General features: G+C 50.7%; 2 protein-coding genes and 1 long non-coding RNA gene across 3 annotated transcripts; 1 reads left to right on the top strand and 2 right to left on the bottom strand.

Annotated features, from left to right (window-relative positions):
• Window positions 1–9,416: 9,416 nt before the first annotated feature.
• Window positions 9,417–26,598, bottom strand: LOC128946906 (excitatory amino acid transporter 5-like). The gene is made up of 11 exons (XM_054290925.1): window positions 26,422–26,598; window positions 23,759–23,838; window positions 20,015–20,227; window positions 19,271–19,313; window positions 18,067–18,289; window positions 15,209–15,308; window positions 14,770–15,003; window positions 13,160–13,354; window positions 12,422–12,556; window positions 11,544–11,643; window positions 9,417–11,451 (listed from the first exon to the last, which is right to left on the bottom strand). The coding sequence occupies exons 1-11, from the start codon at window positions 26,596–26,598 to the stop codon at window positions 11,314–11,316; spliced, it is 1,638 nt and encodes a 545-aa protein (XP_054146900.1). The 3' UTR covers window positions 9,417–11,313.
• A 1,059-nt stretch (window positions 26,599–27,657) lies between these two features.
• LOC128946925 (uncharacterized) lies at window positions 27,658–28,834 on the bottom strand. Its single transcript, XR_008484009.1, has 3 exons — window positions 28,801–28,834; window positions 28,199–28,233; window positions 27,658–27,743 (listed from the first exon to the last, which is right to left on the bottom strand). It is a non-coding gene; the product is annotated as an uncharacterized LOC128946925 (long non-coding RNA).
• A 7,921-nt stretch (window positions 28,835–36,755) lies between these two features.
• On the top strand, window positions 36,756–39,060 carry LOC128946869 (DNA polymerase epsilon subunit 4-like). The gene is given in 5 exon segments (XM_054290867.1): window positions 36,756–36,877; window positions 36,879–37,119; window positions 37,923–38,007; window positions 38,298–38,339; window positions 38,639–39,060. Coding segments are annotated over 5 exon segments (504 nt in total). The 3' UTR covers window positions 38,653–39,060.
• The last annotated feature ends 30,930 nt before the right edge of the window (window positions 39,061–69,990 follow it).

Below are 69,990 nucleotides of genomic sequence, written 5' to 3'. Positions count from 1 at the left end.
GTGAGGTACAGTGCTGGCACTGGGGGAGTCAGTGGCTTCAGAAATCAGTGATTTTGTTTTAGGCCACCTTTACTCTGTATTTTCCCCCTTTCTGTTTTTACTGTTTTCCATGGGTCTTAATGTTTTAATCTTTTCTTACTGCAGGACTGGAGGAAGGAAGACAGTTCAGCTGCAAGAAGGACTGTACTCTAGAGGGATGGCAGTGGCTGAGCTGCTCCTGCCACAGCACACAGCACGACAGCCTGGGCTGCATGGCCAGGCCCCCTGCCCCCTGCACTGCATTCCTGAGGCACAGCAGGGCTGCTCATGCTTCTTTAGATAAAACATGGCAAAGCTTTGGTCCAGTGTTCAGGGCTGCTTTTCTGAACAACACAAAGTTCAGGTTTGAGGTTTGACTCACTGTGATGTCTGTGCCTTGTTTAGTCACTCAGGTAGCTCATAAAGACTTGCACCAGGTGTTTTATTCCAGGCAGTGGTGCCTCTAACACTGTCATAGTTTCTGGAAGCATTCTGGCTGCCCTGATGTGCATCTGATCTTACTTCAACGCAGTGATGCTCAAAGGCAGAGCAAGAGCTGTATGATGGAAACTGGTTGAGAAGCTTTGTGCTTCTGTTCCCATCTTGGTGCTCTGTGCTCAGCTGTGTATGTGAGAGCCTCATGTCCTGTTAGACTGCTGGGGGCCTTGAAGAATGAATGTTTACAATGGAATATTTGCCCTTACTTTAGTCTTTCCACGTTCATATGACAAATCTTGATGTTACAGAAGAACATCTCTAACGTCCACTCCATGGCATTGAATGTCCAGCTTCTTTGTCATTATCCATTCTGGGTTTGGGTGAGGGAATAATGAGAGCTGCTTGTATCCAAGAAGGAATAAAACAAGAAAAGGACAGACTTGTTGAATTGGTGAGATTAAGGCAACCTGGTGTAATTTGTGAAACATGACAGGAAGGATCCCTGTTGGGAGTGTTGGGGTCAGCACGGGGTAGGGAATTGATTTATAGGAACTGTGTCAGCCCTTTGTTCAGTGAGGATGGTGAACAGCACCTAGTCCTAACAGAAGGTTTGCTTAATTTGCTGCACAAATGAAAGGAGGGAAAGAGGTGTGATGTCTTAACGTGGGCAAGGATGAAGTGATTTTACTCAGAAATACTTTGGCATTTGGTGCTACAGCTGGGAGGCAATGGGACCTGTGGGGCAGTGCTGCTGACTGAGGTGTCAGCTGGGCACTGTCCATCTGCTGTTCCTTATTGGAGATGGAGGAGGAGTTCCTTGCAATGAGTGCATTTTCATCCTGTGTGAAAGATTAACAGGTTATTAGAATAATGTTACATGGTACAGCTTCATAAATGTTTTTGTATTAGAAGATTTTAGATATTGAGGTCCTAAAAAAAAAGCCATAATCATAATAATCATCAAATGTCTTTGAAGATGTAAATAAGGCTCCAAAGGTGAGCTCTGGATATGTTTTAGGTGCTGGTGTTGCTCCAGTGTCCAGAATCTTACACCAACCCTCCACAGTCATCTTACTTGTGCTGATAAAATTGTTGGTAGGCATTTCTTTAGTTAAAAGAAAGATAAGTCTTGCCAGTGGTTCCTTTAAACCTGGATCAGTTCTTGGATCTGGTTCTCCTGTAGTCCCCATTCCAGCCATGCTAAAGGGGCAGTTAAAGGGTTGGGATCAGGCTGTGCAATATGGCATTTTTATCAGAAGGTGCACTGACTTGTGCTTGGGGTCACTGGGGGCTCAAGAAAACAGTAGGAATTAATACTGAAAAGCTGCTAGACTAGAGTGTGGACTGTGGATGTGAAGGACAGTCCTTGGAGTCCCTTCTTAGTCAGAACTGTTGGTGTGATCATCAGTCCATGTACCTGGCAAAAGCCAAAAAACTGCACAGGCAAAAATCCAATCCAAGGTATTAAAATCACAGTAAATACAGTTGTGGAGGACTGGTGAGAAACCAAAGGTACTTTTCAAAGGTCAGGAAGGAGATGAGCTGTTTGTAAGCTGTGAAGTGGGGAAGGAAGCAGCTCCATGTTCAGCTGAAGGGAGAATGTGGCGTGTTGGTTACAGAAGGTTGGGCAGTGGAGCTGCAAGGATCTGCAAGCTGCAAGGTAATGGCCACACTAAACCCAGGAGAGATGTAATCTTGAACAGAAGAGTTCTGGTAGGAAGTACATCAGATTGTCCCTCCTGGCAGTGTCTCATGTGTGAGAGATCTCCCATCACAGACAAATGTGTATTAGCAGTGTGTGGCATGGGCTGGCACACCCCTGTTAAACTGATCCCTGTGCACCATGTGTTTCCACAGACAGGACAATTACCCTGCAAAGTGCTGAGCTAGGGAATGAAGGCTGTGGCAGCTTCTTCCAGGGGGCTCTGAACTGAGGCCGCTCCATCCCACCAAGGCATGGTCAAAAAAACTTCTCTCAAGCCATATGCTTCAAATTCTGAATAACAGAATTTAAAGATACAGAGCTAAATGAAAATGTTCAAATACATTTTGTCACAGAACAATTAATTTGGTAAGTTACTTTGAGAATAGTAAGTAAGTAGATGTTTAAAATTCAGTAACTCCCATTTACATGGACTTTTGTAAAGCATTTCACATGGTGTTGCATACCACTAAATAAACTTTGGTAGTTACAAATACAGGAAATTTAGGGTGGGAGTTGCTTTAAAGGAAGAAGGCAGCATGGAAGGGTTAGCAGGAGGTTTTCAGCTGGTGGGATAGTACTAATTTCCCACATCTTTGGGCTGCTTTTTCAGCATTTACCTATGTTGAAGTATCATATATGTGCTATGGCATCCTCTGCTGGAAAATGTGGAGAGATGCTGTAGCTCTTCCCTGACTTGCCCGTTCCCACTCTCCTGTATGAGGAGAGGTTTTGGAGAGGCAGGAGTGTAAATGCTCTGGCCCAGAGTGTGGGTTGGGCTGATGCAGAGTGCACAGACAGGTTCAGGAGCCAGGAGCTACCACGGGGGTGACAGGGATGTGAGACACAGCTGTGAGAGGGAGCTTTGGTGCAAATTGTTCAGGGCCTGTGGGAGTAGGAGAGCCCATGTGAGCCCTGTAGGCTCAGTCATGTGCTTTGTAGCAGCCTGTGACACAGGACTGAGGCTCTCCAGAAGAGCTTCTTGGGGTAGTTCATTTACATCTGTGTGTGCTAGCAGTCTGTATCCTTTGGCTGGGAGATGCTGGGAGTGGGGAAATCCTGCCAGGACAGGATCTGACAGTCCACTGGCAATGTTGTCCCTTGTTTATTTATGAAAATGCAGTGGAAGGCTGATCATGAGAAGTTCAAAATCTCAAGGCATCTGTTGTTTCAGGGGTTGGTCACACAGGTGACATAGGAGGCTCACAATGGCAGATAGTGAATTCTTTCTCCCAAAGAAGCTGGAGTAGAGAAACTTTTTGGATGTCCTGTTCCCAGGTGCAGCATGTGGCACTGCTGGTGAGCTCTTTTTGCTTATGAGGAAATAGATGGAGAGGCCCAAACCTTGTGCTATGTGTTTGTGCTGAACTGAGCCATCCTGCCTTGCTTATTGTGTGGTGGTGTTTGCAGGGGTCTTAGGATGAGGGAAGAGATGAGAAAGTTGACTCTGTGTTTCAGGAGGTTTGATTTATTATTTTATGATATATATTATATTAAAACTATACTAAAAGAATAGAAGAAAAGGTTTCATCAGAAGGTTTGCTAAGAATAGAAAAGAAATTATAACAAAGGCTTGTGACTGACCGAGACAGTCTGGACAGCTGGACAGTGATTGGCCATTAATTAGAAACAACCACATGAGACCAATCACAGATGCACTTGTTGCATTCCACAGCAGCAGATAATCAGTGTTTACATTTTGTTCTTGAGGCTTCTCAGCTTCTCAGGAGAAAAAATCCTAAGGAAAGGATTTTTCATAAAACATGTCTGTGACACTTATTGTGACAGGGAAGCAGCTGAGCAGTTTGGTGGTTTTCCTCATGGGGTGGGAGATGAGGGAAGTGTGTTGTGTAGGGTAATGATGCAGTGATGAGAATGAATTTTGACCAGCTCAGCACGTTTCTCAGGTGAAGCCAGTGCTGGCTCTGTGGTGATGGTGGATGTGGCTCTTTGCTGTCCTGAGCCAGCCAAGGACTTGGGCTTGTCACTGAATCAAATCCTCCTGAGAGCAACTTTGCAATCCTGGGTTAAAGCAGTGTGTTGCTGCTGGTGCAGGTGGAATCCAGCTGAGGGGGGGTTTGGTGAGGAGGGCAGAGCTTACCTGCTGTGTGTGGCTGCCAGGAGCATCAGGGCTGCACAGCCAGGGTGGCCCCATGGGCTGCACGCACAGGAGGGGATTGGCTCTGCCCTGGGCTCAGAGCCACGGCTCTCTTGGTACTCAGCCCTGGCTTCTTCCTTCTGAAACAGGGTGTGCTTCCCTGGCCATCTTTGGGCACCAGGATGTGGTGCTCCTTGTCCCCAGCCCGACTCAGAGCAGGTGAAGTCATGTGGCTGTTGGTGCTGGCAGCACTGGATGTTCCTGGTGGGTGCTTTTTCTTTTCAGCTGTGTTTGAGTGCTTGAGGGTGTGATGACAAGGGAAGAGGAGTCCTGATTGTTCATATCTGCCCATTTGCAGGGTTCTTGTGTCTCTGGTTCTATGTCTGCCAATTTTGGGGGGTTTAATGCCCCAGTAGATCTGTTGGGGGCACATGTGGTGTTCACCCTGAGCAGTGGGACTCACCAGGTTGTTTCTGTTCTCTGCTGCTTGGCTGTGTCACTGCTGAGACTTAGCTTGGCTCCTGCCTTTGCTGGATCATGAGGGGAAAGGCAGGTTTTATGATTGTGGCTTCAAAAGGTGAAATAATTCCGGTCCATAGGTGAACCCAGAGCCTGAGCACTTCCCTGTGTGGTTTGCACCTGGAAAGGTGAGAGGGTGAATTAGAACAGAGTTCTGCTTTCGTAACTAGTTGTGAGCAAGTGGGTAATTGCTGCTCTGAAGGATTCATATGTATGTTTTATTTCCTACTTAAGGTTTCATGTTTAGGAAATGCAGATTGGTGCTCAGGTTAGAGGGAAGCATGGTTGGGAAGAGCAGCTCATAACTCTGAATATGAATAGCAACTGGGTGGATGCTGCATCCTGTGGGGAAGAATCACTTGATTCATGAGCAGTAAAACACAACAATTAAAGGTCAGGATTCACATTTTGTTGGCATTAGGAGGAGAATTGTGAGGAACTTAGCCTGGCTTGAGCTATGACACCACCAGCAGATGTCTGCCAGGCTGTAAGTGCAAAGAGCATGTGCTTTGTCTGTCTCTAGTGATTGCAGCCTGTCAGAGTAAGTGCTGGGGATAGAGAAAGCAAGACAGAAATGGAGTGAGATGTCGAGAGACAACACAGTAAAGTTGGGGTCACGATGCTGCTCTTCTCAATGTTTTAGCACTAGAATCTGGTTTAATGTCCTGCTTTGCAGGGGGTTGAAGACTCCAGGAATATTGAAAGGGAAAGAAGGAGGAGAATGGCCAAATACCCATTTTGTTGTGTTTCCAGGAAGGACAGTGTGCAGAAGATCTCTGAGGTGAAATGGCCAGGTAAGTGGAGCAGCAAGTTTTGGGTTGGGTGTAATCTTTCAGCCTGACTGTTCTTTCCTGTCTGTGTTGAGCTGTGGTTTTGTCTAAGTCCGTGGCTCAGTGAAAACTAAAATATGGCCTTTTAGAATTTGAAGGCTTAGGATTCTAAAAATAGGTCACTTGCTCAGACATGTAATTTAGGGTGGGATTCACCTACTGACTCAAACCATTAAAGTCTTAGCACCCAGTCCAAACCCATCAGTAAGAGCCTTCTGAAGACATCTACTCCTAAAGCCTGAGATGTGCTGGCTCCCACTGTTGGCTACACAACTTCATCTGTGTAGTTAAAATGAGAAACGAAGCTTCCAGAAAACAAAGGTGAGTGCACATTGCACACCTGGGTGCCAGGACCTCTGCACCTGCAAAAGTCTGGCTACTCCTGACATGGATTTTGGAGCATCTTACAGAGGGATGTTACAACTTCCTCCCCACACTGAATCCTGTGGAGTTTGCACCTGGACAGCGTCCAGCACGGTGAGGTGGAACACGCTGCAGAATTGCCCAGGCTGGTGGAGGCCCAAGGTAAAGAGTCCATGGGGCAGCTCTGCACCCTGAGCATGGCTGGGGGCTGATGGGGTCTGCAGGGCACTGGGGGGAGTCTGAACACCAGCCCTGAGGGCCCAGCAAAGGTGCAGCTGCAACCCACAGGGAACTGCAAGAGACCCAGAGAGGGACTGGAGACAAGGCCTGCAGTGCCAGGATGAGGGACAGTGGCTTACACTGCCAGAGGGCAGGGTTGGATGGGATAGTGGGAAGAAATTCTGCCCTGTGAGGGTGGGCAGGCCCTGGCACAGGGTGCCCAGAGCAGCTGGGGCTGCCCCTGGATCCCTGGCAGTGCCCAAGGCCAGGCTGGGCAGGGCTGGGAGCAGCCTGGGACAGTGGGAGGTGTCCCTGCCATGGCAGGGGTGGGATGAGATTCTCTGCATGTGAATGTTGAATGGCAGTTTAGAGCTAGATCTGAACTGTTAACTCTTGTTCAGTTTGCAAGTGGTCCCATGAGCACAGGCCCTGCTGTGCCTGACTGTGCTCTCGTGGCACCGCCTTCTGCCCTGGCCTGGCTGTGGTGTGGGGAGCCCTGGGTAATGGACTGAGCTGCACTGCCCGCAGGAGGGACTGAAATCATTCATTCAGATCTTCTAGAAAGTTTTATCATCATGTCAGACAAAATTAGGAGTTCCTCAAGGAAACAAATGCATACAGTAAATTGGAAAATGAGAGGTGGAAAACACATCCCCAGGGAGGCACTCACTCTTTAGAGGAGCATTGAGCATTTAGTGGAGGTTATATGCTGTGATTGTCAAAAAAAAAACTTACCTGAGCCATATCTGTCATTCAGAGATGCTTTGGAAATCTGGTTTTACAGAGAAACCTGGGGTTTTAATAGATTTAAATAATTACTTTTAAATTTTTTTGTGAAAGGGTCTTTTCAAAATTATTCTAGAAAACTGGCAGACTAATTTTGAAGTGGATAGTATTTTAAATTAAAAGAGATCTTTGGGCTGGTTTTCACATCTGTTGTTTGGATTGTATTTTGCCACATGAGTTATTTTGTTATTTTTTTCAGATTTAGTAAAACACAAACCGAGGCACATTGTGATCCAAAGGAAGGATGTCAGCAGTGCTGTGCTGACAGTGCCCTTCCAACTCCATTTATGCATCCTAAAAAGGTGTGAAAATAATATAAAAGTGAAAGTCTCTGATCAAAACTCATAATTTTATAAATTCGGATATGTAAAAATAATTTGTTCTCTGGAAGACAGCTGATGCACAGAAAAGAACCAATCTGTAGGATTGAGGTAACTTATCCATGGGCTTGTAGGAGCAAGCCAGTGTCTTCTGAATAAAGTGTACACTCAAGTCATTCTGTTCAATGAAAATTCACTTATGCTTAATGTTTATGGCCAGTCACATCCTCAGATTCCCAAATACCATTGCAGAAATGCCATTCCCCATCAAGGCTCATGTGGCCAGCAGGTGGATTTTCTGTCCTGCTGTCTGGGAAGTGCCCCAAAGCCAAGGGCTGCTTCAACTTTTCCTTTTGCTTAATAACCACAGACTCTATAAATATCTTCCACATGGATTTTAGTTCACCAAAGTAGCTTTTCTTCAGTGTTTTTTTCCTTCATTTTTTTTTCAGTAAATAACACTTGTATAACAGCCAAATTCCTTCACCCAGTTGCTCTCCAGCTTTATTACAATATTACACACAGCAGCCGTTACCCAGGGATCACCTATATTACCATAGCAGCTGAGATTTTTGTTTGTAAGGAAAACAAGGATTTCCAAAGAAGAAATACAGCTTTGAGCTTTGTGCTTTCTGTACACCAGATTTCTGTGCTGTAGGGTGTATGCCTTGCACTGTTTGTACTTCTCTGATTGCATGGAAATAACACAGAGTTAGATTTTGAGTGCTAGAACAGAGAGGGGCACCTCTTCTTACAGGTGCCTGGGAAAATAGTTTATACAACTTTGAAGGTGCAGTGTGTCAGCCAGTAGAATTTATTACAGAACCACAGAATATCCTGAGCTGGAAGGGACCCTCAGGGGTCATCAGTGCAGCCCCTGTCCCTGCACAGCCACCCCAACACCCCCACCCTGAGCACCCCTGGGAGCCCCTGCAGCTCTGGCAGCCTTGGCACCATTGCCTGGGCAGCCTGGGCAGTGCCCAACTCCCCTGTTTTTACCTTTTTTGAGGCTGTATAGATGGGCTTCAGTTTGCCAAGCAAGACACTTCAGGTTTCCTGATGTGGGACATGTGGAACTTCACCTCCCCTCATCCTGGTCTCCTGAGTACAGTTGGTACAGAATAAAACTCTTCCTGGTGGTGCCCAGTGACTTTGTCCAGTCTGCTACTTTCTTGTCTTCTAGAAATCTCCTGTTCCTCGCCCCTGGTGAGTTTGTGTTGCTCTCTACAAAAGCCCTGCTGGCATTCTGGGGTTCCATGGGTGCCACCAGCTCTCAGGGCTGGCACAGGTGGGCTGCTGTTCCCCCCTGAGCAGCAGATAAACACTGGTGTCAGCATTTCCCCAGCAGCAGATTATTGAAAACACGGGTGGGGTTGGGATGGTGCCATCCCAAAGGCACAGCCTGGGACAGTGGGCCCCTCACCAGCTGGGCCATCCCATAACTCTGCTTCATTTACTTTTCTGCAATTTCCACCTGTTAAAAGGTGTTCAGGTGCCTCTCCTGTGCCTGTGTGCAGTGCTGAAGGTGGATTGTCCTTGCTGCCTTTGGGTTTTCCCCATCAATAATGATGCCTTCCCTCTAGACCAGACCACAAAGATTTTCAGAAGCACCTGAATTATTTTCCCCCCTTGTTTTATCCTGTTAGAAGGGCACAATGATGACAGCCCAGTTTTGAGGCTGCTGGACTCAAAGGTCTCCCTTGCTGTATTTTTCACAAGGACAAGGCTGCGTGGACTCCAGCATGACACTTTACCTTACTAGCACCAAAATAATTCCTGCTGATTTCCAAAACCAAAACATCTCACCAGATAGTAACGGATGTTACCAACACTTTCAAGGCCAGGTTGATGAGGGCTTGGAGCAGCCTGGTCTGGTGGTGTCCCTGCCCATGGGAGATGAGCTTTCAGTTCCTTTCCAATGCAGCCATTCTGGGATTGATGAAGCACAGGACTTGCAGCTCCTGGGGTGAGTTGTACAGGGTGGGATTTGTTTCACCAGCTCTAGATTTATTACTGAGACATGATATTCAGTTTTTTCAGTAATAATTTTTTCTTTGTTGCAGTGAGCTCAAGGATGTGCTGTTTAAGTTGTTTTAGTATGAGTTGCAGTTTCTAGGGCAGGGGATAAGGTGGTCTGGGATAAGCCAGAGCCCAGTGATGGCAGTGACTGCCCAGAGGCTCATCCTGCAGCCCCAGCACTCACTCAGGGACCTTTGCTGTGGATGTGGCATCCTGCCTTTTGTTGCAGGGTTAATTGTGTGCTGTAATATCCAGAGCTCACTAATGAGAGGAGAATGGATGTGAAAGTGGGGCTCGTCTCTGCTGCCTGTGCTGGTGTCTGTGCTGCTTGGCCTGGACTCATCCAGTGAGGGATGTGGGTGCTCCCTTGCACCAGTGACTGACCAGACAGGTCTCATCAGTCTTGCCTGGTTTAATTCCTGTGTTGGAGCAGTCAGGAGCACTGGAGGTGTCTGTCCAGCTGTGTCTGTGGGGTGTGGGTGTCTTGCACAGGACAGGGTGCTCGGTCCTTGTCCAGGCTGGGGCCCCCTGGAGCCTCCCCAGGGCTCACCAGCATCTCCCAGGGGCTCTGGGTGCCTGAGCTCACTCCTGCTATAGAGGAACTGCCACAAAGCCTTTCAGGGCCTGTGATGCTGAACCAGCGTGTGGTGTACCAAGGTGATCATAAATGATATGGGGAGGAGGGAGGGATGTCTGGGGAAGCTGCAGAGATTAATTTGAAATGTGATTATTTTGGGTTTGCCAATGATGTGAGTGCTCCCTGTAGAGCAGCTGGGCTGTAATGTTTAAGAAGGTATTAATTAACCTCACCAAGGAGAAAGGGTGAAAAAGGCCAAAGTTAGCAGCAGTGTCTCAAGCTTATGTTGCCCAGGATTCTAATTATGTGAAGGCTTTCTTAAGTTAAAAGAAGACAATTTTTTGCAAAAGCTGGTTTATGATATTTAATAGTTTCTGCTTTTCATTTGGCAAAACTGGAATGAATATTTCTTCTAAATTAGAAAATTTTTTACAACCTCTGACTTCAGCTGGAAAGAATTCTGCACAGAAAATGTTTTCTTTATGTGCAGTTGGAGAACATTCAGTGATGTGAGTGGGGGTCTGAGCTGTGTTACGGTTCCCAATTCTATGTCAGGAAAGATCAAGAAGGAGAAAAGGGATGAGCTGACATTTTGAGAGACAAATTAATTCACTGACATGAATTGTTGATATAAAAGGCTTTTGTGTAGAAGGCTGCCCTGGGAAGCCTGGATTTTAAGGCTGTAATTGGAATTTGAGCTTGGGGACAGATCCTTAGCTGGGAAAATCAACACAGTTGCAATTGGGCCTGGGTAATTAGTTCTCTGTACTAAAACAGCTGTAGAAACAGGTGTGCAGCTGGGCCTTCCTTCCCTGCAGCCAGTGGATCCCACTGTCCCTGAAAGTGCAACAGCTCAGCCGTCCTGTCTGTAACCCGACAGCTGGGAAATCTAGTTATGTCCCACTTGGATTTTGAGCTCTAGACAAAGAATCACTTAATCTCAGTTTTTATATCAGAACCCAGTAGTAAAATAAAAAGCATTGATTAAAAAAATAATCTCTATAATAAGGAAAACAAAAGCTTCTGGAGCACAGCCTGGCCTCCAGGGAAGAGCTGCTGGCCAGAGGGTTCAGTGTTATGTCCCATCCCTTCTGCATTCCCACCAAATCCAGTCTGCTGACACCTGCTCACCTCCCTCGCTTTCAGAAATAGGTGAGCTTGGAAAAATAGGAGTGATAAATCCTTCAAACCCAGCCATTTAGGACAGGGCAACGAGCTCCCAGCTGTGTCCTCAGGCGCAGGGAGGAGCTGGCTCCCTGCCCCAGTGGCAGAGCCATGCTCTTTGGGTGCCTGCTGGGTAAGAGAGGGTTTTCCCACTTTCTGTGCCAAGTAAGGCCTTTATCTTGCAGAGCATCCGCATGTGACACTCCCAATGTCAGTGTTTAGCACCAAGATGCCGTTTCTGGGAGCAGGAGTGCTGTTATCTACACCTGGCAGATGTTATAGTGAACTCCCGTCTGATCCAACAGCGTTTCCTCGGTTATTTCAATCCCTTTGTCCTTGGGATGCAGGTGTGAGGTCTCTGCAGAAAGAAACTTGTCTGTGTTGCTCACTGGGTTTTGCTGCAAAAATCAGAGCAGAGTTTTAATTTCTGGAGTGAGCAGGTGCCTTGTGCCCATCCTGCCCTGTCCCACGCCCCCCATGTCCCACGTACCGGGGGGGGCTTTGGGGCGAAGTCCTTGTGGCACACGTGCGCGATGATGCCGGCGGCCAGCGCGTCCCCCAGCACGTTGGTCATGGTGCGCAGCCGGTCCCTGCGGAGACAGCGCCAGGATCAGGATGCAGGGCTGGCCTCAGCCAGCGTGCCCGGGGTGCTGGTGGCTCTGGGACACGCCAGCCCCCATCCTGAGTGTCCCTCCCACTGGTGTGGCCAATGCTGTGTTGGTTTTGGAGATGTGAGCCCCGTGCTGGGGCAGCATCTGTGTGACCCTGCCTGTGTGAGCAGAGCAGGGACCTGCCAGTGCCACCTCCCGAACTGGGACAGGCACTGTTGTGCTAAGTGCAGGGAGAGCTGCCTCAGCAAGTCATCAGCTCCTTGAGATGCCTCTCGAGGAGAAATGCTGTAGATCCAGCTACTGATCCTCTCTTGTCTATCCAGGCACCTCTCACATTAGTAGAAGGTGCCAGCAGTGTTGGGTACCTTGTGGTGCTGAAAGGTTGAACTGGTGGTGTGTTAACCTTCCTTTGTTGGGGGAAAGAGAAAAGGGGGAAGGAAAGAGAAAAGCAGCCTTGATACTTGGCACTGTTCCCTCTTTTCCCTGGGGATATGGAAAGTACAAACCAGCCACCCACATGTCACTTCCCTAACTCAGCATCTGCTCTGTGGTTTCTCACCTAATGACTCACTGTGTTTTTATCTGAATTCTTTAGAATGGCACATTTCACAAGCTGTGAGTTTATTTGTCTGTGACAAGTGTAATCCAGCATCAGTTTGTGTCTTGAGAGCAGTCTGGTTTCATCCATCAAGATGAAGATACAGCACCATGAATTGACACAGGCACTGCCCACAGCAGTGGCCTGGAGAGCACTTACAGAGCCCAGTCGACGGCGATGATGAGGGTGATGTCCTCGGTGGGCAGCCCCACGGAGGTGAGCACGATGACCATGGTGACCAGCCCGGACTGTGGGATCCCAGCGGCCCCAATGCTGGCTGCTGAGGCCGTGATGCTGCAAAGAGAAGGTGGCTGAGCAGCTCACACTGCCGTGTTTGCATGGCAGAGTAAGGTCTTGCTGTGGGGAAGGACTGGATTGGACCTGACTTCCTCCACTTTGCTGCTCCCCAGTGCTATCACTAATTTCCCTGTCTGGCAGCCGGTGCCCTGGCTCTGGGCTCCCCCCTGCCTTCAGGGTAGGGACTTCCTCATTAAAATTGATAAATATTTGCAAATGTACTTAATTATTATTTAGTTACATGCTTTATTTCCCTGACTATAAAATGAGAATATCCTACTCCTGAAAGGGAGTATATGGCACCTGCAGAAATTGTTCCATGCTCAGCCCTGCAGTGCTGACCTGCTCCAGCCACATGTCTGTGCAGCTCGGCTTTTCCCTACAGGCAAAGTCCTTGACTTGCAGCACTTTGGGGGCACAGAGCCAGCCCAGCTTTCCCTGGCACACAGCACAGGGACTGGGACATGCTGCTCAGCTCCCCAGCAAAGGTCACTCTGCATTAACCAGATCTCTGCAAACAGCAAAAATGCAAGAGGTTCTCCTAATGTCCATAAATAGGAATAGAGAGAAATAATGTGGCTGCTGCAGAGAAACTTGTACCTGATGGTTATGATTTGTCCCAGGTCCAGCTCATACTCGTTGACCTGGGCGATGAAGATGGCAGCGACGGCCTCGTAGAGCGCGGTGCCGTCCATGTTGATGGTGGCGCCCACGGGGAGCACGAAGCGCGCCACGCGCCTGTCGATGCCGTTGTTCTCCAGGAGACACTTGAGGGTGATGGGCAGGGTGGCTGAGCTGCAGGACAAGAAATGAGCAGGAATTGCTGTTTGCATTGAGCTTTACAAGTTGGAGTCAGTGTGGTGGGACAGAAATACCAGCCCTCCTGGGGGTGGGTGCTGCAATGTCACACAAATTGCTGCAGCAATGAAAATCTCTTCAGCTCTCACCACCCGGGGAATAGACATTATCAGCAAAGTGAGCTGCAGGCTGAGAGAGAAAATGTCAGAATGTCATTTCAGTGGCTGAAGGCACCACTGTAACCACCTGTGTGCCATGGCTGCAGCTCTCTTGACCATCCCTGGTGCCCACGTTAATCCTGCAGCGTGAGACAGTGTGTGCCAGCACTGGCTGGGTTGGGGTCCAGCCAGACCCTCGTCATCCTCACCTGTCTGCTCCATGAGGGGTGCCTGCCTCAGCTTCTGCAACCCTGACCTCTCTCTCTCCTTTCTGTCTAGCATGAAGATGACAACTGTCCCACAGGAACTGGGATGAGGAGTGGAGGAAGAACAGGCTGAAGAAAGGAAACCACAGAAAAGAAGTCCATGGGATTGCAACAGACTCTGGGAGGGGGGGACTGCATTTGGGAAGGGCTCTGGGTGCAGAGCAATGGGGACCATGGGGCTGGGACACAGAGCAGGGTGTTCTCTCTGTGACAGTTCTCCCTCCCTTAGCTGGCTGCAGAGCAGAGGGAGGAGAAGCCTGATGGAGACAGAGCTGGAGATCCAGGTTCAGGACGAGACCAGGTATTAAGAGTTGCAGAAGCAACAGTTGCAGCAGTGGGCATTGGGGAAGGGAGGCGTAGTCCAGGTGGTTTTACTGGGATTCTGTGGAGAAGCAACAGAAAGGCCAGAAAAGTTTTAATAGTGTGAAGTTTTTTTCATTGTTCTAAGGAATGTATTTCAATGAAAACAGAATAGGTAAATATAATCTAAAATGATTAAAATCTTTTCAAAGTAGGCAAGATTTTTCTGTGGATGAACTTGGGATATACTGTAGTTGATTTTACATTGTCAGTAAAGTGTTCAGAAGAGCTTTTGGTGTTTTCAGTTAAACTCCAGGATCACAACCCCATGCAGTTTATAAAGTACCTACGACAGCCCTAGTTTGAATTAATGGAAAGAAAACTGCAGCAATGGAATGAAGTGTGCACACCCACACAAAAACAGTGCTGGTTTGCCCTGGGAAAACCCTGGCAGAGGGTGAGTGGAAGAGCCCCAGGAGCTGCCCAGGCTGGCTGACCAGGGCAGGGCTGAGCATCTGCTTCCTCCTAAAAGCAGGAGCATTCCCATTTCAAACAGTGCTGGAGCTTCATTTTATCTCGAGTTACACCTGTGCCCCCAGAGCTCACCTGGCCAGACACAGCCATGTCTCCCTGGCTAAACCACATCCCTGCTCTGCAGTATCCACAGGTTCCAGCCACGTTTTCCTACCTGGAGGATGTAGCTAAGGCGATCAGCAAGGCTTGCAGTATCCCCTGAATGAAAGCAAAGGGGTTTTTCTTGGTGATGAGCACAAAAAGCAGAGGTAAGAGGATGATTCCATGCACGGCAAGCCCTGACACTACTGTGATGACATACAGTCCCAGCTTCTGTCCAATAACCGAGGGATCTTCCATCTCCAAGATCTTTCCAGCTATGAGAAATACAATGCCAAAGGGGAAGTACCTGCAAAGAAGAAGCATAAAAAATTATGAGGATACAGCAATCACAGTAGCACTGCAGATAGACATGGCAGTGTTTGGTACTGTGCAGTACAGTTGTACAAAAATTCAGTGCTCACAACAGACACTTGCAGACATGTGACTGGCACCGCCATTAGATAGAAGGAAAGAAAATCAATCAGTCAGTGATCAGTCAAAACCAGATTTACCAAACAGCCATCGAGACAATTTTCATGACTGCTTCGTTCAGACACTGGCACACGTTGACCAGGGGTGCTCCTCGCTCGCCCATTTTCCCCAGGAGGAGTCCTGCAAGCAAGCACAGCACGTTACTTTACTTGGGAGCAGCACCTGACAGGCCAAGTGTCTTGAGGGTCTGGTGGCCACAGAATGGGGGTCACCATTTAAACCTGATTTAGTCCTGTTGCTGTGTGCTCTTACAAGCCAGAGCCATTCTCTGTCCCAAGCAAACACAAGCATTTGGCCTTTTTTCACAAAACCCCAGCAGACCCAAATCCAGGATTTGGACTCTTCCTTGCACAGAAAACAGATAAACTTCACTGCTGCTCAATGCTGGAAGGGTCATTTCCTGAGGTGGATAAACTGTGGATTAGCTGGATTAGTGGCTATCTGGATTGCTATTTGATAATGCAAGAATAATGACCTCTGGAAAGAAAAAGGGATTTCTTTTAAGGATAAGGTGTGGCAGGGCTCTCTGTAGCCGAGGATGGGATGCTGTGCTGCATCCCTGCCCTGCTGTGGAGTGAAAGGGGCCCCAGCAGTGCTCAGGCCCCTCCTGGCTCCCTCCTGGGCTGGGCTGGTCACTGTTGGTGGCTCACAGGCTGTGCCATGGTGGTGACAACACACGTGGTGTACAGTGTGATGTCAGGAAGGATCTGAGTGAGTTGCTTAGATACAGGCATTAAGCCTTCTCTCCTAAATCTGTTTTTTTCCTTTGATGTTGCATTAATCTAATCCAGTCTAATTTTCTGTTGAAGGAATACTTGAGCAGAAATACAGGCTGTGGTTTGAATGGTTGGACAGGATATGGTGCTGTCATGTCTGCCAGTGCTAAACCCCATTGCTTTCACTGCCTGGGAGGCTTTCCAGGAACCCATCAAGCAAAGGGAAAAGGAACCTTTGAGCATTTGCCCATCTTGTTTCCAGCTTGGTGCAAGTCCTTCTTCCTGTGTTGGCTATAATTAATTTTGAAGCACTGTGCAGGTGTCTGCTTTATCTTGAAAAAGAAGAATATAGACGGGATCTTGTCCTGCTTATCCCTCCTCAGTGTTCAGGGTTGAGGACTCCAAGAAGCCCTTGGTTGGTGGTTGGGTCTCTTGCCTTGCTCAAAAGAAAGATGAGGTGGGGTTGCATTTGCAGCCCAGAAATGAGACAAGGCTTGGCATGTTTAAATCTCAGCTCTGTGGACAAATCCAGTATTTGGTAGCCACAACAGCTGTTTTGGAAGAAAGTAATTTCTCTTCAGGTCCTAGAGAGCTGATTTGGGAGACATGGCCCGAGTAAACAGACAGATAAGGATCTTGAAAGCTCTGCCCCCTCCTGGATTTCAAAAGCAGCAGAGAGGCCCTCAGTGCCAGTGAAGAACTGTCAGAGCTGGGGTCACTCTGGGTACCTGGTGGGTGCTGCATGGATGCCTTGGTCTGAGCCTCACCAGCTCCCTATTTTTGGTGCTGGACACAAACACACTTTGCTGAGAGCTCAGCCAGCTTCCAGCTGCCCCACCGTGCTGCGTGCAGGTGATCCCTGTTTCCCAAGGCATGGGCTGTGCCTGTCCCTCTCTGTTTTCTGCCAGGCAAACTCAGATCAGCCTCTCCTCATAAGGAAAGCCCCCTGTGGGTGTATGAATGCCCTTTATCAAGCTGCCTGTGCCTGGTGCAGTGATGCTGTGCCAGTCTGTGGAGCTCTAATCCTGGGCAAAGCATGGCAAGTGCAGGTGGTGGCTGAGGCTGGCTCAGGTGATCCCCCACCGCCTCCCAGCTCTGGCTGATCCCACTCCCACGCTGGAGGGGTTGTGGAGTGTCATCTTAGGAGAGAAAAGCAGCTTCTCCTTGCAGGTTTGGCCGGGCTGGAGGGGGCACGTGTCCTGTGGGCAGGAGCTCAGCAGCTTTGCTGGGTGTTGGTTGCTGGGACAGGAGGTTCCAGAGACACCTTCTGGCTGTAGGGGTCTGTCAGTGGCTCTGGCTCTGCCCAGTTTCACTGTGGCCACCTCAGGCCTCACATTTGGAGCTGGCTGCTCCCCAGGCTCTGACTGCACTCCAGGGCTGTGCTGGCTGTGCTGCCTCCACACCTCAAATCCCCTAATTGGCTTTTTGGTTCCTTATACACAAAGTTCAAGCTCCTTGCCCTCACCTCTTAATCTACACATAATCCTACCACTCTGCTCATCTCACTGCCTCCTACTCTCTTTCCTTTCTGATCCCTCCTTCCTCCCTTTCTCCCTCAGCCTTGCACCTGTGTCCGCTTATGCTTTGAGGCAGCTTCAAGTTCCTCCTTTCAATGACTTTCTCCCCTTTAAACCTCCTCCCCTGCACGTGTCTCTCCACAGCCCCTGCTCCTTCTTCCTTCCCAGAATTGCTGCAAGCACCTTTTCCACACAGGACTGCAAGCTGTTCAATGCAGGATGCTGTCCCACCTCCTCAGAAAGTCCTGTTGGGAATCCTCATAACAGCCCCACATCTGACCGTGCTGTCACATCCTGCCTGCTCAGGGGCTGCACACTCACTCAGCATGAAGAGTTTGGGGCTTTGTGGTGAGCTGTGTCCCAGGCAGCCTCCGCAAAATTACACCTCGCTTCAGACCTCATTAAAAGGAATCCCCAGCTGATGTAATGGTTTGAGAACCCTCAGGACCGGCACGGGGGCTGTGAGGGATAAACCAGCCTTGCCCATGCCTCCACTTTCAGTGAGGGCCTTGGCACGAGCTCTGTGCTGAGCCCATTCCCCTTTTAGTTGAAGCTAAAAGAACCTTGTCCCACATCTTTTGCTCTGCAAACCCTGGTGCTGCAGCAGTGGCACCTGGGCTGCCCTGGCCGTGGAGGAGCAGGTACCTATGGTTGCTGAGAAGATGACAATGCCCAGGACATTCATCTCGTTGCTGGTCCCAGCCAGGGTCCTGTAGGTCATCTCGGGTGATGGTGTCAGCTCAAGGAACACAGGCCGGTGGATTTCAGGGTTTTTGTCATCAGGTGCAAAGTAAATAAAATTGACAGGTTTTCCCGGGATCTTTGGAAAACCAGGAGATTTCACCACCGGGACAAGAACAGTTCGGTACTGGAAGAGAAGCAAAGGAGGGAGGTCAGTGTGTGCTGGCATGAGCTCTGTCCTGCTCTCAGCACGGAGGCCAAGCCAGCCCTGGGCTGGTGCTCCTGCAGGTCAAGGTTTGGTTTCCAGGCAGTGAAAGGCTGGTGGGGACAAGGGTGAGAGTCAGGCAGGGGGAGCTGTGGCTGTTGGCTGCAGACCGTGCTCAGCCAAGGCTGCAGAGCAGACTCGTGGTGTTGGTGATGCCAGCCCAGCGCTGGGGTCCCTCTGTCCCTCCATTCCCCCTCCCGGGAGCTTTACCGATGCTTTCCCAATGCCAGCAGTTTGTTTTCCCTGTCCCTACAGCCTAGCTGGCCACTCCAGCTGTCCCCTTTGACCACTGTACCTTCCCTCAGGCATCCCTTCTGTGTGTCCCTCCTGTGTGTCCCTCCTGTGTGTCCCTCCTGTGTGTCCCTTCTCGGTGTCCCTTCTCTGTGTCCCTTCTCGGTGTCCCTTCTCTGTGCCCCCTTCCCTGCCTGTGCCCAGCCCATGCCGCCCCTGCCCTGCCCAGGAGCAGGGTCTGAGGGCTTTGAGCAGGGTCTGAGGGGTTTGAGCAGGGTCTGAGGGGTCTGAGCAGGGTCTGAGGGCTTTGAGCAGGGTCTGAGGGGTTTGAGCAGGGTCTGAGGGGTCTGAGCAGGGTCTGAGGGCTTTGAGCAGGGTCTGAGGGGTTTGAGCAGGGTCTGAGGGGTCTGAGCAGGGTCTGAGGGCTTTGAGCAGGGTCTGAGGGGTCTGAGCAGGGTCTGAGGGGTTTGTGCTGCTCCCTTGGGGAGCCTGGCAGGCAGAGGGCAGGCACGGGGTCTCTGTGAGCGCCCTCCCACCTTCAGGGCCCGCCCTGGGTGAGCGTGGGGGATGCAGAGGAAGGGAAGGGAGGGGAAGGGGCTCCTGTCCAGGCTGTGGGCGGGCAGAGGCAGCCCAGTGTGGAGCTGAGCACGCAGAGGGGTCAGGGGAACTCACCTGCTGGAACGAAGCTTCAACCAGGTTAGAAGGAAACATGTTTCTGTAAGAGACCAATGACACAGGGCTAGAGTGTTATGAGAGCACAGGGAGCATCCTGGGCAGCACTTCTGGTGGGCACAATGTCCAGAGGAGGACATGAAAGCCAACAACAGCTTATGACAGCTGTGCAGGCTGAGAGCAAAGAAAGGCTGGAAGGTGAATGCAAAGCAGGACTGAGAACCATGAGTAAATGTGTTTGGTGGGGAGCCTGAGCCTGGGATGGACATCTGCCATCTGCAGCCCCTGCTCAGAGCCTGGTCCAGTCAATCCAGTAGCTCCAGAGATGGAGCTTCTCCCCCAGCCCCTGGGTGTTTGCTGCAACCCCTCCCCAGGTAACCCCATCCATGCCTAACCCAGCTCTGGGCTCGGCTGTCCCAGCTGGGGCTGCAGAGGAGAATCCAAACCTTGCTGGGAACCGTGCCTGATCTCTGCTGCAGGGCATCTCCTTGCTGATGGCTTTGGGAGAGCAGGGGCAGTGCCAGAGGGGCCAGAGGGGATGGCATGGGGAAATGAGCCCCATATTGCTGGGCTTGGAGGAGATGGCTGGGGGAAAGGAATCCCATGTTGATGGCCTTGGAGGTACCAGCACCTGGCCAGCGGTTCTCCTGTTCCCCTTGAGAACTCAGGGTCTTCTGGGAACTCAGAACCTTCTGGGAAGAGTTTGTTACCACAGCCTTGGCTCTGCTGGGTTCCAGGACACACCTGATTAAATCCAGTAGCGCGTCGGCGGAGCTGAGCACCACTTTCCCCACAGAGTAGTTGTCCTTCTGGGCAGCTGCCCCAGGATGGATGCTGACCACGAGGATGATCCCCACGGTCACTGCCATGAAGGTTGTCCAGAGGTAGTAGGTGATGGTGATCACCCCCATCTTCCCACAGGCCTTGGAATCCATGGTGGCCAGCCCAGACATGAGGCTGCAGCACAGAGCAGAGGGGTCACTGTCTGCTCCCCAGACTGCACAAGATGCACCTGATGGGCAAAATCTCCACGGTGGGAGGGGTTCCTGTCGCTTTTTTAAACCAAAGCCTAAGGGCATCACTGAGCTCTTGCACATTCCTGTGCCAGTATCTACAGGATCTCACACCCAGGATGAGCTTGTGACACCCCAAGCTGAGCTGTGAAGGGCAGGAGACACCTCCAAGCTTCTTCTCAAGGTCTGGCTGTGTTTTCTGTGAGGGCTAAGAAGTTTATTATATTAGTTGTTCTAAGTTGTTCTGATGTTGCTCCTTTTTTGTGAGATGCTGTTATCTTATATCTCCATTGCCTCTGCCACTGCTGTGTGCCATTGTGAGGAGCAAAGGAAGGTACCAGCAAGGTTCATAAAATCCTGCTGGGGATGGACCCCATGCCCCCAGGAGGGACCTGCAGGTTCAGATTTCATGCACACATAAGCTTTCCTAAGAAGGAACCCATAAGCTACTTCTCAGCAAAACTAAAAATAGAGAGGGCATCACAGGCTGCCCCAGCAGGGAGAGCAGTGCTGGTGGTGGGGACAAGCTGGGTGCAGGACTGGGTTTGCTGAGGCTCACTTGGGAGGAACTGCTGAAATTCTCAAGGGCAGAGAGGCCACACACAGAGACCCAGACAAATGTGAGGAGTGGGAAACCCCCAGCCATGTGGTGTTTAACAGGGCAAGTGTTGGATCCAGCCCTGGGATGGGGCAGCCATGGGTGCAGGGATAGGCTGGGGATGAGAGGCTGGAGAGCAGCGCCCTGGGAAGGGCCCTGGGGGTCCTGGTCAGTGCAAGTTGGATCTGAGTCACTGCTGGGTCCTGGCAGCCCCAAGGGCCACCCTGTGCTGGGGCACCAGGCCCAGGGAGGGATTGTCCCACTCTGCTCTGCCCTGGGGCAGCCTCAGCTCCAGTGCTGGGGGCACTTTGGGCACCACGACATCAGAAGGACCCAAAGCTGTTGGAGAGTGCCCAGAGGAGGGACACGGAGCTGGGCAAGGGCTGAGGAGCAGCTGAGGGCACTTGGCTGGTTCAGCTGCAGCCCAGGAGACTGAGGGGAGGCTCCTCGGGGGCTGCAGCTCCTCCCCAGGGCAGGCACAGGGGCAGGGGCTGAGCTCTGCTCTGGCACAGGGACAGGAGCCCAGCAAGGGCTGCAGCTGTGCCAGGCCTTGGCATGGAGCTCAGGGCAAGGTTCTGCCCCCCGAGGCTGCTGGGCACTGCCCAGGCTGCCCAGGCAATGGTGCCAAGGCTGCCAGAGCTGCAGGAGCTCCCAGGGCTGCTCAGGGTGGGGTGTTGGGGTGGCTGTGCAGGGACAGGGGGTGCACTGATGATCCCTGAGGGTCCCTCCCAGCTCAGGATATTCCAGGATTCTATGAAATGTGAGTGTTTGGGGCTGTAGTGTGCCCCCCATGCACAGACCCACACTAAGCCCCTGCACATGATCGAAGGGTGCAGGGGTCAGTGCCAGCCCTGGGGACACACAGGGGGGCTGAGGTGGTGGTCAGCCCATGGATGCCATTCAGCAGCCACACATCCAGAAGGGCCCAGAAGGGCCTTGGAAACTCAAGAGAGTCCAGAAAAGCAACCCTGGCATAGGTGGTGCTTTCCAATTCAAGGCTTGGGGATCTCCAGAGCTCCATCCCCAGAGCACACCCAGGCCCCTCTGGGATGCTGTGCAGAGGGAAGGCACCACTTTGTAGCAGGCACAGGGATTGCAAAGGCCCCGTGGAGGGCAGAGGCCTAAAGATAGGAAATGCCAAGTCATGGTGAATAGCTGGAAGCCCCTCTCTTCTGCCTTTCAGACCCCAGCTTATCTCTCTGTAAGCCTACAGGTCACTCCCTTTTAACCCCTGCTATTGGACAATTTCTGATCCCCTATACCCTGTATAATGGGCTGTTTTAGCCCAGTCCTGTAGAAAAGCTGTCGCTGGAACCCTTCACAGATCACCCAGTAAAGACATTGTCACAGATATCTTTTGTGAAAAATCTTTTCTTGAGATTTTTCTCCCTTCTGAGAGGCCGTGGCCTCAGCAACAAAGTGTAAACCATGGTTATCTGCTGCTGTGGAATGTAACAGGGGCATCTGTGATTGGTCTCCTGTGGATGTTTGGATTTACTGACCACTCACGGCAGAGCTGTGCCCGCTTTCTGCCAGGACACAGATCTTTGTTATTCATTCTTTTCTATTCTTAGCTTAGCTAGCCTTCTGAGAATTTTCCTTCTATTTCTTTTTAGTAGAGTCATAATGTAATATATATCATAAAATAATAAATCAAGCCTTCTGAACATGAAGTCAACATTCTCGTCTCTCTCTCACCCTGAAGACCCTTGTGACCACTGTCACAGACATCACTGTGGAACACCAGAACAGCCTTCTCCTCTCTCACCCTGAGTCTGCCTGCCTGCAGCACTGAGCCAGCAAAGAGCTGGAATCACAAAGAGCTGGAATCACAAAGAGCTGGAATCACTAAAGAGCTGATATCCCTTAAGCTTGCTGTCGTTGCCAGCGGCTGAGAGCTGCTTGGGAACCCGGGCAGTCTGTCCCTAAAGGACTGAGCTATCCAGACCTTGTGCAGCCTGCTGGGGCAAATCTGAACCCAGCAGGAGCCGAATTACAACTTTACAAATTCAGTAATTATAGAAAAGTCCTTGGTTCAATCCAACATGAAAGAAAACTCGCAGGAGGCTCTGCAGAGCCTGCACCCACAGACAGCAGTGATCAGAGGAGAGCACCCAGCAACTGCTGCAGGGAGGCCTGAGAGCAAAGGGAACCCCAGGCACCTCAGGGAGGGATGTGAGGTACAGACCTCACTGAACAGGTCAAGTGTGGCCAGGATAGAGACCACTCTGTCCTCAGAAATGAACCAGAGACAAATGGGACAACAAGCAAACTCTGACCAACAATAGAGAAAAGACACATCCTCGAGGGAGCAAGGACTTGACCATTTGTGTGTGTCTGATGAGCACATGCCAACATTTGTTTGCAATATCTCAATCCATGCAAGGTTTTCAAGACCTTGCTTAGACCCCAGTAGGACTGCTGGCTCTGTTCCTTATTTCTAGGTATGTATGGACCAATAAAATGGGAATTTGCAAACACATACACAGCACTGAGGAACACCTATGATTTTTTACCCGAACTTTCTCAAATCCCTCTAAGAGAATCTGCTTTGAGGTTAAGCAGCCCGTCACAACTGCCCACAGATGGTCCTGGAACCACCAGCTGCCCAAAAGGAGGGAAACACCCCAGCCAGTGCAGGTATCTGAGGTGGGTGCAAGTGCCTACCAAATCCAGGTGAGGATTTATCCCAGACTGCTGCTGGGAAATCGTGGGGTTTGATGGACACCAAGCCATCTGCTTGGCTGCCAGCTGCCTGGAGCCAGGATTATTCTCACCCCATGCAGTTTTCAGGTAATCTCCTCACTGGGGTGTTGCAGGGTGATCTTTTCAACGTGATGGAAAGATGGTGCTTTAGAGCAGAAGACAATGTCTTACCTGGAGGTGATCAAGGGCAGGATCAGCATCTTCAGCATCCTCATGAGGAGCTCTCCAGGAAAGGAAAAATACTGCTTCTCCTGCATAGAGCAGAGCATGTGTCAGGCAAATGATTTCAGGCTCAAGCTTGATGAATTTGCCTTTTTTTCCCAACCAGACCCAGCTCTGAGCTGGGTTCTGAACTGGCAGCCCCTCCTTGAGGCCATTTCTCTGCTGTCCCTTACTGGGAGCTGGCTCAGGGATGGGCAATATTGGCCACATGGCAAACCTGGCTACAAACAAGGGAGGAGCACGGGGGGGGTTGGTCCCCTCCCAGAACCATTCTTGATTCTGTAGCCTTCTAGGGAATGGTCCACATGCTCCCACCACTGGCTCCTCCCAAAAGTCATTGCTCTCATTACCAGGGAGCAGAGGCTTGGCTGCATCTGATTTGGGGCAAAAGTGCCCCAAAGCTGTTGGCAGCAACAAAAGGTGGGATTTATCTCATGGCTGCAGCTGGAAAAGATAAGTACAGGGAGAGCCCAGGTGTCTGGCCCATCCATGGCACAATTTTGGTGCCATGGCATCTCTCCACCCCCTACACCCCTCACATGGACATGGGGAAGGGCTGCAGAGACATCCCCCAAAGTCTGAATCCCACAGCCATGACCAAGGGGAGAGTGAGGGGTCTGTGGGACCAGCAGCCTGGCCAGCATCCCTCCTTCCCTCTATCCCTATATCTGCCCACCACCCATCCCTCCATCCATGCATTCATCCATCCCCACATTCATCCATCCCCCTATCCATCCATCATCCATCCATCCATCATCCATCCATCCATCCATCCATCCATCCATCCATCCATCATCCATCCATCCATCCATCCATCATCCATCCATCATCCATCCATCCATCCATCCATCCATCCATCATCCATCCATCCATCCATCATCCATCCATCCATCCATCCCCACATCCATCCATCCATCCATCCGTCCATCCATCCATCCATCCATCCCCCCATCCATCCATCCATCCATCCATCCATCCATCATCCATCCATCCATCCATCCATCCATCCATCCATCCATCATCCATCCATCCATCCATCCCCCCATCCATCCATCCATCCATCCATCCATCCATCCATCATCCATCCATCCATCCCCCCATCCATCCATCCATCCATCATCCATCCATCCCTGATCCCCCTATTTTGCTGTGTCACTGTTGAGGTGTCAGGGAGGGATCTGAGATGGCCTCAGGTACTTTTGGTTTCTACAAAGTAGCCACCACCTCAGGCTGAGGCTTTGAGGGGTGCCAAGGCAGCTGCTCAATTGTTCCCCTGTGCTGTCCCTGCACTGTCCCAGTGTGTGACCTGGACGTGGCTGATGTCCCCAGGGAGCTCAGGCAGAGCAGAGCTGCCATGGGCCCAGCTGAGTGTGAGGGGTAGTGCCAGAAATGAACAGGATCTCCTTGCCAGGGGGTCTCTCAGCTTTGTGACACCTTCCCATTGCCGGGAGGAAAGCAGGGACTGGCCACCTCTCCAGCTCTCCTCCAGATTTTGTGACAAAAGTCCTTACTGGGGACAGTCTCTAGAGGCTGCCAGGCCCACAGCAGAGCTGTGGCAACAGGGCAGGATGGGCTGGAGCAGAGGAAGGATAAACTTGATGCATGGCAGGATGAGGGGCTGGAGCCCCAAGACTCTGCCAGCCTCAAGCCCAGCACGGGTGTGTGCACTGGGAAGCAGGGAGATTACACCCAGCTTCAATTAAGTAACGAGATCATCCCTGCTGCGCTGATGCTGAAGGGCCTAATTGAAATGACAAGACTTTGCTAAATCCTAGTGGGCAACACAGGGATGTTCCAGCATCAGCTGAGCTCTCCCGAGCGGCATTCCCCCTCTGGGCTCAGCAGCCTGGCCCAGGACCAGGGCTGAGCCACGGCCCAGCTGCCCCAGGGCAGAGCTCTCAGCTCAGAGCCTTTCACAGTGTGATGCTCCTGGAAGGGGCTGAGCCAATTGTGCCTTTCTCTCTCGTGTGTTTTCTCCAATGCATTTGTCTCCAGGGCTCCTCAAAGGAACGTGACTCCTCAAAGCTCTCCAGGCTCCCCATCAGCCCTCTATTTATTTGCTGGGTCCTCTCCAGAGCATGGAAATGTGCTTTGATTGCACATGGCTGGGGAGAGTAACGGGAGGACTCCATCCCCTGGACCCCATTCCTCAAAACCCATCCCCTGGACCCAATCCCTCAAACCCCATCCCCTGGACCCCATCCCTCAAACCCCATCCCCTGGACCCCATCCCTCAGATGCCAGTGCTGCTGGTGGTGTTGGAGGGAGCCTGTTTACTGAGCATCTAGCCCCTGAGCAAACATTCCCCCCTTTCCCACCCTCATCCCACCTCGAGCTCCTGCAGCCCCATGAGGTCCAGCCCAGAGCTCCCCACTCTCATTGGAGGGAGGCAGGATTTGTCCTATAGCTTGGGCATTTGTTGGCACCTTCTTGGAAAAAAAGGAAAGGAAAAAGAGAAAAAAGCCATGGGGAGAAACCTGCCTCGAGGTGGTTTTCTTGGGAAGGTGCCCTTGCCTTTAGGGCTGTGCCCATCTGGGACCCTCACTGGCACCAGGGTTTGCCCCTGCCCCACTCCATCCCCTCACTCCCATCACCATTCCAGCCAGGCTCACCAGGTCTGTCAGCTCCAGCGCCCGCAGCAGGAACCCCAGGAGGCATCCGGTGACCACCGAGAGCATGGAGAGGGTCAGGAGGCCATTCTTGTACCAGAACGCCCGCAGCCACTTCCAGAGGCGCAGGAGGGCCGTGGCCAGCGAGTGCAGCACGGCTCTCCTGACCCACTCCCACATGGTCCCCTCAGCTGCCCAGGGGCTGCCCCTGGGAGCAGCTCCCAGCCCCGCTCATGGCCACGGCCCCGCAGCGCCAAGGAGCTGCTCTGTGCCCGGAGCCGAGTGTGCTGCTGCGTAATCCCCACAACCAAAAGCTTCAGGGATATTTGGGAGCCTTTCCCATAATGGAAAGTGACGTCTTCAACGGGTTAATCTGGGCTTGGCATCCCGCCCTGAGGTGCTGAACCCTCCCAGTTTAACCCTCCAGCCCCGGGGATGGGGGCCAGTGTGCAGACTGAGAGCAGGGACTCAGCCCCAGAACTTCTCACTGTTCCTGATCCAAAAGGATCCACCAAAAGTGGATCCTGCCACCAGATCTGGGTCCTGCACTAGATTTGTGATCCCCACTGGCTGTGAGTGCACCCCAATCCTGCCCCCATCTGTGAGGGCTTCATGAGGGCAGGGTAAGCAAAGGGAAACTTTCTCAGTGAATGAGGGAACCTCACACGGCATCTGCAGGCACAGCCCAAGGCACCAACAGGTGATGCTGAACATTCCCACACAAATATCTGCCCCAAGGGATCCAACCTCCTGCCAGCCCTCCAGGGCAGCTGCCCCATGGCCATGAGATGCTGCTGGAGCAGCTGGTCCATAATTCATGATATTTTAGAGTATTTCTGTGTCCAGTTTGCCTCTGGTTCAGGCCACGAGTGCCACTGGGGCCAGAGTGTGGTGCAGAATGAAAGGGCAGGTGGGTCCCAGGCTGAAGATGCTCTGGGAATGGGAAAATATTAAAACCTTTATGGGCCTGATTTTACCCCTCTCTCCCCACCTCATCCCCCCCCCCCCCAAAAAAAAAAAGGGCCATAAAACCCTCTTGAACCATGGCTATATTTTACACAGACCAAACAGAGCTACAGTGATGGTGTACAGACTTGAGGATCTGGGGCCCCCTGCCCCATGGGACAGGATCTGTGCAGCCCCAGGGGCTGAGCAGCCATGCTACTGTTCTGTTCTGGCAGGGACACGGTGGTGTTGCAGTCAGTCTCAGAGGAAGCAGAGCTCCTTCCCAAAAGGAGCCTGGTGTCTGGTGCTCTTCGTGTTTCAGCCCTTGGGGTCTCTGTGGTGCTGTCCTGTGCCTCAGGCCTCAGCGTGGTTGGCTCAGCCTGCCAGAATTAGGGAAAGAGTGTTCTTGTGAGCACAGCTGAAATCCAGTTGTCTCTATTCAGCTCCATCTTCAGAGCCAGCTGCCAGCCAGGGATGGAGTTGGCATGTCAGGAGAGAGTAACTGCCCAGGAAAGGGAAGTCTGAGTTCTCTGGGGGATCAGGGACACCTCAAAGGACATTGAAGGGGCCCTGGGGCTGGCAGCAAGTGGAGGGAGCAAGCTGAGAACAGGCTGCAGAGGAGTCCAAATAATTGGGAACAGAGGAACATGCAGACTTTTAGAGAACTGTGAGTAAGTAAAGGATACCTCAGGGAGAGGAAGAGGAATTACACAGAGGGAAGAGAGAGAGGGAAGGCAGCAAAACAGCAAAGGGTCAGGAGGAGGGGAATCCTGGTGCTTGGTGTGGTGGTAACTGTGGCCAGTGAAGGGGTATGGCAGCAGTTCTGTGCACCTACCATAAATCTCAACGTCATCATAGATGTCAGTGTCCCTGCAAGCACAAAGACAGGGTGCTGTGGGCAGTGTGGTGTCCCATGTTCCACCATGTCCCAACCCTGAGGCAAGGGTCAGCTCCTGCTGCCTGGTCTGTCTCAGCTCCTGCTGACCTGTCTGTGGACTCTGGTGTCCCCCTGCAGCCCCGTTTCCCCTCCCAGTGCTGTGCTCTCCCTGCATGGCTGGGACCATCTGGATTGGGGTTGAGGTGGCTCTGGCCCCTCTCAGGATGGTGGCTTCATCCCAGGCTGCCAGGAGCTGCAGACCCAGCCCTGCAGAGGGGCTGCACCCTCATCCTGTCCCAGCAGCAGCTCTGAGCAGTGTCTGGGCAGGTCCCGCACGAGGGGCCACAGCCTGGGGAGTGCTTCCAGTGTCCCAGTGACAGAATGTCTCCTGACACCAGAAATGGCAGATTCCACCCCAGGGGTACCTGCTGGTGTTAGGCTTATGGTCCCAGCCTGAGCTGGGTAGTTTTGAGTTGTCAGCCAGGACTAGTTTGGTGCTGGCCACTCATGGAGCAGCTGTTGTAGCTGATGGAGATAAGGGGCTGGGAAGGGGTACTCACAGAGGCAGCATCACAGCCCGGGGCACGTAGCCATCTGCAACAGAGTGACGAAAAACATGTCAGGTTGTGCTGGGAACCAGGGCATGAGCAGGAATCACCCCAGCACCTGCCCCTGCCCGGGGTTTAGCAACACCTCACATTCCCAGACAGAGCTGGGACAAGAAGGAATCCAGCTCTGGGCAGCCCAGCTGGACCCTCAGCAGGAACCTGCTCTGGGCAGAGTCAGGAAGGAGCTGCCAGGCTGAATGGCAGGGGGCAGGGAAGAGCCTGGACCCTTCCCCTCTGCCTGAGCAATCTCCAGCCCATTCCTGGAGGCTTCGAGGACTGCAAAAGCTTCTAGCAGAGGGAAAGGACAAGCCCAGCTCACAGCAGAAATGCTGCTGCTGAGTGGAAGGAAGAGCAGGATATTTGTGCAGAGAAAAGTGGAAGCCTTCTCAGGATAGCAGGGTACCTGTCAGATCTGTCTAACAGGTGGAGGAGATCTGTCAGCAGGTCTGTCAGGGCATGTTTGCACGAAGAAGCCTCTTCCCAAAACTGTGCTGCGCTCCCTGCTGCGGGCGAGCCCCATCCCCCTGCAGACTTACACCTCCTCTGGCTGTTCCGGCAGAGGATTTGCTCCTGATTTGTGAACTGAATGACATCAAGGATTTCTCCCGGTCTCAGTGGCAGGTTCTTCGCTCCACCCCTCTTCTCTGTCGCTGCAGGGTCGACCATCATCTGAGTCAGGACTTTGATGCTGCCTTCGAACTGGAACACAAACAGCAGTGCCCATGGGGAGCTGAGTCAGGCAGGTCTGACCGCTCTCCCTCCTTGAAAAAGAACAGATTCCTCCTGGCCAAATGGTCTGTGGGACTGCTCTGATCTGGGGGAATGGGGCACGTGTGACCTGGGGGAACAAGGCAGGGTGTGATCTGGGTATCACTGGTCCCTGAGGAGCGCAGCTCCTTTCTGCCATTGCACTGCACCCTTCCCAGAAGGGGAGAAGAAGCTCAAAGGGAAAAGTGATCACTCACTGCTGCTCACCTTGAATTTCTTCTGAAACTCCCTGTCCATCTTCTCTTCCTTCTTGCATGCCTTGAGTGTCATGGTCTTCATCTTCTGGGAGACCTGGGATTCCCTGCAGCCATAGAAAGCCAAGGGAAGGTTCAGATGACCCCAGCCCATGCTCTGCTCCCTCCCATCCCCTTCTCCCTGCTGGCTGCTCCCCATTGCATTTCCCTGCACCAGCCCTGGGGCTGTGGAGGCTCTCAGGCCAAGGTGTGCAGCCTGCAGCTTGTGCTGTTCACCACAGACCTTCCTATTGCAAGCCCAACAGAGAACACTGAAGCAGCAGCTTTGTCAGAGCAGCAAGGAGCCCTGGCCATTTTGGGACCCTTAGAAAGAGTAAAAAAGCTCCTTTACCTCTGTGTAGCTGCCAGCAAGGTAACCCTGTTAGAGGCTCGGCCAGCATTTCCACCTGTAAAACCAAAGCCGGGGAGAGTGCTGCCATGAGGCTGCTGTGAGGTGGAAACACTTGCCAAAGCAGGACACAAAGACAGCAAGAGCTCTCTCCTCCTGGGACCAAATCCTGAGTTTGCCCCCAGGTGTGGGGGGATCAGGGCTTCCTGTGCCCATTTACAAGAGGAACCCACTGCCCTGCTGTGGGGAGCAGCAGGCTCAGCACAGACCCTGCTGCTGCCCATGGCTCGCTGGGGCCTCACAGCTCTTGGAGCTGCAGGTCTCACCCCAAACAGCATCCAGGCTGTACTCACCTCCTCTGGGGCAGGGACACACAGACAGCTGGGACACAGAAGGCAGCAGGAGGCCTGGGCTTCTCCTGGCCAGCTCAACAGACTCAACATCGTCGTATATCTCATCTTCATCCCTGCGGGGAGGCAGAGCGCGGTCGGGAGGTGCTGCTGCAGTGGGGCTGAGGGCAGAATTGGGGCTGCCAGGAGGAGGATGGGCTGGCCATGGACTGGCCCTGGCTCTGGGCCAGAGCAGGACAGCAGCCCCGTGCCCTGTGCCAGCAGCTCCTCACACAGCTGGATGTGGACAGGCAGCAGCTGCAATGGCCACAGTGAGGTAACACAGCCCCAAGGCTTGGCCATACTTCACACCGTGGGAGCTGCTTCCACACCCTGGGCTCCAGCAGCAGGCAGGAAAACCCAAACATCCTCTTGCTGTCACATCTTGTGCCCTTTCCAGGGGCTTGGCACAGCCTGGAGCAGCAGGGCTGCCTCAGTCCTTACCCCGTGGCACTCGGAGCATCCTGCAGCGGGACCCGTGCAGGCACTGGTGCAGCACAGCCTGGTTGCAGGGGACCTGTGACAAACAACAGAGCAGGAGGGAGCAGGGAGGGATTATTTCATATTTTCTCCTCAGCTCTATCAGCCACCCTGAGGTGAGAGCCCCTCTGGGCTGGATTTAGTGCAGGAGGAGGTGGGGAGATAAAACTGACTACACATCTTGATAGAGCAAGGAGTTTTTTACTCCATAGCTCATCCAGGGATTTTCTTCCAGCACAGCAGTGCACAGCTCATCAGGTTCCTCACTGAGGACCCTGAATATGTATTTTCCTGTTTGCATATTTCTAATGTTACTTTTTTCTGGACAAGTGATGGAAGGAGAGGGGAAGAGGCCAAAACAGGTATCATGAATGTGGAAAACCCCTAAATTTCAGATATGTACCAGAGTCAGGGCAAGTCCTGGATATGTCCACATGCTCAGGAGCATCATCAGACAGAAGATACTGCTGCTCCTTTTAGGATTGCCAGCATGACCACACCCCTGCTAACAAGCCCTTATTTGTATCACAAGCCCTGTCTCCAGCCTGGTCAACCAGACCAACGAAAAATGGGCACAAAGTCCTGAGTACAACATCAAATCTCTGCTGCTTTACAGTACCAAATAACACACAATCAAATACTTGGCCCTAAAAATCATAAGAGTGCCCTAAAAATTAACAAAAATGATCAAATCAAGGCAAGGTGTGATTCTAGATGTTGCAGGTTGCCTCAGGACCCATGAGACAAATAAATACCTGTAGCCAGTCATGTGAGAATCTCCCAGCACAACAGCATGGCCAGCCCTGATAACACCTTTGAATTATAACATAGACCAGCTCAGTTTTTCAGTTCTCTTATAGGAAAGGAAGGGAAGTCTACTCTCATGGTTAGAGAAACCGAGCAAGAAATGGCGTTTGAAACAGCTCTCACCACTGTAGTGTGGATTAGCAGAACAGCAGCTGTGAGAAAACACCACAGCAGCCTGGCTCTGACTGGCACCTCCCCTGCTGCTCCTGCCCATCACCCCAGGCCTGCCCGGGCACCTCTGGTAAGAGTCTGGCCCCATTTTCTCCCCGTTAGGGTGCTGTGGGCAGTGACATCTCCCCTTCTTCCCTCTCCTCCCAGCTGAACAAGCCTGGGTCTCAGCCCTTCTTTCTCCATGTGCTCCAGTCTCCAGCCATCTGGGGATTTGGCAATATCTCTTATGTTACATACTCCAACCTTACTTCCTACAAAGATTCCAGAGAGGGAAACTTATGCCCAGCCAGGGACAGGGCACTTTGTTTCTTCACCTGCCCTCCTTCTCTCTCATTCTCATCCTCATGCTATTGCTTATAAAAGCCCCTTTGGTAATACAAGTCCCCACCTCCCCATAAGCCCTCCCAGTGTTTCCATCTCCCAAGAGCTGCAGGCTCTAACTGGGGAGATTTTCCTTCCTGAGTGAGCAGTGCCCTTTCCTGAGGGGCTTTTCTGTGCCTGGCCATACCCAGCTGAGCACTCCTTGGTGGTTCTGTGGCAGGACAGATGGATGTCCCAGGACGTGCAGCTGCTCTGAACTTTGCCAAGTCCACATCAGGAGGGCGCTGGGGCTTGCCTGGCTTCGCTCCCAGTGCCCTGACATGTGGCAGAGGCTTCCTCCTGGGCAGAGCTGGGTGCTCCATCCTCTGGGGGCTGCCCACAGCGAGCAGGGGCGCTGCAGCAGCTGCACCTTTGGCAAGAACCACTGCAGCCCCCTTGTCTTTGGCAGGTGGCCGTGTCTGCTGGGCTGCCTTCCTGTGGGGAGGATCAGAGCTGGCTTCCACCCTCTTGTTCAACACGTCTCCTCCTGGCTTTGCAGGCACTGGGTGGAAGTTGGCACCTGCAGCCGTCCCCTTCTTCCCACACACCGCTGGCGCCGGGGTCTCGCAGGCAGAGTGAGGTGAGTGCTGTCCCAAACTCTGACCTGCGCTGTGAGCTGGAGGGGCCCTGCTGCAGTCCCTCCTGCTCCAGGGGGCCTCCTGAGGAGGATCACCCTTGGAGGCCACGGCAGGGGTCTGTCCTGGCTCTGGTCCATGAGAGGCTGCAGGGTGACCCTCTGGCCAGCCACCCAGTTTGGGAGGTTCTTTCCTGTTCTGTTGGAACTTTGCCCGAAGGTGCCTCACCACGGCATCTCTCCCCTCCAGAGGCATCTGCAACCATTAAGAAAAACAGTTCCAGTTGAAACACCATGGAGGAAAATGAGTCAAAATTCCCCGTGGGGAATGTGGTACTCCTTCAACATGGTCTCACTCTAAGTCTTCTCCAAAACACAAGCTCTTTGCTCAAAAAGGTCCTGAATATATCTGAGTAAACAACATGAGGCCACATCAAACTGGGACCAGGTTACCCCATGAGGGCATCCAGGAGACTTTCATGGAGTCTTTTGGTCTGATCCACCCTCTGTCCACAACCAAGGACCATCAAATCAGAGGGACTGTGTGGCATTCACATTCTCTGAACAGAGAGAGAGAGATCACTCTCTCTCACAGGGTTTTTTCCTGGAGAAGCACAGAGAGAAGAAGAGAAAACAATTCTTATCTCTACTTGCTGCTCCTGTTGTTTTTACACACGTGGAATGTGTTAGGAAGATTGTTTACCTGAAGGGATTTTTCAGTTGATTCTGCTGAGGATTGTTATGTTTCCTTGGCCAATCACTCAAAGCTGTGTCCTGACTGTCTACAGTCAGTCACGGCTTTTTCTTTAGTGTTCTTTATAGTACATTATCTTTATTATAGTATAGTATAATGTAATATAATATAGTTTTAATAAAGCAATTATTCAGCACTCTGAATCACTGGAGTCAGGTGCCAATCATTCCTCACCACAGGGGCACCCTACATTACTACACGTGGTGACCTCCGATGTTGGCTGAAGAGCCAGGGCCTGGATGGATCCCCTGGATTCGCAGCCGGGGCTGAACACAAAAGATTTGCTGCACACCCAAGGGAGTGTGTCTGGTGGTCCTCTGGTGAGTCACAGATGGGAGACACCCTTCAAACCTTGGCTGAGACCCCGGGGACCCTGCACAACCCGCCTGCAATCGGACACTGGCTCCACTGAGAAGGGACTGTTAACCCTTCCCCTCCTGATGATAACAATTCCACAGGACTGGGTGGCAGTAGCAAAGCTCCTGAGGGCAGTAGCAAAGCTCCTGAGGGCAGAATCTGAGATCCAGAGATTCCCAGGGATCAGATGGGAGCAACCTGCCTTGCCCTGGTCCTGTTTTCCGGGATGAAGGGTGGGGGAGGCTGCACAGGGCCATTGGATCCCTCCTGGAGGAAAAGCGGGGACGGCACTGCCGGGACTCGCCCAGCACAGGCTGCGGGCAGACACAGCAAGGCCGAGGGGCGGCAGACTGCCCTACTTTCCTGACATGTGTCTTTCCTGTGCGGTTCACACTGTGCACACACAGCCAGGACACAGCTGCTCCAGCACAGAGCTGCCTTTAGCTTTGCTTCCTCAGTGACCAAACTCACCCTTCTCCAGAGCCTCCAGAGAAACGCTGCCAGGAGGAGGCTGAGAACGGCTCCTGCAAAAAGGCTGCCAGGTTGGAGGGGTGGCACAAAGCTACAGGATGGGGCCACATCTTTGCTAATCTCAGATGGACCTTGTGAGAGGGGAGGGATCACCTCACCCTCCCCATCTTTCTCCCATGCCCCTGTCCCCAGACCACAGTGTCCCTCTGCACCGGGGCTGGCTGCCTTGCTGGAGCTGTATGCTTTGGTTTTGGAGTTCTTATCCTTCTGGGATTTCAGTTTGGGTTTGTGATTGCATAATTTTTTTTTTCAGAGAAAAAATAAAAAAAAAGGGAAAGGCTGATATGGAGAGAAGCTGATGCAATATTTTTAGGCATAATAAATCAAATGTATATATACAGACCTACAAAAGTGCAAGTTCCCCAGGAAAACACCCCAGTTTTCCTGGTAAACCCTCAAATGCAGCACTTGGTATAGCAGTGCTGAAGCAGCATGAATTTGTCATTTCCTGTATATCAGCACTGGGGCTTTCACTCAAATTAGTGAAAAATCAATGTTTTCCAGATTCCCAAACGTGCTGTTGGGATTTTTGACACCTGAATGATTTGGTGGTTTGTAATGATCATTTTTGGGCCTGTTCCATGAGCTGGGACTTGCTCAGAGCCCTTGGATGTACAGCACTGCCATCACTGTGATCAGTTCCAGGTTTTCCAATCCATTTTGTGCTGGTGGGGGCTCTCCTGGACTTGGTGGGAGTGTGGCCTTCTCCTTTCACAGATGTTTATATTCAACCTAAGTTCACCCAGCAAAACTTCCTCCAAGCCCAGAAACTGATCAGATACCTTTGAAGCTCCATCCAGCTCAGATGTACAGAAGGACTTTGCCTTTCAGGAGGGGTGAGGTTGTTGGCCAGATCCAGCCCCTCACAAGGACATCCCCAAAACCATTCCAACCAGGCCCAGTGTCCCATCCCCATGTCCACTATAGCCCAGGTCTGGTTGTCACTCACCATCTTCCATCAGTGGATGCTTTCCTGTGTGCTCACCTCCTTGCTGAAGACCACCTGAAGCATTCTGGACAAGACTCTCTGAGGCGCCCTCCCTTGAAACCAGCAGCTCTTTCCTAACAGCTGGTGAGGAGCTGGTGTGCAATGCCAGGAAGTTGCTTTTGCCTGATGAGACCTGGTGAGACCGCACAAGTAGGAGGAGAAAGAGGAGGAGGAGCAGCTCTTGGTACACTGCTGGTTTGGCTCTGCTGCTGTTTGACACGTGCAGCCCACCAAGTCCTGCTGGCCATAAGAGGAGAGCCCCAGTTTTGGGAACTGCAGGATGCGAGGGGATGGGAGCAGGAGGGTGGGAAATGTCCTTGTCCATGGTGGGCCAGGATTCCTCTGCAGGTCAGGTCTCAAAGCTGCACAGGACTTGCGGGGTGGGGAGGTGCAGAGGGTGCACAGCTGAGCTCTGTGCGAGCACAGAAAAGCTGCGTGAGGGCCTGTGGCTCCCTGGAATCAGGCTCTTCAGGGGGACATGAGCTCGGCTAGAAAGCCTAATTCCTCTGGGAAGCAAGGGAAAGCTGTGCACGCAGGGTGCTGTGTCGGGCCAGCACAGTGTCCAACTGTCCTGGTGTCACCGTTTACTGCCTCTGAGGCAGGGCCGGTGTGACACCCTGGCAGGGGTGCTCTGGCTCAGGTTGGTGCTGGTGTCCCTGCTCCAGGATCTGTGCGTCCCTGCAGCCCTTTGGGACAGTGCCCCACCAGCAGTGCCCGAGGCGGCTCCTGCCTGCAGATGGTTTAAGAATAAGATACAGTTTGAGGACTTGGGGAAGGCTGTGGCGGGCAGCCAAGGGAGGTGGTCCTGGGGGTCCTGTGGAGGGTGGTGGGTGCCCTGGGAAGCATTGGAGGGCTTGATCCCACCAGCTGAAGATGGATGGATACGGGGTGCTGGGAGGTCCCACAGGGGACCCACGGGGAGCTGACTCTGGGGCACAGCACGGACAGACAGCAGCGAGGGCCACCCCCAGCTGCCCCACTGCTCCTGCCGCTGCAACGGGGCTGGCACAGTGTCCCTGTCTGTGCTGGGGCACGGGGGTGGCAGGGAGGCACCGAGGGCCGGGATGGGGAACACCGGGATGGGGCTGTGCGGGCTGTGTTAGGAGACACGGTGAAGGGGAGGATGAGGGGCCGTTTGGGGATGGGATGAAGGGGAAGAGGACCCGCTGTTTGGCGCCGGCCCGAAGCGGAGGAGGAGGGGCCGTGCTCGGGGCCGGCAGAGCCGCGGGGCCCGGCCGAGGATGCAGCGGGGCCCCGCCGAGCGCGGCCCGGCCCCGCGCAGGCGCAGCGCTCGGGCGGGATGGCAGCGGCGGCGGCCGTGCCGGGGCCGGGCCCGGGGCCCGCGGAGGCGGCGGTGCCCGGGGAGGAGGCGGCGGCCGCGGGGCAGCAGGGCCCGGGTCCGGCCCGCCTGGCCCGGCTGCCGCTGGCGCGGGTGAAGGCGCTGGTGAAGGCGGACCCGGACGTGACCCTGGCCAGCCAGGAGGCCGTGTTCGTGCTGGCGCGGGCCACGGTGAGGGGCGGCCCCGCGGCTCCTGGGCCCGGGTCGCTGCGGGGATGCTGCTCCGTCTTGCCCAGGAGGATTTTCCTTCTCTCAGGGACCCGCGGGGCGGCTGCGGCCGGCCCGAGCTGGGGAAGGGGCTGGAGCTCCGGGAGCAGCTGAGGGGGTGGGAAGGGGCTCAGCCTGGAGCAAAGGAGGCTCGGGGGGCCCTTGTGGCTCTGCAGAGCCCCTGCCAGGAGGGCACAGCCGGGGGGCGTCGGTCGCTTCCCCCACGGAGGAAGGCACAGGACAAGAGGAAATGGCCTCAGGCTGCGCCAGGGGAGGTTTAAGATATTGGGAAAATTCCTTCATGGACAGAGTTGTCAGGCTCTGGCACAGGCTCCCCGGGGCAGCCACCGTCCCTAGAGCTGTTCAAACAATGTGGCACTTGGGGACAGGGGATGGGGGTGAACGTGGAGGTGGTGCTGGGCCGATGGTTGGACACAATGATCTTAGAGGTATTTCTCCTCCTGAAGGATTCCATGATTCATCTGCTGAGCACAGGACACCTTTCCCCCTTCAGAAGGTGCCCTGGGAGCCCCGGTGTGCAGTGGGTCTCCCAGAGACTGTGGGAGCTTCCCAGCTCTCTCCCTCACTGCTTGTCCTGGGCATCACTGCCCAGCCATTTCCTTTGATATTTTCAGACCTGCTTACAAGGAATGGGTAATGTTAGGATGAAGATTCTGATCTAATCCTGAAGCCTTGTAGGACCTCTCTTTTTCCTCAGGATATTCTCTGTCCTCTCCTGTGTGAACCTGTCCCGTTTTGCCTTGCAGGAGCTGTTTGTTGAAACCATAGCCAAAGATGCTTACATGTATGCCCAGCAAGGAAAAAGGAAAACCCTGCAAAGAAAAGACCTGGGTATGGGAGCATGTTCTGTGCTGTTCTTAGCAAAGAGTTGCTCCAATGGGGGATTTGCCCACCTGTCTGGAGGTGCTGAAGTAATTATGGATTTATTCTTTCTTTCCCTGAAGAGGGGAGAGAAAAACTTCTACCAAAGACTACACTAATAATTTCACACACCATCTCCAGAATAAATATCTTTGACATTGGTAACTGTGTTATGATGTAATTTCAAATGCTGCAGTTTGAAACATATGCAAATATGGAGTTAGTTTATCTATTTTAATTGTTCTCAATTTGCTTTTCAGATAATGCCATTGAAGCTATTGATGAATTTGCTTTTTTGGAAGGTGAGTTTCTACTTGATTTCAGTATTTTATGTAGTAACCTACTTAGGAGAGAAAGAGCTGAATCATTTGCAAAGCTCTCTGTTTCCACATCCTCAGTAATTCCTGGTGTGGCTTGGAATGGCTCAGCTGGACCCTGAGGCACGTGCAGTAGTTGGGGTTTTTTTGCTAGATTTGGTTTTACTCATGTGTGATTTGCTTAAACTTTAAAGTTTTCTTTTGCCAGTTTGTAAACAAGGTTTATTTGTTCACAGAATTGCACTTCTAATTCTTGAGACTATAATGTGTTTTTCCATTTTCAGGTACTTTGGACTGAGCAGGACAGGAACAGAGCTCTCTGGAGAGATTGCAGAGGTGGTGTGAGATGGAAAACTGGATGCTGAGAGTTCAAAAATAATTCCTAGAATTGAGACATGACAACCATGATATTTTTTATAAAGTTGTTGTAAGTTCTTTATTTAAAATGGATATTTTTTCATAACTATTTTGTATGTCCCTTCCCATGTGGCTGCCGTGCAGCTCTCTGCTCTGGCCAGGTTACACAGCAGTTACTCCCAGTAGCAGTCCCAGCCTCTCTGGATACTCTGCAGCACCACAGAGCTGTGAACAGAGAGTGGCTTGGCTCAGGTGCCCAGGCACAAGGAATTTTTTTTAATTTAAATGTGGATTTTGTTAATATGTTTGTCTCTTAACGCAATTAAATTGTTGATGTTGTTGCTGTTGAGCAGCTGTGCTGATTCCTGCTCTGGGCTGGGGTTCCTGTAGCCTGGTGGGAAGTGGTTTAGTTCTGACAGGATGCCTTCTCTAGCATTTTGGTTTTGCTAACTGTTTTCTCAAGGCATCCATTCCAGAGAAACCCAGCTGTCCTCCAGGAGCTGGGGATGAGCAGGGGAGCTTGGCTTGGCCCAAGGGCTGTGCAGCTTCTCTAAGTGTCTGTGGCTGTTGCACTTGTAGGAAAAAACCCAACCCAACCCCCCAAACCTCATTTTGAATGCCAGGGGAGTGTCCGTGCTGCCATCACTGTTCTCTTGTGTGCTCCCACTCCCGAACCTGGCAAAACATTTTCACTGGGACCTGGATCTGTTCCCTGCCCTGTGCCTGGAGGAGTTGGTGCAGAGACCCTGAGTTCTTGATGAGGAGCTGAGTCCATCCTTGTTCAGGGGCACTGCTGCCCAGCCCTGCCATGGGCACCAGCACTGCCAGCACTCTGCTCACTGGAGCTTTTCCACTTTAGCCAGAGCTTTCCTCCCTGGAGGTAACAGCACAACTGTGTGGCTGTGGGGGACGTGCTGCCATCCCTGCTGGGACATGTGCTGCTGTGTTCCCAGCTCTGACTCCACTTGGTGTGGGTTGTCCCCAGATAAAACCATTGCATGGGATGAAGGAGGATGAAGGATGCATGCTCTTTCAAATGAGGGTATTTGAGAGTGGCTCCCAGTCACCACAAACTTAAATTAGTTTGGAAGTGGTGATAAGAACAAGGACCCCTCAGGGGAGCTTCCCCTGGCTGTCAGCAAATCAAGAAACACTTGGAAGTTTGCTGAGAGCCTGATCCAAGCCGGGAGCACAATCCTGATCATGCTCATTTCCCAGGGCCAAGGTGTTTGTTCAGATCAGTCAGGACATTTGCCAGGATGTGTGAGCCTGTGTGGCTCGGAGCTGTTCCCTTGTCACCTGCCAGGGAGGGCAGGGATGAGTGTCAGAGGTACTGGAGACTTCCCTGTGCTTCCCAGGCTGCAGCATTGCAGCACCCACGAGCTGTGGTCTTCCTCACAGGGCTCTTGCAGGCTCCCAGCTTTGCCTGTGAGTTCCTCTTCCCTTCTTGGCCTCTGGCAGGGAGGGCAGGGCTGTGCCGTGGGGCTGTGGGGGCTCTGCTCACACACATGCTGCTGTGGTTGGTGTGAGCTTCCCACAGGGAGCAGCAGGCAGGGGTGGCTGCCCTTGGCAGGCAGTGTGGGGTTGTGTCAGGAGAAGCTGTGCAGAACTCTGGGGGTTTAGTGCCCATGAGCTCCTTTGTGCTGTGGGAGGGGGCTCCTTTCACCCAGGTCTGCAGAAAGGTAGAAATAAAGAGAGCAGATGAACAGTGAGAGAAACAGGGCCAGTGTGTTCCTGGAGTAACTAAACAGGGTGTTCAGCCCACCCAGCCAGGGTCAGATGTGTCCTGTCCATCTGTAACAAAATTTCTTCTTTGTGCTGGAGCCATTTTGTTCAGGATAGGGAGCAGCTGGACCTGTGCCTCATCCCAGCTCAGGCAGAAATGGGGGGAATTGTACCTGGGGTAATGCTGGGCTCAGTGGTTTGTGGGTGCAGGTGCAGGAGCTGTCAGCAGAATGCAGGAGCATGGGATCTGTTTGCAGAGAGGGGCTGCTGCAGGAGGCAGAGCCATTTTCTCCGTGTTGGGCACGGTGAGTTCACAGAACCATGGAGTTGTTTGGATTGGAAGGGACCTTAAAGCTCCTCTTGTTCACCCCTGTCACAGGCAGGGACACCTTCCACTGTCCCAGGTTGCTCCAAGCCCTGTCCAGCCTGGCCTTAAACACTGCCAGGGATGGGACAGCCACAGCTCCTCTGAGTTCCCCTTCACCCTCCAGAAACCAAGATTCTTGATGCTTCCACACTCACATCCTGCCCATCCCTTGGTGCTTTTTTTATGTTGAAGTTTTCCAAGTGGCTTTTCCCTTGGGGAATTAAGGACAGAAATGTGCTGGGGACCTGCTGTCCAGATAATCCAACACCTAAACATCTTTTGTAGCACAGGAATTGATGAGTAGCCTGATCCCTGGCTGTTCTTTGCACAAAGGAACTCAGTTCCCTGGACCTGAGCTGCACCATGGTTGATCCTGTGTTTGAATTCCCTGTTTATTGCTGCATAAATTCAGGGCAACTGCAGGCTTTTGCTTCCCAGGACTGATGCTGTAAGTGCTATCAGCAGGTAAACAACAAGCTGCCCTGTAAAAGTAGAGAAAGCAGATGAGGTAGAAAGGGGCTCCATGTGTTCATCAGAAAAAAGTCTGTGGCCTTCAGCAGCAGTCTGTGGGCCCTGTTCCCCTTTGCAGTGGCTGTAAGGACACAGCAGCTTTACTCTCTGAGGTTTCTTAGGATTTTCCAGTGCACGAGAGCAGCATTGTACAAATTTAACCTTTAGTGTTTGCCAAATACCAGCTTCTTGTGTACAATAGGAATGATAAAATTATCCCAATTAAGAACTGTTACAAGCAGTGACAGTTTGTCAGCTCCAGAGACACCAACTTTAGAAGAATAAATAATGATGAAAATGTAATCATAGTCACAGAATATGCTGAGTTGGAAGGGACCTGCAAAGATCATCAAGTGCAACTCCCTGCCCAGCACAGAGCCATCCCCAAGAGTCACCTCATGTGCCCCAGAGCACTGTCCAAGTGCTCCTGGAGCTCTGTCAGGTTTGGTGCTGTGACCATTCCCTGTTGCAGTGCCTGACCACTGTCAGGAGGAAGAGCCTTTTTCTAGCACCCAGCCCCAACCTCCCCAGCATGACTTCAGCCCATTCCCTCGGGGCTGTCACTGTCACCAGAGGAGAGATCAGTGTCTGCCCCTCCTGTTCCCCTCACAGGGAGGGTGTAACTGCCATGAGTTCTCTCTTCAGTCTCCTGCAGGCTGAACAGACCAAGTGCCCTCAGCTGCTCCTCAAATGGCTCCTCCCCAGCCCTTCCCCAGCTCCGTGTCCCTCCTCTGGGCACTCTCCAACACCTTTGGGTCCTTCTGATCTCGTGGTGCCCAAAGTGCCCCCAGCACTGGAGCTGAGGCTGCCCCAGGGCAGAGCAGAGTGGGACAATCCCTCCCTGGGCCTGGTGCCCCCAGCACAGGGTGGCCCTTGGGGCTGCCAGGACCCAGCAGTGACTCAGATCCAACTTGCACTGACCAGGACCCCCAGGGCCCTTCCCAGGGCGCTGCTCTCCAGCCTCTCATCCCCAGCCTGGCCCTGCACCCAGGGCTGCTCCATCCCCCTTGCAGGGTCTGGCACTTTCCCTTGTTGAGCTGCATATGGTTGGTGATGATCCAGCCCTCTGATTTCCTGAGGTCTGTCTGTGGTTGAGGGAGTCAGCAGCTCCTCTCAGTTTTGCATCGTCTGTGAAAGTACTCAGTGTCCCTTCCAGTCCTGCATCCAAGACATTTATGAAGCTGTTGAAGAGCACAGGACCAAGGATGGAGCCCTGCAGAACCTCACTGGTGACTTGTGCCAGCCTGATGTCACCCCAGTCACTGTCACCCTCTGTGCCTGACCCATGAGCCCATTGCTCACCCATCCCATGATGTGTTTATCCAGCTCTGGGATGGACAGTTGTCACAGACATCTTTTCATTAAAATCCTTTCATTAGGATTTTTCCTGCTGAAGCTGAGAAGTTTCAGCAACAAATGTAAACAATGGTTATCTGCTGCTGTGGGATGCAACAGGTGGATCCGTGATTGGTCTCCTGTGAATGTTTGGATTTACTGACCACTCACGGCAGAGCTGGGTCTCACTCTCTGCTGAGACACAGAACTTTGTTATTCATTCTTTTCTATTCTTAGCTTAGCTAGCTTCTGAGAACCTTTCCTTCTATTCTTTTTAGTGTAGTTATAATGTAGTATATATATCATAAAATAATAAAATCAAGCCTTCTGAGCATGAGGTCAACGTTCCTGCCTCTCTCTCACCCTGAAGACCCTTGTGACCACTGTCACAGTTTGTCCAGAAGGATCCTGGGAGAGACAGTATCAAAAACTTTACTGAAATTCGAAAAGATTACATCAACCGGCTTTTCTGGGTCAACCATGTGGGTCATTAAAGGTATGCAGGCAGTGATTTGATGTGGGTGTGTCCCCTGGCCGTGTCCTGTGCTGCAGGTGAGAGGAGAGCCCTGTGTTCCTGCCCCAGGGTGCTGAGAGCTGCACCTGGGCTGGCTCCTGCTCCTCCAGGCCTGAGGGAGCTGGGGGTTGCAGCGAGGTGTAGCTGGGCTTCTAGGTCAGAATCCGGCTAGCTGAGGTGAAGGCCGACACCCAGCTGCAATCCTGCCAGCACCCCTTGTTGAAAGCGAAGGGAGACAACCCATCTTTGTTGATCAGCATCGAACTCCGATTTATTGATTCAATCAGTCACTTTTTATAACCGTGTTAATTAAGTTCATGCATATTGCAAAATCCGAGCTCCTCGTAGGCTACAGCTAAAACATTAATCCCTCCTTTTGTTTTCAATACCTGTGGTTTGTTATTGAATCCAAGATTTATTTTCTCACCCTGTTATGAAAGTTCTCAAGGCCTCCATGTTATTGAAGACAAGCTTGAGAACTTAGCTGTTTACAGAAACAGGCTGTGAGAATTTGCTCCTCACAGCTGCCTTTTAAGCCATTTCTGAGCAAAATTCTCCAACAACCCCTCGGCGTCGTAAGGCCTCGGGCTGTGCTGGTTGTGGACTGGATCGCTGCTAAACGACGAGAAGGAAGGAGCTGGACACTCGCTGGGGGCGAAACAGATTTACTGGAAAACCCACGAGGCCAGCGAGGGACAGACCCCCTGATGTAGCAGCAAATGACCCAGAACAAAGGGTGCATCAGGGTTATAAAGGGAAAGGGTGGATAAGGGAGGGGTTTACAAAAGACCAATAGGGGGAGAAGAGGGGATGAGCTTAACACAAATGACATCGTGGAGAGCCCAATAGGTACCAGGTATGGGAGGGGCCCCGGGACCACAGCCAACCACAACCCCCAAAGAGGAGAAGCTTCTGGAATGCTAGGTGGAGTGGGGGATGATTGACTAGGCCCAGGGAGGAGAAAAAGCATACATATAAGGGAAAAAGGGGAGGAGGAATTATATAACCTAACAGATTGACAATATAACTGGCAGGGCTGTGGCGGGAAAACTGAGGCGGGCAGAACCATTTTACACAAAATGGGGGGGGAGCAGATACACAAAATGGGGGAGGAATTAAATGAACTTAACGAACACACTGCAACAGGGGGTGGTGGAGATGTGCCACTGCAGCCCCTGCCGTGGGGGATGGCTTTGGCTCCTGGCCCTGAAAACCCTTCCAGACTCTCCTTGGGAGGTCACAGTTACCGTGGGGAAATGCTCTGACCCAGCCTACAGCGCAGGGAGAGCTCCTCTTCCCCCCTGCTCCCTCCCTCCCTCTGGGAATACAGAACGAGCCCTCGTGTGTGACCAGCACCAGTGTCCGAGCTCAGGGCACCCAGCCTGCTGAGCAGAGCCTCTGCCTTTGGGATACTGGAGTTGTGTTCTGGGTTGAGTTTCCTGTTGCTGGGCCTTTACCACACAGGTCTGCAAGCATAGTGATAATTCTGTGCTGTGTGAAAGGGTGAGGATGGGGATACAGGCACCTCATATGCAGGGAAATGTCCTCTAGCCAGAGATGGGATCAGAGTAACCCAGGCTGGGAGGGACCTCGGGGGTCTCTGCTCCAACCCTCCCAATCAAAGCAAGGAAAGCAACTTGATAATAAAAGCTCTGCTGGAAACAGAGCACTGGAAAATTCAAATTTCCTTACTGACACTCTAAAATGCCCTTTTAGTACCAGAGAACTACACTGCTGGTTCAAAAATCACTTGGAAATGGAGACTCCAAATGAAATCATTCCAGATGGGTCAAAACCTCCCACTGGGACAAAGCTGAACTCATTCATTGTCAACTGGTGAGCTGTCTCGTGAGTTCACTCATAAAACAACCCAGACACGTCAGTGGAGATGAACCGATTTTATCAGAACTGAAAGTGGTGTTGAAATGATTTACCACAACTGTCTGACAAATTCCATTGCGCTGGAATTTGCTGATGTCATTTTTGTGGCATTTCTGGAAGCCAGTCCGTTCAGAGCTGCTGCGGCAGCGCCGCTAGGGAGGGACAGAGACCGCGGCAGGGCCGGGTGAGCCCCGGGAGCAGCGCAGGGCCCGGGGATTCACCCCACGATCCCGGGGATTCATCCACGATCCCGGGGATTCACCCCACGATCCCGGGGCCGGGGATTCACCCACGATCCCGGGGCCGGGGATTCATCCACGATCCCGGGGATTCACGCCACGATCCCGGGGATTCATCCACGATCCCGGGGATTCACCCCACGATCCCGGGGCCGGGGATTCATCCACGATCCCGGGGATTCATCCACGATCCCGGGGATTCACCCCACCATCCCGGGGCTGCAGGGGCCGGGAGCGGCTCTGCCTGAGGCCGGGTCCCCTCCTGTGTTACAGGGCTTGCAAGGGTCTTCAGCGTGAAGAGAGAGGTGAGAATGTTGACTACATGTTCAGAAGGCTTGATTTACTATTTTATGATATATATTACATTATAAGTATACAAAAAGGAATAGAGAGAAAAGTTCTCAGAAGCTAGCTAAGCTAAGAATAGAAAAGGAATGAATAACAAAGTTCTGTGTCTCAGCACAGAGTGAGACTCAGCTCTGCCGTGAGTGGTCAGTAAATCCAAACATTCACCCAAGACCAATCACAAATCCACCTGTTGCATCCCACAGCAGAAGATAACCATCGTTTACATTTTGTTGCTGAGGCCACAGCTTCTCAGAAGGGAGAAAGATCCTAAAGAAAGGATTTTTATGAAAAGATGTCGGTGACACTCCTGGGCCGGGGGTGGCTCTGCCCGAGGCCGGGTCCCCTCCGGGCAGCGCAGGAGGGCGGCACAGCTGCAGCAGCTGCTGCTTATCCAGCTGCAAATGGAAAAGGCAATTAGGCAGCGTGAAGTGCTTTCTTCCACAGCTGGGAGAATCAGCATTTACTTCCCAGACGTGTTAGTGGAAGGTGCTGGACAATTCTCTTGCCCCAGGGAGGGAAAATCTCAGTCACAGCAATAGCCCAGGGCTGGCAAATGTGGACTCGCCGCCAGCTTCGCCTCTGCCCTAGGGCAGTCTCTGCACTTTCCTTCTGCATTTCCCTGCATAAAGTCGGGCTGATACTTTCAGTGTCATGGTAAAAATTTGGAATCATCAGAGGAACGGGGCGGGGGGGGGTGGGGGGACAGGGCTGGAGGAGTATGTTAAAATCTCACCCAGAATCACTGACGTCCAGAAATCCATTGTCATTTTGTCTCCCACCCTTAAGGCATCTCAGAGATACTTGCTTTCAGAAATCACTTTTCTTTCCCCTGGAAACAGCTCCATCATGGAACAAAGAAATCCCCTTCAGCAGCTGCTGAAGTAGTTGCGAGGGGGCAGGAAACTCTCAGAACCCGTTCGCAGCCAGGAGCCAAACTAACCCCGAAGGATGCACACCCAAGGGCTGGGCCAGGGCAGGACCAGGTCCCAGACAGAGCCCAAAAGCACTTGGCCATCAGCTCAGCCATCCTTCTCCCCTTCCTCTAGCTCACGCATTGCAGATTTTTAACCCTAATTTACTTGGTGAAGGGAGCAAAGCCAGGAGATTTAGCACAGAAACAATATTGTTTTTTCTGCACAGACCATCAGCTCAGGGCTGAGCCACGCAGGACAGTCAGTGCCTCTGCCCTGCCGAGGAGATGTCGCTGCAGCTGGAGGACCCTTGTCCCTTCTCTCCAGCTGCTGAGCCCCTGCCTGGGCCGCCCTGCCACGGTGGCATGTCCTGGTGTGGTGGTGACACAGCAGCAGGGATGTGGCTGTTGGTGTGTCCAAACAGCCCCCAACCAAACCAGGAATGTCAAATCCAGACAGAACTGCTTTGTGCCCTGGGAATTTTTCATTGAGTTAAAGCTGCAATAGAGAAAGAAAAGGCAAAGCAGGATTTTTTTCTGCATCCCCAGAGCTGGGATCATTGTCCACCTGCCCCTTCCAACCCTCTGGTACCAGCCTTCCTTCATACCACACCCCAGAACTGGGGTATTCCCTTCCCCTTCCCTTCCCATGCCACACCTGGAGCCCATTCAGAGCAAACCTGTGCAGGTGCCTGGGGAATGCATCTCCAGGAGAGCCCCTGACCCTGGCTCCAGCACCTCAGGAGCCCATTCTGGGCACAGTCCCTGGCAAATCCAGAGGGAAATGCTGAATGAGGTAATGCTAAATCACATTCCTCCATCCCTGGTGTGAGAGTGTGGCTCTGAAAAAGTGCTGCCATCAATATTTTGTGTTCAAATACAGTTTTTCTCTGAGATAACGTGCTCACTCCCCACAGCTGGGGCTTTCACAGGGTCAGGGACAGCAGTCACAACTTGCACCCGCAATAACCTCCCTTCCCTCATGGTCTGAAACTGGCATGGAGGAACAAAACCTACCTGAGGCCCTGAGCTGGTGAAGGAATGAGCCCCAAGCCCCCAGCTGGGACCCTGACCCAGAGAACAGCCTTTGGCCCCCAGTGGGTGCTGGATGCTAAAGCTGGGTGCTCTGAGCTGCTGCCACAGGAAACTCGGTGCAGCCCCAGGTTCATTTTCCATCTTGTTTCCTTGCAGATGGACTTTTCTGTGTGCCCACAAAATTCAGCACTGCTCTGGTCAAAACCCCACGTGGTGGGGAGATGGTTTAGACCCTGGAGAACTGCAAAATGAAGGAAAAATGTTATTGTGTCTCCCATGTGGAATACTATGAAGTTGCTGGAGCTCTGCAGGACACAGGAACGGCTCAAGGTGGCTTTCCAGGGGTTTGGCTCCTCTCTGGTGGGCCCAGCTGGGCCCTCATGTGGGGTTTGAGCTCCTGGGTGGATGCTCTAACATTGGCAGCTTCACACTAGCATCAAACTAGAGTGGTAAAACCCTCACATTTGTATTCTCTTGTGTATAAAATGTATTGTGCTGCCACTAATTCATGCATGTATCAGGGCCATAAAGGAACAAAGGGCTTTTTCTTTGGAGTGAGGATTTCTTTAAAAAAGTAACTGAGGAACGATGATATTTATTTTTTAAAATATTTAGTTGTTAGCTATGTCTTCAGATTAACAGAGACCCGACTGTCTAGTTGAGTATACCTTTGTGCACAGGGGTTTCTGACTCAAAAACCACTGCTATGCCCCCAAAATACATCTTGCCAGCTGTGCCTTGCTGCTGCCCTTCTTTGGGGATGAATGAAGAGCCTGAGGCTGGAGGGAGGCTGGAGGGTCCTGAGGTGTCCCTGCTGAGGTGCTGCAGGGGATTTTTGTGCCTTTGTTTTGCAAATCTTTGCAGGAAATCGATGCGGGAAGGTGCTTGGGCAGCTGCTCCTGGGGGGATCCCTGCTTGCTTCGGTAAGCACAGCTGCCGGGCTCCATCCGCTCTCCTGCCGCACATCCGCACCGGGCCGGGCGGGGGTGACCCCGTGCCCTCACCCAGCGCATCTGCGGCTCCCGGGGGGGACCCGGAGCAGGGTGTGGGGAGCAACCCCAGCTCTCCCAGCCCAGCGGGGTTTGGGGAGCAACCCCAGCTCTCCCAGCCCAGCAGGGTGTGGGGAGCAGCTCTAGCTCTCCCAGCCCAGCAGTGTTTGGGCACTCCCAGCTCTCCCACCCCAGCAGAGTGTGGGGAGCAGCCCCAGTTCTCCCCGCCCAGCAGGGTTTGGGGAGCACCCCCAGATCCCCCCCACGCTGTGCTGTGCCGGGGGGAGAGCCGGACCTGCTGCCATGGGGCTGAGTTGGGCAGGTGGCTGCAGAGCCTGTGGTGTCCCAGGGCAGCACACACAGATCCTGGCAGTGGCTTCTGCAGCCTGGAATGTGCCACTCGTGTCCCTCAGCTGCTGGCAAAGCTGTGGGGCGGGAAGAGCAGGGGGTTGCTGGGGCAGGGTGGGTGCAGGCAGGTGTTTCAGGCTGAAGGGGCAGGACTGCGTGTTGATTGTAGACATAAAAATGTGTCCCCAGCACAGGAAGGACATGGACAAGTTGGAGCCAGAGGAGGCCACGGAGATGCTGCCAGGGCTGGAGCCCCTCTGCTCTGGAGCCAGCCTGGCACAGCTGGGCCTGCTCACCTGGACAGGAGAAGGCTCCAGGGACACCTCAGAGCCCCTTTTGGGGCCTGAAGGGGCTCCAGGAGAGCTGCAGAGGGACTGGGGACAAGGCCTGCAGGGACAGGACACAGGGAATGGCTCCCACTGCCACAGGGCAGGGCTGGGTGGGAGATTGGGAATCAGGAATTGTTCCCTGGCAGGGTGGACAGGTCCTGGCACAGGGTGCCCAGAGCAGCTGGGGCTGCCCCTGGATCCCTGGCAGTGCCCAAGGCCAGGCTGGAGAGGGCTGGGAGCAGCCTGGGACGGTGGAAGGTGTCCCTGCCATGGCAGGAGTTGGGATGAGATGGGCTTTAAGGGCTTTAAGGTCCCTTCCAACCCAAACCATTCTGAGACTCTTTGCATGCAAAGGGAAGCAAATCAAACCATGCAGGAAGAAAGAGCTGCTCTGCTCAGCCAGGGGGAGGTGACAGTGGAGTTACTCCAGGAGTAAGGAATCGAGGCTGTAGGAAAAAAGCTGCCTCCCTTCTCCCCCATCCCACTCCAGAGCATCTGCCCTTCCCCTGAGTGTGAACAGAAGGTCCAGGATATGGGGGGCCAGTGGTGTACGGAGGGGCTGTACTGGGGACTGTACTGGGGCTGGACTGGGGATGCAATAGAGCTGTACTGGGGTTGTACTGGGACTGTACTGGGGATACACTGGGTCTGTACTGGGGCTGTACTGGGGATGCACTGAGGCTGTACTGGGGATGCACTGGGGATGCACTGGGGATACATTGGGGCTGTACTGGGGCTGTACTGGGGATGCACTGGGGATGCACTGGGGATGCATTGGGGCTGTACTGGATACGTACTGGGGATGCACTGGGGCTGTACTGGGGATGCACTGTTATTTCTCTAACTGCAGGGAGTTACAGGATGGAGAGCAATGCCTGGTTTGGGCACAGGCTGCCCGGGACGCGCTGCCTCTCACGGCTCTGACAGGCACAGGTTCCGCACGGTCGCTGCCATCCGGGAGCGCCGGGCTAGCGGGGCTGGCAGCTGCGGGTGGGGCTCCCGAGACCCCGCCAGACTGTCTGTAGGATATGTAAATGAGAAAAGGCAATTTTTTTTTTTTTTTTTTTTTTTTTTTTTTTTTTTTTTTTTGGAATAAAAGCTACTTTAACCAGCGGGTATAAATGAACTCTCTACAAAATGTTTCGCAGCTTGTAAAATAAACATCGTGGGCAATTTGCAGGTCCTTGGGGCTCCGCTGTGCAGCTCCACGGCCCCTCCGCATCCAGCATCCCGGAGGATGCAGCCGTCTGGCACGGGCTGGGGGTGCACGGCTTGGCTGCTCCCGTTTGCCAACTGCGGAGCCGGAGACAGGAGAGGGAGCCGGGAGCTGAGCGTGTCGGGGCAGAGCTGCCTCCTCTGCAGCACCCCCAGATAGCCCGTGGGATATGCTGCTGGAGAGCTGGGAAGAGCAGGGAGAGGATCTCGGGGACGCCGATAGTTTCCTCTCGCCATTAGCTCCAGCCGGTCGGTGCCGCCGTGCCTGTTCTGCATAATTAACAGCCCTCTGGGCTGGAATAAACTGTGGGCACCGCTGGACGTCAGCCTTCACCTTGTCTCCCATCAGGTGGTCCTAGCAGGGCTTCAGCCGGTTGATGAATTAGTTAATTAATGCTAATTTTTTTCCGTTAATTCCCATGGCAGCTGTACAGTGTGTCATGTCCACCTGCACCAGCTTAGTTTCTCTGTGTGATTATGGAATAAGACCTAAAGAATTTGCTTTTATCCCGCTACCCGGATATTTCGTAAAGTTCAAGTATTCAGGAATTAGCAGCAAATGCCTTTTAATTCCCCGGAAGCCAATAGCCTATAAAAAAAAAAAGGAAAAAAAAAAAAAAAAAGGAAAAAAAAAAAGAAAGAAAAAAAAAAAAGAAAGGAAAAAAAGAAGAAGACGCTGGCTTAGGGCTCTGCTGCTGCGGTGTGACCCCACACACAGCCCGGGGCCGCAGCCCCGCCGGGTCCCTGCTGGATCCCTGCTGTGCTCTCCCTGCATGGCTGGGACCATCTGCAGTGGGGTTAGGGTGGCTCTGGCCCCTCTCAGGATAGTGGCTTCATCCCAGGCTGCCAGGAGCTGCAGACCCAGCTCTGCAGAGGGGCTGCACTCTCATCCTGTCCCAGCAGCAGCCTCTGAGCAGTGTCTGGGCAGGTCCCACACGAGGGACCACAGCCTGGGGAGTGCTTCCAGTGTCCCAGCGACAGAATGTCTCCTGACACCAGAAATGGCAGATTCTACCCCAGGGGAACCTGCTGGTGTTAGGCTTATGGTCCCAGCCTGAGCTGGGTAGTTTTGAGTTGTCAGCCAGGACTAGTTTGGTGCTGGCCACTCATGGAGCAGCTGTTGTAGCTGATGGAGATAAGGGGCTGGGAAGGGGTACTCACAGAGGCAGCATCACAGCCCGGGGCACGTAGCCATCTGCAACAGAGTGAAGAAAAACATGTCAGGTTGTGCTGGGAACCAGGGCATGAGCAGGAATCACCCCAGCACCTGCCCCTGCCTGGGGTTTAGCAACACCTCACATTCCCAGACACAGCTGGGACAAGAAGGAATCCAGCTCAGGGCAGCCCAGCTGGACCCTCAGCAGGAACCTGCTCTGGGCAGAGTCAGGAAGGAGCTGCCAGGCTGAATGGCAGCGGGCAGGGAAGAGCCTGAACCCTTCCCCTCTGCCTGAGCAATCTCCAGCCCATTCCTGGAGGCTACGAGGACTGCAAAAGCTTCTAGCAGAGGGAAAGGACAAGCCCAGCTCACAGCAGAAATGCTGCTGCTGAGTGGAAGGAAGAGCAGGATATTTGTGCAGAGAAAAGTGGGAACCCTCTCAGGATAGCAGGGTACCTGTCAGATCTGTCTAACAGGTGGAGGAGATCTGTCAGCAGGTCTGTCAGGGCATGTTTGCATGAAGAAGCCTCTTCCCAAAACTGTGCTGCGCTCCCTGCTGCGGGCGAGCCCCATCCCCCTGCAGACTTACACCTCCTCTGGCTGTTCCGGCAGAGGATTTGCTCCTGATTTGTGAACTGAATGACATCAAGGATTTCTCCCGGTCTCAGTGGCAGGTTCTTCGCTCCGCCCCTCTTCTCTGTCGCTGCAGGGTCGACCATCATCTGAGTCAGGACTTTGATGCTGCCTTCGAACTGGAACACAAACAGCAGTGCCCATGGGGAGCTGAGTCAGGCAGGTCTGACCGCTCTCCCTCCTTGAAACAGAACAGATTCCTCCTGGCCAAATGGTCTGTGGGACTGCTCTGATCTGGGGGAATGGGGCACGTGTGACCTGGGGGAACAAGGCAGGGTGTGATCCGGGTATCACTGGTCCCTGAGGAGCACAGCTCCTTTCTGCCATTGCACTGCACCCTTCCCAGAAGGGGAGAAGAAGCTCAAAGGGAAAAGTGATCACTCACTGCTGCTCACCTTGAATTTCTTCTGAAACACCCTGTCCATCTTCTCTTCCTTCTTGCATGCCTTGAGTGTCATGGTCTTCATCTTCTGGGAGACCTGGGATTCTCGGCAGCCATTGAAAGCCATGGGAAAGTTCAGATGACCCCACCCCATGCTCTGCTCCCTCCCATCCCCTTCTCCCTCCTGGCTGCTCCGCATTGCACTTCCCTGCACCAGCCCTGGGGCTGTGGAGGCTCTCAGGCCAAGGTGTGCAGCCTGCAGCTTGTGCTGTTCACCACAGACCTTCCTATTGCCAGCCCAGCAGAGAACACTGAAGCAGCAGCTTTGCCAGAGCAGCAAGGAGCCCTGGCCATTTTGGGAGCCTTAGAAAGAGTAAAAAAGCCCCTTTACCTCTGTGTAGCTGCCAGCAAGGTAACCCTGTTAGAGGCTCGGCCAGCATTTCCACCTGTAAAACCAAAGCCGGGGAGAGTGCTGCCATGAGGCTGCTGTGAGGTGAAAACACTTCTCAAAGCAGGGTACAAAGAGCAGCAAGAGCTCTCTCCTCCTGGGACCAAATCCTGCGTTTGCCCCCAGGTGTGGGGGGATCAGGGCTTCCTGTGCCCATTTACAAGAGGAACCCACTGCCCTGCTGTGGGCAGCAGCAGGCCCAGCACAGACCCTGCTGCTGCCCATGGCTCACTGGGGCCTCACAGCTCTTGGAGCTGCAGGTCTCACCCCAAACAGCATCCAGGCTGTACTCACCTCCTCTGGGGCAGGGACACACAGACAGCTGGGACACAGAAGGCAGCACAAGGCCTGGGCTTCTCCTGGCCAGCTCAACAGACTCAACATCGTCATATACCTGCTTCGGGACAGAAGGCCTCTGGGCCCTGCGGCAGCAGGGTGGCCTTTCACAAACTTGTGTTCCACACAGGCTGAAAAAATGTGGAGCCTGACTGAAAGTCTTGTGGAGCTCCTGCAGGAAAATGATAGCGACATGATCGGGATGACCATTCTTCTTTTAAGATATTTGCTCCTGGATGATGGTGCCCTAATACCCACCCCCATTGCCCTGCAGCTGGCTGAGGCGCTCCTGCCACTCTTTGACCATGTAAGGCTCTGTGCCCACAGCCACGGCCACTGGCTGCTGCCCTGACACTTGGTGCCCTGTGCAGATGCAGGCCTGTGCCCTGGGGGGCCTGAAGCAGCTGATGCTCAGGTCTTTTGCCCTTCCTCTCATACAGGATGATAGCCAGGTGCAGCTGAGCTCCATGGCTGTCTTTCAAGAGATTCTGGACTCATTAACCAAAGATGGAAGAAAGGCCCTCAAGTCCCACGTGCGCCAGAGCCTGGTCCCACTCTACTTCCACTGCCATGATGAAAATCAGATTGTTGCTGAGGTGAGGATTGTGGCCGGCTGCTGTCCCAATGGGAAGGGGCTGGGCTGTCTCCTGCCCTGGCACCTTGTGGGCTGCAGCCTCCTCCAGGCTGTGCCACTGGGATGCTCCTGTGCCCTGGCCTGTGGGGCCATCTGTGCGTCTCTGCTGCTCTCCAGGCCTCCTGTGTAGTACTGCATTCTGCAGCCAGATTCCTGAAGAGAAGGAATCTCGAACAAATGCCAGAGGTGGATGAGATATGGAGGTTCGGCGAGAGCCTGGTAAGAGCAGCCAAGAATCCTCAGCCTGGAGAAGGCCCCTGAGGGCGGTGCTCAGTGTGCGGGGCTGGCAGCTGTGCCCCTGCCCGCTGCTGCACCCAGAGGCCACGCGGGCTCTTCTCCAGGGTCCCATGGGCCCGAGCCGGGTACCCATGGAGCCCCGGCCCGGCGGGGCTGCGGGGCGGCACCGTGGCTCCCCGGGCAGCAGCCGGCCCTCTGCCCCCTGCCCTCGGGAGCCCTTGGCCAGCGGCTGCTGGCCGCGCCTCAGGGCTGGGCGGCCAGGGGAGGCCGGGGCTGGGCGCAGGCAGCGCCCGGCCCAGGGGCTGAGCCCGCGCCAACCCTTCCCTCCTGCCGCTCTCTGCAGCTGGCAGAGGACAGGAGCTGAGCGGCCGAGCACTTGCGCCGGGCCCTGCGCTACCTGCAGAGCCCACAGGAGCCCCTGCGAGAGGCAGCCGTCAGGTTCATGGGTGAGTCCCGAGCCCGGGCTGCCCTTCCCCTCCCCGGCCCGCCGCAGCTCGGCCCCGGCCCCGCCTGCTGCCCCGGCAGCGCCAGCCGGGCCCGGCGCCGTGGAGCCCCGCCTGGTCTGGGCATTGCTGCTGCCGCCCTCTGGCAGCCGTGCCCTTGGGCGGCAGCGTGCGGCAAGGGCCGGGCTGAGCCCTGCCGGGCCAGCAGCCCGTGTGGCCACAGCGCCGGCAGCGCCGCTGGCAGGGAGCTGTGCCGCTGGGGCCGTGACAGGCTCTGTGTTCACAGGCATGGCCGGGCGGCACCTGAGGGGGCAGCAGCAAGAGCTGCAGCTGATCTGCACTGGTGAGTGAGTGAGGGCAGCAGGCTGACAGCAGGGACTGCCAGGGGGAGCTGCAAGCCCTGCCCCGGCTGCGGAGGGCTCTGCACCCGTGGGCAGAGCACACGGAGCTTTCAGGGCCCCGTGGGCCATTCGTGGCCAGCAGCTTCGGGCTGATCCCCTTGCTCCCTGCTCCCTCCTGGCCATGGCAAGAACCGGCTGAGATGGCCCTTGCAGGGGGCTCTCCTCGGCTCCCCGCCGATCTGGCGTCTGACCGTAATTTTGTTCCTCTCTCTTGCAGCCCTTGAAGAAATGGCAGATGACATCAGCCTTTCTGTCAGAAGCCTCGCTCTTCAAACTTTACACATTCTCAGGGCAGAAGCTACAATTCGATATTCCATCTTGGAGGACCTGGAAGATCGGCTCCGCAGGGCATGGAAGAAAAGGCTTCGTGTCTCAGGGCTTGGCCGCCTCTGCTGCTGGAGCTCTATGGAGAGATGATCCCAGAGGCTCTGTCTGCTGGGCCCTGAGCCAGCGGGGATTTTCCTTGTGTTCAAGACTGTTATTTTCTTCTTTTGTTTTCCTTTACTATGTAAATATAGAATGTGTTACAATAAACAGACTGCCACGATCTTTCTTTTCCTGCCCAGGGTCCGTAGGGCATAGGGGAGGAGGGGAAAAGGGTGCTTGTGCTCAGCCAGCTGCCCAGGCGTGCAGTGTTGCAGGGGAAATGGCCAGAAGCCCCTTGGCCTGTGGTGGTTCTGCTGAAGCCTTTGTGCTGCACACAGAGCAGCTGGGCAGGGGCCGGAGCTGCGGGGATCCCTGTGAGAGCGGTGCCTGGAGATGGCCACAAGCCCTGTGCCAGGCAGGAAGCGCCATCCGTGTCCTCCTGCCCGTGTGCTGCTGGCTGCAGTGCTGAGGGCTCCCAGGCGCCTCTGGATGGGGCTGCTCTGGAGCTGCTGTGGGACTGCAGCTGTGGAGTACCTGCTGCAGGTTGTTAAAATCAGGAGCCCTGTGCATTCTATTTAGAGAACACTGGCTGCATAATAAATCTGCCTTCCTGTCAAAAGCAGGCAATTAGTATTAATGATTTCATCACAAAGAGCAGGAGAACACTTAAAAGTTGCCAGAGAAACTGCATTGAAAAACACTGTTAAAACAAAGATTATGATGCTACATAGGAACAGGTGCATCCCTCAAAGCCTGGAGAAACAGAGTGAGATCTCAGAGAGACAGTGCCAATAACAGCACAATATGCAAATTACACATTAAGGACTTTTGGAGAAAGTTTGTACTCTCTAGATACAAAAACTCATAAAAGAATACAGTCCACCAATACCTGGTGGCCATGTGTTGGGCATACCACATGACACAATGTTAGCCTCATGTTTTGATGAAATACACAATTAAATAGGGAGTTAAAGATTGGTGGGAATTAATCTGGAGAGCTTTCTGTGTGACAGGGGACTAAAAAAAGCTTGATTTTTAGCCTACAAACAAAAATCTCATAAAAATTACAATTATTGTGTATAAATGCAGGAAAATACATATATGTGGAACGGAAAGAGCAAACATGAGACAGCGTATCCAAAACATTTTTTATCTGAATTATTAAAAATATAAACTTTGAATATATTTTGAATTTATATATATAACCTTTTGTTAGGTTGGCTTGTCATGGTATTTCAGCTTTCTAGAAGACAACGATAAGGAAGTTGAATGCAAGTTTATAATGAAAGTTAAGGAATGTAATTGGTCCAGTTTAAGGAACATTTCATGGCAGGAGGGAGTTTTGAAGAGAACAGAAGGAAATAGTCTCACATGTAGGCCACGGGCCCTACATGAAAGTTAATTTCTGCTGCAGTGCCAAACAGGTAGCAGGGATTTTTAACCCTGAGTGATGACAAAGGAGGATGTGTTGTGGTTCATTAGAGTACACTGAGTGCAAATCTACAGAAAACTCAATGATACGGCATCATATGAATGAGGATCTAGAGACCTCCCAATAAGGCTTATCTAAGTAACTAGCATATGAATCATTAGTTATCTCCAAAAGTGCCTCATAGATATGCAATAGAGGATGAAATCCGGTAAAAGAATGATAAAATATATGAGAAACTAATTAAAAGTCTAAAGGGGATGTTGTAGTTCAGATTTTCTGTGTCTCAGCCACTGGCCAGATGGGTCCACGGGTGCTTTGGTGACCACTCTGTTGTAGTAATGTGAGCTGGATATGTATCACACTGCTCTGAATTGATACTACTGGGTGACAGAAGAGATGTTGATGAAAGCTTAAAAAGCAGATTGAGCCTAATTTCTGGAAAATCTAGAAGCAGGAAAAATTCTGGAGAAAACATCTCCAGGCAGTGAATGAGTTTCACTGCTCTAAGGCATTAAGAGTGCTTGTATGGGACACATGCTGAGAAGAGCATCTGGCTTCTGGGCTGCAGGCTTTGGGCTTCTGGAAGAGGATTTCTGTACAGCAGAAGTCAGTTCTTCAGGACAGAGGTGCAATCCTCTGCTTTATTCTGCAGCCAAAGTCATCCACTCAAGTGAGAAAAATTAGTTTTGGTACCTATTCCTGAAATGCTCTTGCTGACATTCTGCAAATAATTCTGCTACCAATGGTGAGTGGATACTGAGCCAAAAGTAAGAGGAAAAGGAGGAGGTCAGCTTATGAAAAAAACATTATTAAAGTCAGCACACTACTGGTAAGAGCCATCTCAGAGTCATAATATGCTGTCATGGGCTCTACCATAACTTTCCTGACTGACACGGTCACTTTCACTGACAAGCAACATGCAACACTCTCATTACCAGTGGACACTTCAGAAGATGTGACTGAAGAAGTCCTTGGGTAAAATGAAAAAAACAGACCACAGAATCTACAAGATACTGTGAGAAACATTTAGAAATGAGAACAGTTAGAAAGCTTTATCTTAGTGGGAGTTCTTTAAAACAATTAGACAAGTTTTGTATTCCAGTGAGGCAGCTTCTTGCTTAAATACCAAGGATCTGATGAGATACATTTTAAGCCAGGTCATGCTTTCTTTTTTCTGCCAAATATAATTAAAAATGTATTGAAATGTGCAAGTTGCACTATTCATTGAGCATTTGCAGATGTGACACCATAAGGAGCACTGCTGCTGTTCTGCTTTTGGTGCTTGACATTACCATGGCAAAAAACATGCTGAGCTAATAGTGTCTGCACATTGGAAACTAAAGCACGGCTGGGGTTGAGAAAAGCAATTCCCTAAACTAAAAATTACCTGTAATGCAAGTTCTTGGAATTCTCCTTTAACTAAAAAAAAAAAAAATTGTGGTGAAAATCTAACAAATAAAGACAAGGATTGGCTAAAAATATAAGCACGGATTTTTTTTTTTTGGTCTTTCTACAGACTGTGAAAGTTTGGATTCCTGCTCTTATTTGCTCTTATTTAGAACTAACCCAGAATTATCAAGTTGGAAGTCCTTTACAATTTTTTTTTCTTTTTATTTATGAAATATTTTAAACCATCATCTTAAATTATGAAGTCTCATTTTAAACCACAATGTCATCAACAGCAACATGAATTCAAGACCAGAGAGACTTCTTCCTGAAAGGTTTAGGTTTGACAGGGCTGCAGTTGATAGGGTAAGCACGATGGTACTTAAGCACATACTTTATACCAGTAAAATGCAAAATCATATAATATTTTAGGTTGTGAAAAGAGCTTTGAGACCATTGGGTCCAATCATTAATCTTTCTAAATAAACCACTAAATAAAGGACATCCCTAAGTGCCACATCTACATGTCTTCTAAATACCTGCAGAGATGGTGACTCAGCTGCTTCCCTGAGCAGCTGGTACAATGATTTACAGCTCCTTTGGTGAAGAAATTTTTCCTAATACCCAGCCTAAACCTCCCCTGCTGACTCCTGAGGTCATTTCCACTTGTCTCATTTCTTGTTTCTCAGGAGAAGAGACCAACCCATGCCTGCCTAACCTTCTCTCCGGAAGTTGTAGAAGAGTGAGAAATCCTCCTGACTCTTCTTTTCTCCACAATAAGCCACCCCAGTTCCCTCAGAGTACTTCCTTAGAGGCTTCCAGCTCCTCCTCTTTGTTGGCCATTCTGTGTGCATTGATCCCACCATCTTACCTTTTTTGTGACTGGAATGAACTTGATCACATTCAGTAAAAGCTTGGTTCCCTGCTCTTCTGGCTCAGAAAAATTCCCTATTTTGCAGCTGATCTTCTGGATTCGTGCTCTGTCTCTGGCCAATGATACAGGGTTTTTTAAGCCAAACCTTAATTTGAATTATTCTTATTGGTAGGTTGTCAAGTATCAGTTTGAATTTCCTTTGGGAATCTTAAAAAATCCATTTAATGGAGTTCCCATCAATGTATTCTTTTTTCAGTAATAAGTAAGCCTTATGTAGTAAGACACTACATATCAGACACTTCCCTTGGCAAACAGTGATCCTTGTTTACTGAAAACTCCCTCACTACAGGTTAGTTTTAAAAAGTGTATAATAATTTTGATGTGTCATAACCCACCAGTAATCTTGAACAGTAGCTTATCTCAGTCCAATGTCATTCTTGGCTGATGGCCTGGAAGCATTATCTAGATCTGGAAAGGTCAAAAACAATTTCAGTACCAAAGTAATGATAAGCTGCAGGTGTGAGTGCAAGATTTCCAAATCACATAAAATGCCAGGAAATTTTCCCAAAAAGATTTTTTTAGCATTTATAAAGTAATTGAAATTAAAAAAAAAATATTAATATGTGTGTGATATGTAAGTAGCAGAAGAAAAACTGTAACTTTTGCTGTCTGTAAATTATTGTATTCATCAGAAATTTTTTAAAACATAAAAGTGGAGTCAGTGAAATGTTACTAGATCATTTTCCATATTACAAGCTCTCTTCAGTGAATGTTGTGGGCCAGTATTTTGTTCTTTGTGTGTGCCTGTGTTATGTGAACATTTGGAAATAATTTTTGCAATCAGAACAGTGAAAAATACGTGTTCTTATGATGTATGGACTTCTCATTCCTTTAAGACTCCCTAAAGTTCAATCAATCCAGACTTTGTGGTTACTTTGGAACAAAAAACCACCTGTGAAAAATTCACAGATGGAGAAAAATCAAAAGCTTAAAGAAGAGACAGACTAATAGGAGCAGGAGGTTATAGATAGGCAGTAAGCTACCTATGCCCAGTTTGGCTTGTAAAATGGCAGTGGAAAACAAGCCAGGCAGCCCAGCAAAGCACAGGTCTGCCACAGAATGTTCAGAGGGAGCTGAGCCTGGGGCCTTGCTCCCAGCCAAGCACTGAGAGTCAGGAGGAGCTCTGCTCTCATGTACCATTGCCACTGCCCTTGACGTTATTCAGATCTGTCTTTTGCACCTGTGCTCAATGAGAGATTCATAAAGACATGTGTCCATGTCAGATCATAGAAAGAAACCAAACAGAGCTATTGAAGGACAGATATGTGCCATCTAGAAATGCTAAGACATAAGGGGAAAAAAGCTGGATTACCCCACATCATAATTTTTTTTCCCCAGGTCAAATGAACATTTTACATAAGTCTTGTTAATTTCTTCTTTTTCAAATGGGTGAAAACAGTTTAATTCAGAGCCTACAGCTCTGATACATCAGGTATCAGGTATCAGCCAGGAGCTGAGACTGCCACTGCAAAGCCCACAGCTATGGCCAGAAATGCAGCAGCCTGCTTACCCAGTTGTTTCTCTCCCTTCTCTTTCCAAAACTCTGTGCATACCATTGGTCTATTTTATTAAACTTTTTTTTATTTTTCCCGAGAGAATTAATTGTCATCTTGAAAAATCTATTGTTTCATTCTTGGGAGTGCTTCTGGAATTGCTTTTTTTTTTTTTTTTTTTGTTGATGGCAGCATTGATAGGAGCTGCAGCATGCTCCAAGGTGTTTCTCCAGCAGATGGTGAAAAATATTTTATAATATGGTGGATTGTAACAGTGGGAGTAGTTCCTATGTTCCTGGGAAAGCAGACTTCAAGAAAACAAAAAAATTGTCATGATTGCAAGGATGTTTAAACAGTTGTCAGGACAAATATAGCAATACTTACTGTTATCCCTGCAAGTTACAGTTTTCATATAGCAATGGCTAGATTTCTTCATCTTTCTGCTTTGATGGTATTGAAATAAGACAAGCAGCAAAGATTGCAACCAGACTTTAATCACTGTTTATAATTACATTACAGTTATATTAAGTGATGAGAAATAAATGAATAATTATTTGTTCATTTTAGCATCAACAGATAACAAGTATCAGCACCAGAGCCTTGGAAATGTCATCAGCTCTGAGGATGCTGATAAAAACAGGGGATAGCACACACACAGAGACATTAATCCTTTGTTAATACCTTGAGACTGCTGTATCTGTATGGCTCATGAGGCTTCTGTGTGGTTAATCAATACCTGTGCATCTCAAAAAATGTACAGTCATAGCTACTTCACATTGCATTCACAATAAATTTATTTAAGAAAGAAACAGCACACAGATTTTCAGTGGAGGTGGATTTCCTTTGTGTGTGTTCACTATGTGAATATTTGTGCCATAGGTTAAATAGAGCATATCTTTATAATTCATCTTTCATCTTTGTTCTTCAGGCTCTAAAAGTCTGGACTTTCTCATTATGTTTCCTTTAAGTTGGATATGGAAACTAATGAAAACCTAGAAAAATACTAAATATATTTCTAATTTGATACTTATTAAAATCCAATTTGGAAAAAAATTGTATTCACATTAACCTTAGGGCTGTATTGAAATGCTTTTCAGCTGTCAAAAAAAGTTAAATGCAGAGGAAGCACACACTAATGAGTTTGATAGTAAAGACTTCATTTTGAGAAATCTGTTTTAAAGATATATGCTTTCCTAGCTTTATATTTTACAAATAGAATGAATCATCATGAAAATATTTATTAATACATATTTTATGTTACTCCAATGCTTCTGCCAGTGTTAAGGCTTTAGGAGTCTGTATTGAACTCATTGATGCTATTGAAAAGCTTTTGTATTCTCATGACCATTGGAGTTATCTATTATTTTCTGAAGTTTTTCTAGCAGTAACATTCATTTTCCTGTCACAAAAAAGGTTGGTTTCCTAACAACAGTGTAAGATTTTGTTCTCATATATCTTAAAATATGCTGTCTGGTACTTGTCTTTGATATTCAATTTCAACACATTTCCCCACAGTTAATTGAATTCTTTAGTTTATTAACTGTTAGAAACAAGTCCTGAAATGCAGCTAAATTGTATAATACCTAGAATTGACTATATTTACTCCTGGTTTACCTGAAAAATAGAATTTGCTGATTGAGACATCTGCAAAATCTTTCTGACTTTACCACCACAGTCATGGTGTTTATTTCATTTTCCATGAAAAATGTTATCAAGTTTAGTAAAACCTCAACTGGAAATTAGTGAGACAGACATTTAAAAGGCAATTTTATGAAAATACTGTCACTATTTTCAAAGCAAACTTTTGTCTGTGAGTGTCTCCATTTACCCCAGGATCTAGGATACACACGCTCCCTGACAGCCAATCTGGGGCACAGCTGCTTTAGCAAGTCCCCGTGCTTTGCCAGACCCTTTCTGCTAACCGACCTCTCTCCATGCTGCCCCAGTCCTGTGAAATTTCAACAGAGTATTCTGGGCTGGAAGAGACCCACAGGGATCATTGAGCCCAACTCTTAAGTGAATGGCCCCTATGGAGATCAAACCCACAACTTTGGTGTCATTCCTTGCTTTTCTGGAATACACACCCACAAAAACATTCAGTCCTCATGTTTGCAGGTGCTGAGCTGCTGCTGAATTATTTTGAGTGCAGTGTATTTGTTGCAGATGGTGTGAACAACTCTCACCAGGCTCTGCAACCCAAGTACACTGTGACCATTTTCTTCTACACTCTCCTTTTCCATGGCAAGGACTCCTAACATCTTCAGAAGGGCAATTTGCCACCTCTAGCTCTGTGGCCTCCCCGTTACCTATCAGCAGAAGTCAAGGTAGGACTTAGAACTTAGGACTTAGACAAGAAATAACTTAAGAGCTTTTACTTTCCATAATTAATTTTTCTAAAATCTTTTCATAAGTAGAGAAACACTACTAACAAGGTACCACTCTATCCTTTTTTTTTTTTTAGTGGTTTAGTTTGGGTTTTTTTCTTTTGTTTAGATGGGCTTTTTGTTGCTTTTTGTTGTGTTCTGATGCATAAAAAATGAAAAAGGATAATTCCTATTGAAATGTCAAAGTACTGAGGTAAACAGATAGTAATAGACTTTCAATCAGGCATTATGATTACTTGAATACATAGCCATAAAAAGGCAAACAATCAACAGAGTTCTTTAAAAGGTTCAGTGCAGATTAGTTTCTGGCAAGGACTGTGCACTGTTCAAGGCTTCATTAAAGCCTTCCATTTATGAATTGTCAGGAAAAAGCAAAGGATGCTATGTATGCTATAAAATGAGACAAAAGCCTCAGAAGCCTTCACAGGGCATTGGGCAGCTCATTTTAAGGAGTTTGTGAGCACCATTATCTATCACTGCCTTGGGGTCACAGATAGCACCAGGACTTGGGAAATAAAGGCATCAATCAGGGACGAACATTTATGTGTGTGTGCCTCTCCAGAGTTTAATTCTAATCTGGAAAAGAGTTTTAAATGTGAAATACAAATATTTATTCTCCCCATTTTTCAAAGGGAAAGTGTATTTGAGGACATGCAGCACCACACTGACTCCCCTCCTGACTCTGTTGTCTCTGACAATAGGTGGCACTGGGAATTTTCACATGCAAATCTGTTGAGTTTATCCTTCAGTTTTTGCCATTGAAGTAGTCCCCTGTAAACATTTCCCTGTATAAAATGTTTTGGAAATATCACAAGCTATATCCTTCAGTTATTTACATAGTGTCATTCCATTGTTTTGAGAATATTTGTTAAAGGAAAATAATGAATATTCACATTACTGGGCACAATATTGATGCTGGGAGACTTTTTTTTTTCTGTTTTCTAAGTTAGTTATTTCCACCATACCTTCATACCTGTGTGAGTTAATTTGTCAGAGTTTCTTTGTCAGCTCTCCAGGATGTCTGACCAGAGCATGACAAATGTTCCAATTTAGCTATTTTATGTATCCTTTCCACAACTTTTGCCTTTCTTGTTCAAAGAAAGAAGGAAATGAAAGACACTTGCATTCTATCAGATAAGGTTTCTCCTTAGAGCACAACTGCAGCAGCAGGATGCTCTTGCTAGATTCTCTTGTTGAATAGGGTCTGATGCTTCAGTGTTCTTCATGAGGAGGTTGTATCTGTGAACAAGCTCTCTGGTTCCTTTCCAAACTTTCTCTGGTAAGATGCCTGTGTGTGTTGGGATTTTAGCTGATTAGAGACTGGAAAAGTACAAGGCCGTGGCTAATTCCAAGTCCTGCACTTGCAAGATAGCGTGTCCTTGGGCCTAGCTGTGTATGATAGCAAGTAGACAGAGAGACATGGGAAATAGGGAATGTAGGCCCAAAAGAATGAGGAAGAGTTGATGGTATAGTTTAATCAATAGATCGCTTGGCTTGCAGAATATTCATAAGCTTATTATTTGCTGTATAAGTGTCTGATGCTCTCTTCAATAAACGGAACTTGCTTATCACTCATATTGAGTGTCCGAGTCTCCCCATACCGACAAATGGCTCATCCCCGACAAAGGCCTCATTCTGCTACAGAGACCTATTCTACAAAGTTCCCTTAGCCAAGGTGCAAAGCTCCATCCTTGGAACAAATCATCTAACCATGACCCACCATCTTCTTTAATTGGAGCTGTCAAATCTTTCAGCTTTTATATGCTTTTGTGGATGGATTCAGTGAGTGATCAGACAGGTTCATGCAACACAATCCTTCAAATTCCTCACAACCGTGTCCATGTGCCTGTAAAAGAAAATCAATTGCTGCTCTGTTCTGTGAGGTTGCATGTCTGACAGCACTAACATCAGTCCTCATGTCACTAATTGCAATGTAAGTAGCACTGTCTTCTTTCTTCAGCCAACACCCCAACCGGTATAATGGTTTCAATGCCTCGCCCAAGGCAAGTTGATGGAGAAATAAAGTTGGTGTACCTCATTTTGCAGGGCCCTAGGGTCTGAAATTGCTATTACAGTTTTCTTTATAATGATGGGCACATCTTTTTTCTCTGTGTTTTCTCTTGATGGCTTATTTAACGCTAGGTGCTATCACAGTGAGTTGTCTGACGCTACATGGGCCACATTTAATTTCTGAGGGAATGTCCTGCCAGGCTCTATCTCCACAAATGAGCCAATATTCTGTTGCTTATTGTCATGGGGACTCATCTAGGTCATCTACTCGTCAGCAGTTTCACCCTTAGGGGACATGGGGGTAGTACAATTGCACCACAAACTTGAGTATCTGTCCTCAGGATGATGGGGAGTAACATTTAACTGTGGATCTCCCTGGTACTGAAACTCAGCACAAAATTCCATCACCAATGAACCAAGAATTCCAATTCTTGAAGTTCAGAAGGTGCTTTAAGAAGATCAGGGGCCCAGTGATGCCAGCTGTTATGGGATTGGTCTCGTTGGCAGCCTCACACCAATATTTGTCACGACTGGGTATTGGGTACTCCTTGGCTGGCACAGGCACACCGACCAAACAGGTTGCAAAGGATTTATCTGGGCTCAAATTGGTCAAACACATGGTGTCTGAGCCTGCTGACTTGGCTAAAGCAAGGCAAACATTCATTTTTGGTTGATCTACAGGCATGTGTGCATGCAAAAGCAAGCAAGCATGTTGTGGTGTGTTTGTTTTATTCTCCCTTTGCTTGATTTGTTCTCCCTTTGTTTGAAATTGGAATGCTCTGTTCCCCCCCATGTTGTAACGATTCTGCCCAGGTTCTCCCTCCTCTCCCAGTTAAATGTCAATCTTTCTGGTCCCCATGGCGCCAAATGTATTCAGTCCTACTCCTCCCCAGGGCCCTGCCAGTCACTCCCTGCTCACTCTCTTTTCTCCAGAAGCTTCTCTCCAGGGTTTGAAGTGATTGGGCCAGGGACTGGGGTCCCTCCTTTAAGCTGTACCCATTGATCTCCTGTGTATGTCAATCTCTTGTATCCCTTTCCCCCCTGGATTCCCATCGGTCTCTGTGCCGGTTCCACCCCTACCACCCACTCCCTTTATAACTACGTGTATCAACTGTCAAATCCTCTTCGTTTTGTTGGCTCCCCTGGACGCCATTAAAGCCAGACTTTGCCCCAAAATGGAGAGCGCTCTTTATTCCTGTTCATTGCAGCGATTCCAGGTCTCGTCCGCACCTGGCAGCACCTACAGCCATAGCGCTGGGTGACTGCTTGAGGCGCTCTCCTGAAGCCAAGCTATCGGGACAAGTCCCCCCCCCCTGCTGCTAGTGGTTGCTGGCCGGCTAGCCTGGGTGATTGACACTAACACCACTGTTGCACCGCTGCACAAGCAAAACCAACAAGTGCCAGTATATCATTTGATCAAACTCCGTGTTCCTGTTCAGCTGTTTTTTGGCAAAAGCTTCCCCATCTATTTCAGTTCTCAAGCAAATCTTTTAGCAATTGTTCAGGGACTGGCCAACTATAGGGCACTAAATTGTCCCCCTAACCTTCAATTTTTACAAATTTGGATATCTTAGAATTCGTCGGAACACAATGGACAACATGCTTTTGCTGAAAGAACTCTATGATACAAACCATTTTCACAGTCCAAAAATCAACATCAAACTCAAGATTTGTAGCTTTCACAGGTTGAAAAGGGAACTTCTGGCATGAACCGTAGCTTCTCCGTGTGGCCCACGTCTGCGTGCTCATTTCCCTGCTGGTGGAATTGTCGGTGTGCTCTTGTGTATGAGACGGTTTCACGTCCTTCATGGGGACCCACTTAGGTCCGGCACCTGTGCAAATACAAGCATACCCTTTGCCCCAAGTGATTAGTGGAAATGGTCCTTCAATTTGTCCTAACTCAAGGTTTCTGATCAAAATTGAAGGATTTTCTTTCAATTTTGCCTGTGTGCTATTTGAAAAGTGCCTAAAAATTGGAGGATTAGGTCCTGCAAGTGAGCTATTCAAAACATAAAGACATCTAAAGCTTTGCTCAGCCTCATCTGAGGTGTTGCTTGGGCCACTCCCCCTTTTGTTGATCTAGAATGGGTTTTAGAGTGTGGTGCCTCCTTTCAACAATTGCCTGACCTGTGTGGTGCCTCCTTTCAACAATTGCCTGACCTGTGTGGGAATACGGAATTCCAAAAGTGTGGCAAACATCCCAGTCCATCAAAAATGTGGCCAATTTTTGAGCTGTGTATGTGGGGCCATTTTTCAGTTTTCACCTCGTGGGGGATCAGTTTGGCCAGCTCTGGGCCTACTGACACTGACAAGGACAAAAGCAAAAGCCGAGAGGCGCTCTCTCTTCCCGGGATCAAAGTACCACAGCTTTAATGGAGAACAACTCCAGGAGAGAAAGGGAGTGTCCAGGAGAGGAAACAATGTCCAGGGGAGGATAGAGAGCGTCCACCTCGTGGCAGAAGATTTTAAACCCTCGGGGAGGGGGGCAGTAGAAAGGAACTGCCAGAGTTCAACATCATAAATCACCACACTGTAATTTTCTGCATAAATTGCTGCACCTGTTGCAGACAAAATCCTAAAATCTCCCCAAACACAACCGTGCAGTCCCAAATGACCACAGTGTGGGAGAAAAACCACTCAACCCCCCTGTATACCCAGGCACCAGGTGTCACAGGGAGCACCAACCCCTGCAACTAGAAAGTCCACACACACAGGCTCACCGGGAAAGGAGCATCTCTTTATGAGGGGACAGAGTGCTCACTTTTCTCAACACAACACACACCATCCACCACATCAGCATCCACACACGTCATCTTCCTCAAACATTCACACACTGAAAACACAACCACAATTACAACACACAGGAAAAATAGCAGCAATAAAACAGGATTTTCTCAATTCACCCCCAGAATTGCTAGCAGGTCCTTATTGACACAGCAAATCCTTTCTGCCAGCAGCCAGACCCAAACCCAAACTGTACAGGCATACGTTGTGTGCAGGACATCTCTGTGTGACTTGTGAACAGCCCTTCCCCTGTGTACGCCTTACAGGTTACTTTATGTAGAGTTAAACATTCCCTTTCTCCACAGTCCCAGCAGTCTTGTCTGTCCCCCACGAGGAACAGCCGAGAGCGGAGGTGCCTCCAGGAAAGGAATGTCCTGGCAGCGCCCAGAGATGTCCAGAGCGTGGTTGTTCTCGCTGGAGCAGAGAAGCGTTCCTGCCGCAGTCACCAAATGAGGTGTGGAATAGAACTCCCCACAGTTAAAGGTAGGAGGTGGTGTGTTTATTACAGAGCCTGGCACATGAGGAGTTGTCTCCTGAAGGCATGTGTGAAGAATCACTGGCTCTCTACTTATCTAAAATGTCTTACATATTCATATAATTCCCAAAACAACTAATACATATTCATTAGGTAACCCCACCTACCCCCTTTGTATTCAAATGTATTATAACTGAGTCCAAAGTTCCTTCACATTTGTGGATTCTTTCACTTCAAATGGGTTGGTGGGTTTTCAAGTGGGGAATGGTCTCCTTCTGATGAATGCCAAGAAATCTTCCTCAATTTGATCTCTTTCCTTATGACCTGTTGGCAGGCTTTTGTGCCCCTTGGCTAAAGCTGAAGTTTCAGGGCCCAGGTGCAGGCTACGGTCCTCTTCTTTGTCACAAACAAATCCCATCCTGCTTCTTTAAACATAGTAAAGACAGGCAAGGGATATATTACCCGAGCCTTAACTACCTTATCTGCTAAAAATTAACTATCCCTTATTATTTCTACTCTTCTTGCTATACTCTTTCCCCTTAACTAAATCCTGCTAAAATTTTAACTCTTCCAGTTCTTTTAAATCCTGGATTCATTGGCCTCATCTCACACGCCAGCCATGTGTGAGCCAATGCTGTAACTGGGAAATTCCACTCCTGAGCAGGAGATACCAGGCCTGGTTCTGAGCTGGAAGGGTGAGAAGGATGAGAGGCACAGCGTTTTGATCCAGAGGATGTCCTGAAAGTGCACTGCCTACCTGCCTCTGCTGCCAAGCACCACACACCATCTCCTTCTCCCGCTCAGCAAATTTTTAGGAATCCAGGGCTTGGTATGTATTATTTGCTAGTGCAACAAATAGAATGAATTTGCTTTGCAAGCCCAGTTTTGTCCTGGGTTATTTTGTGCATGGGTCTCCTCCTGAACCTGTGTCAAAGACCAGCAGGGACCTACAGGGCACTCCTATTCTCATGTCAGTAAATTCAGAGAAGTGGTTTAAGTGTCAATAAGTATCAATCAGTAAATCAAATAATTTGGGGGAATGTGACGGTGGTCACAAGGGTTGCAGGATGAAGAGAGAGGTGAGAATGTTGACCTCATGTTCAGAAGGCTTGATTTATTATTTTATGATATATATTACATTATAACTATACTAAAAGAAATAGAAGGAAAAGTTGTCAGAAGGCTAGCTAAGCTAAGAATATAAAAGGAATGAATACCAAAGGTCTGTCTCCTGGCAGAGAGCGAGACCCAGCTCTGCCATGAGTGGTCAGTAAATCCAAACATCCACAGGAGACCAATCAGGGATCCACCTGTTACATTCCACAGAAGTAGATAACCATTGTTTACACTTTGTTGCTGAAACTTCTCAGCTTCAGCAGGAAAAATCCTAACGAAGGGATTTTAATGAAAAGATGTCTGTGACAGGGGAATATTTAGCCTGTGAGTTTCAGCAAAGTATTGAATATGTCTTAGATCCATGGACACAAACTAGTAAGTGAGATTGCTGCGTGTGCATGTATTAGGGAAGTGATTCCACACACACCCAGTGCTGAGATCAAGGATTGTCTCATTTCTAACCCTGAGCTGGCAGCAGGGATCG

Source organism: Melozone crissalis, unplaced genomic scaffold (genome assembly GCF_028551555.1).
Source record: "Melozone crissalis strain CALT ecotype California unplaced genomic scaffold, PUWL_Pcris_2 ptg000088l_1, whole genome shotgun sequence".
Classification (NCBI taxonomy): domain Eukaryota; kingdom Metazoa; phylum Chordata; class Aves; order Passeriformes; family Passerellidae; genus Melozone; species Melozone crissalis.
Note: the sequence above shows the minus strand (reverse complement) of the source record. Positions and strands in the feature narration are given on the sequence as shown.

Bases quoted from the DNA above. Each gene is read 5' to 3' on its own strand.
- LOC128946906 (XM_054290925.1), bottom strand. From the start codon at position 26,598: ATGTGGGAGTGGGTCAGGAGAGCCGTGCTGCACTCGCTGGCCACGGCC. The intron at 15,004-15,208 runs GTAAATCTGGTT...TCTTCTTTGCAG, and splicing joins ATTGTCTCGATGGCTGTTTG to GTACTTCCCCTTTGGCATTG. The intron at 11,644-12,421 runs GTAAGTGCTCTC...CTGTCTCCGCAG, and splicing joins ATCGCCGTCGACTGGGCTCT to GGACCGGCTGCGCACCATGA.